The following is a 72089-nucleotide window of genomic DNA, read 5'->3' on the forward strand; positions in this document are numbered from 1 at the left end:
ACAAAACACTGTGATAAAAATATGAAGACTATAAAGATAATAAAGCAGGTATTTCAGATATTATAAGTATGAGCAAAAGTTACATAAGAACACAGCGTAAAATACTACTAAGTCAGGTCAAAAGTTAACAAAGCGAAAATAATGTTCGATTGAACAACAGTCCGTGGCGAATGAAATTCTCACGTCTTTCTTGTTTGCTGAGGCGTCGAAGGCTGTGTTGCTCGGTAGCGGCGGCCGTACAGGTGCAGAGGACGATGCGTCGATCGCGGGCCCGAAGAGACACAATACGCTTTCGGAGCACCGCGGAGTGGCCGGAAGTTTGAATCTTCCCAAACGCACTGGTGAGGGCGTGCTGCTGTCGGTTATTTTATACCCTCGGCCGACTATGCAGAAGCCGCGTCAAGGACAGGCGGTCGCTGCCCCATCGGCTTGTCGAATCTTGTCCAGAGGAGCGACGGAGTCCCGTGAATTTCGCTCTATATTCCAGCCATAAGCTCCCGCATCTTCCGCTGTATAATAGGTGAAGCAGCTTGTGACACATATATAGAAAATTGAAAACTCGAATTAAGAAGGAAACCTTCTATGGCAACTCAAGAGGCAGCGGCCTTTTTTTTTCTTTTTTTTTTATTTAAAGCTAGCTCAGGATGGGGGGGGGGGGGGGGGGGGGTGTTAGAACCCGAAGCTACAAAAGGAAGTTTAATCAAGAAGATGAAACTTGTGCTATCTGTGATAGATGCCCAGAAACAATTGAACGTCTTATACTGGAGTGTGGCAGCTAGTATCCATCCAGATGTCAATGCGGACATAGTCACTCTAGCCGAGACCCTGGGGTTTAGAGGTAACAAAGGAAACGTGAACCAGTCTGCGGTAGAGGTAGGCAAGAGACGTTTGGAAGATTGGTGGATAAATAGCAGAGAGAGGTCGCATGGACGCTAAATCGAAATTAAACACCAGTATTTAAAGATATATAACCCGGGACTAAAAGGAATGTTGTTTAAAGTTGACAGATTATCTAAATTAAAAACATAAAAAGAAAGGTTGAGCATGGTGAAGACTATCACCACCCCGTTTCAAAGGGGACGCTCCTAACATCCATCCATCTATCCATGCTAAGTGGATGCGCGGCTGTGGCTGGTCACGCTTCCTCCTCCCCTGTCGTCGTCGCGCATCCACATAGCTAGAGCTACCACGTCCCTCTCCCTCTTATGTCCTCCGCCGAGGCACAGTCGCGCTCTCTACGTTGCCATGGAGACGGTAGGCTCTCTAGACGAGAACTGGAATCTACTTCTCACGTGCCTGGCTTGGAGTAGTGGTTTGCGCGCTCGGCTGGGAATAGGGGAGATATAGTGGTTCGACTCCCGGTGGAGACAGATATTATCTGGACACTTTCTGCGCACAGAATCTCATGACGCCACTCATGAGCAAATAAAGGCTTTTGCGCTGAAACTGTTCACCCCAATTCTTGGCCGCTCCCCCTGCGTGGGTATGTACCGTCTGATTTTGGTCAGCAAATTCACCGGCTCGAACAGTCTCGGACGTTCCTGTTGAACGCTGTTGTTCCTGGCTTGCGCGATTTGTCTTGGATGGAACTGTGAGGGTCCTTATTATGCGACAATATCTCAGCACCATACTCCACATCGCGCGCATGGCATGCAGCGCAACGGTGAAGTGGTTCAATGTTCGGCATGCTCGAAGACAGTGCGCATGGAAAGAACGAGAGAACTGCTCCACTTGCCTCTGCACCGTCAGGTGACACGGGGTTCGCCGGAGCATCGCTAAAGCTGTATTTCAGATTTTATTTGGTTAATGACAAGGAGTCGAGGAGAGGGGCGGGGGGGGGGGGGGGGACAACGAGGACGAGATGAAAGCTTTCGTCTACCTTTACACGTAAGGAAACGAACGCACGTCTGCGCACCTTTTGTAAAATTCTTTAACAACCGATATTTAACGCAAAATTTGCAGTGTGACTATGATCTTGGGAAATGAGAAAAACAAATAGAATGGCGAAAGTCTACCGTCCCTGTCCTATCATTTGCCTCTCATCGTTTGCCTTTTATCGCGGCGTTCGATGCAGTGCTACATATAATTATGATTGGTTTACAGGAAAGGAAAGGCACGGCACCTGTAACACTTTCTCTGGCAAGTTTGCAGTTTGGACAGTACACCATCTGTCGCGTGGCGTTCCTTGATGCCCGTTTAAGCGTGGGATTGTAGATGGCAGGAACGCTAGACAAGCACACATCTCGCGGAATTTCGCAGAGTTTGACAGATCTCGCGCACAACACTCGCGCACGGGATTTCGTTGCACGAGCCTAGAGAGGCTTTGGCCTTAAAAGGCATAAATCAAGCTGCAGTGAAACATATAGAAACCATCGTGGGGTTGTTCTGATGGATTCAATGTTGGTGTTGAGCCTTATTTGGGACAGACATCTTCAGAATTCGGAGTCAGTACTTGAACAATATTAAGTCACCAAACAACGACCTCAAGCGACATGGCCGTGCTCTGTAAAGATCCTTATCCCTGTAGTCATTCTCAGGACTCTTTATCAGTGCTCGGTCCTGTTTTCGATATGGGAGGAGACAGACAAAGCCAACCACATACATATAAATCAAGAATTACAAGCACCTGCCGCCAGTAGAGGGGCAAAGCAATAAAATGGGAGAAAAGTCAATGTCAATAAATACACAGTCCCGGTTTTCCATCAAAGCTGTATAACTGAAAGTTTGCTTATTTACGTACTGTTTGTATGATTCCTCCGAACTGCATCCTGTGCGCTTTCGAGCCACCTGTCAACACTCACGAGTCATTTTTAAGAGCACGCCCATCGAGCACAACCTTTGCGGCACACATTAGATTTGCCAAGCGTGGTATTATTGTACGAATTCCTTTTTTTTTTCGTATTCTGCTCAATGAAATTGGAAGACAATCATTGAGCAGAATACGAAAAAAAAGAAGGAATGTGACTTTCCAATGCACTCCACGTGCGGCAAGTGGCATAATAAAGATGAATAAGCGGTTTTTTTACCACTACCCCCTTGTGATGGTGTGCACTGAGTATCTGAAGTTACGAAAGTGAACATGTGGATATACTGAGCGCGTCATGCTGATATGATATTGTGTCCTTTCTGCGAGTGCCTTGAGTCCTGAACCTTTTTATTCATTTTTTTCTGAAATAGGGAAGGCAAGGGGAAGATTCTTTACCTTTATATTACGTCCAGCTTTCTGAGACTTCCAAGAGAAAAGGGGCATCCTAAGAACAAAGCAAGGAATCTAACATACTCCACCAGACATGAATCGTTCTCAGTAAGCACAAATAATAAGGCTGACTTTTAGGAATTTCGGTTGAGGCAGCTTGCTGTTGTACAGATATGTCATTTATCTCGATATCTGTGTGGTTCCGAAGAAATTACAAACACTGCCAATAAACAGAAACACATATATGCGATAGAATACGCTGCCGTGCGGGCTGTCGTTACCTTGCATAAAAGCCGAGTTTCGTGAGCAGATTCAGCACCCTACGTTCTTATTTAAATAGAATGTAAACTTCTGTAAGACTAGGAAATATTTTGTGAAACTTGCTTTGACTACACGATCGTTTTTTTTTTTTTTTTTTTTTTTTTTACAAAAACATCATAACAAATTTCTGCTGCCCATTGTTGTGCACTGCCGTTTCCTCGCTTTTAACATCACATCACATCACATCACATCCCATCACATCACATCATTTTATTACCTTAAAGACCTCCCGTATTACCTAAGGGGTGGGCACACATGAACGTTATTTATAAAATAAACATATTATTGGTTAAATATGGCAGTTATACAATTACAAAATGTGGATGAGCAGGCGATTTCAGCAATGTCTTGCGGAAGGTCATTCCAGTCCACGGCTGAGCGAGGAAAGAATGATGCCGCAAACGTTGTAGTTTGGGATTGTGGACGGGCAACTTGCAGGGGATCACCAATGTGGGGTGAAATGCGCGCCGGACGGCTGATGTAGGGCGGAATTCGAAGTGAGCTGGAAAGAAACTTATGGAACAAACACATACTGGCGATTCGACGACGACATGCAAGATTTGTTAGACCGGACCTAACTTTTAAAGATGAAATACTGGCATCGTATGAATAGCAGGAATGAACGAACCTAGCGGCTCGATTCTGTAGGGCTTCAAGCGAAGTTATCAGATATATTTGGTTTAGACTCCAGATGTGGGATGCATATTCTAGTTTTGTCCGTATCAGTGACTTGTATGAGAGAAGTTTTGCGTCTTGTGGTTCGTGGCGCAAGTGCCGGCCGTCAAAACCGAGAGATCTGTTAGCTGATGATAGGATGTTGGTGATATGCGCATTCCAGGTTAGATCTTCACACAAGGTTACTTCTAGGTATTTATAAGATTTGGTTAGTTCTACTCGCACGCCTGAGATTAAGTAGGGAAAAAGAATGGGGTTACGTTTGCGGTGGAACGACACGTGCTTGCATTTAGTTGGATTAAGTTCTCTGAGCCGTTCCATGAGCCATGAGGTGGTTATGCTTAAATTGTGAATACAATGGGTTAGTTTCTTCCCACAAGCGCAAAATGGAGCGCTGGAGGTCATTAAGAGTCCAGTGACGTCCTTTGCGCGTGTCTAATATGTATAGCACAAAAACTGCATATTCACGGCATAGCACGGTGTGCTCTTGTGACCGCCGCTTCAAACTCGACTTGGTGCTTTTTTTTTTTTTCGTTTTTTTTTTTTTTACCGCGTTCGCTGTATTATCCTCATTACGCGAAAATGGTGGTTTGTGTGTCCAAAGCCTTCCAGAAGCCTCCATCCACCCACCCAGGCGCGGCACGAAATAGGTGGCGGTGAGGTCAAATGTAAGGATGCGACGAGAAGGCGACGACTCTGAAAGCAATCCATTTAAAATGTAAATGTAAAACCAGTATTGCTAACGAATATTTGTCGCATAGCACATCGTTTGATCGGCCGACGTTTTCTTTTCCGCAACACCCTGTAAGTTCAACACGTTTATCTTGTCGAGATGCCTACGCGGTAGTCGCCGAACTTGGGCTGCGGATTGAGATAGAAAGAGAAGCCCTTAATTCAGCTGAAAAGTTCATATGGTCAACGGTAACACGCGGTTGGGCATATATGCACGATGGTGAATCCCGTGACATTCCTCGTAATAGCAATCAACAGGCGATCTTCATCTTGCTGGGATGTTTTCTCGTGTCATACTCGATTAATTCAATAGTACTGTCTACTTCCAAGGAAAGAATGCTCCCACAGGACGCACCAAGGAAAAGAACCTATGCAGAGCTAGCACAGCTGAACGGTTTAATAGCTTTCTCTCAATAGAAGGTCAGGGGCAGTCCCTGCCATGTTTTCTAATTCAGCACACCGGCATAGTATTGATAGATCGTTCTTTGAGAGCGATGAAAGATCTCGTCAGAACGTGGCAAAAGTCCCCAGCGTCCTTTTGACATGGAAAATCAGTTGCAGTTGAATGATTTATTTCTGGCGGCTTTATGTAGCAGCAATCAATCATTACTTCATTGCATGAGCTTCAGCGAACAGTTTCAAAATAATTGCATTATTTTTGTATTGAGGTCCCGTGCATTCAGTAAATTCAAATGACATGTGCTAAATCTCAGTAAGTTACTCCTTGATGTAGAGAGATCAGCACCTTTTTTGCACGCTGGTGCCTTCGAAACTCGCACGCGAGTCCGTGAATGCGAAGACTGGGATTAATAACTGACTCGAATGTAACCGCCGTGGCACTAGATTATCTGGTGCCGATTATCGGGGAGATGACCAAGTATACCACTACAGTTCTTGATGATTAGCAAGATGGTAGATAAGCCGACGTTGTCAAGGTCGATCTTGGTGACAAAACAGTACGCAGAGATGTACGCAGAGAGAGAGGTCCGTCCTCTCGCGTTTTCGCCTTTGTGGGTCACCCTGTTTTGCTGTGGTCAAGGTGGCAGAATACCGCATGCGCTCTTAATTTAAAAAAACGCCATATACTTTTAATCTGCTACCCAAAGCAGCAAGGATGGGCAGCGAAGCGCCTTTAATTTGACCCGCGGTTTTAAAGGTAGGCGCCGATGTTCTCCATAGGTGCATGTGCGTATTTTAAGGTGGAGCTTAGGGGGTGACCTGACCGCTTACCGAACTGTGATTTTATTTTGTGGTAAAACCATCCTGGCCGCAGGATTTTTTTTTTTTTTTCATTCAAGCTAATTCAGAAGATGCATGAAATATGAGCACGCGGCCGCCTCCAACGATGACCTAACGATGACTGTAAGCACAGCGTCGAATAGGAACGGGTTTGGAGGGGTACCCCATCACCCCTTCTGGCAATGGGTCGCTGATCATGCGCCGACACACTTGAGCCCACCTCCCCAAAGGAGATGTCAGAGAATTGTTTTTTGCTGCCTGTCGCTTAAAGATGACAGCCCATGGATTACCCTTTGTACTCTTCCAAGTTTCTCATAAAACTACGGCTGAATAGACACGACTGTAAGATTTCGCTTTTCGTAAAGATGATAAATGCAGCGTCATCTAATAGAAACAAAAAAAATGTAACTTTTGATTTCAGTTTTGCAAAAAAATAATCATCCCATTTTCGCTAAAACTGCCTGGATAAATTGCGAGGTTAGTCGTATAGCTTTTGGTGCAAATATTTCTGGGCTCTTGATGTGAAGTATCCGATTTCGTTTAGCTGCGTTCTTTTCGTGAAAAAGAAGGTCAGATACGTCCACCCTAAAAATACTCAATCGCTGTCATAAACAAGATCTGAGGCCTACTGAGCAGTAAACATCGCGAGGAAACTAAAGTGCGTACAGAATGAAATACGACCCAGTTATCTAGTTCACCGTTACTGTATGAACACCTTCGCCGGTATAGCACTCCATTCAGCGGACCACAGAAAGCCAGTACCGAAACAGCGATAAAGAGCGCTAAGGTGAATAGCCTAGCCATGTCTATTGTGATCCACTGAGCATTTAACGCGCCGCCATTTTACATCGTTTCCATTCGTTCTCCACTTTTTGTTTACATCTTATATTTCACCATGGGCATGAAACACGGTAAAACATCGGACGAACAATGGAAACAAAACTGATGTCGAGAGATAAGAGGACTGAAAGGTTGAAGGTTAAAAAAAAAAATAGGATCGCGCATCTCCCGTCCACTTGAATTCCCTCGGCTCACTCCTACAGGCTACCCGTTCTCTACATCCGCCTGCTGCATTTCGTCGTAAATCCCCAGCCTCTCCCCTGCGCCTCTTACACGCAATATGGGCGGCTTAGTTTCATCACTATCGCGACAGTGCTTCTGCGCCGCCGTTCTAGCCGCCGCGCATTCCTGGCCCTCGAGTAGCTCCGCTCGGAGACCGCGCGTACGTCGACAGCGTTGGGGAGTGAGCGCAGATACGTACGAAGAGCGGGTAACCTCTCGGCCACTCTTAAACCCTCGCCGCACAGCTCGGTGAAAGGCTGCAAAATGGCAGAGCGGCGAAGCAGCCGTTCCTCGGTGAACAAGTAACCCTACACCCGCCGGGCCATTCATTGTCCCACACGCGACCCTTTCGCCGGTCTCTCTTGCCGCTCTCGAACGCCGCACCAACGTAAATGCGTCCGCTGCCACGCAGTAACTCTGTGCAGCTGCAAAGCCCGGCTCTACGCTTTTAATTGATTTTTTTTTTTTTCAGTGCAAAAGATGAAAGATAGGAGAAGATGGCGCGTGCAACAAGCTTCGGGCCTGCTCACTATGAAGGGAAGGGTGTCTCTATGGTTCGTGCGGAACAGGAAGGGGTCGGAGAACATGTACGCAGTACAAGCGCTCGCGTTCTGTATTTAGCTGTTCGCTTCTTTTTTTTTTTTTTTTTTTTTTTAAATAATACACGACACCCGAGAGCGCAACTACGCGTAGCGAACATAGATCAAAATCAATTGCTTCCGTGTGCGCGCTCAGCGACGACAAGCAGGCGGTGTGGACACGTGCACGCTCTAGGGATGTGCGAATACCAGTTTTTTTATGCCGAAACGAATACGAATAGTGTAGCCTCTCTGCCGAATTCAATACAAATCTGATAGTAATAGGAGCTAATCGAATACGATTAGAATATATTGTAATAATATTCGCTACTTTTGCTATCTTTCTTTCAAAATGGGCAGTACGGGCTTAAAGCTATATAGGTGTTAAAATACGTAACAGTAATCTCTACTAAGGGGCCTCAACAAGAATTCAGAGTTAACTCTTTGAGCGCCAGGTTATCAACAGAGAAATTACCTGCTCCGAGCATAAACTTCGCACCTCAGGACAGGATACGGGCGACAGCTACGTTTGAGGAGGGGAAAGAGGAAAACTTTTACATGCCCTCTGCGACTGGGAATCGAAGCCGAGTTTGCTGACCTGGCCGGAGTCCTGCCGCGCCGTTCAGCTTTGTGCATGGTTATGCAGCCGCATTACAAACGCCGCAATGCGAATGGACCGCGCAGCGGCGCTGAACTGTTCATCCCGCATGCACCGATTGCTTTAGAATGGTGCGTGGCGTCAGTGTTGGCGCATTGTTTTTCCAACAATTGTGAAGAAAAGTACTGCGGTAGGCGAGCCTCATTCTAGCCTGTGCCAATTATTTCAAAAATATTTAAAGAGTTCAGCACATATTTTATACGTTTCGAACAGTTTTGAAGATTTCGTTCGGATAACCGAATAGGAGAATATTCGATTATGTTATTCGAATTTTTTTAATATTCGCAAACCCACTAAACTTGCACGAATTGCGTAAGGGCAGTAAACGTAGATCTTTGAGCGTTGCCTCCTGCTTACGCGCTTTGTGGCATCTTCCCATCGCTGCCCAGAAAATTGATGATGCCGTTTCCCGCAGGCCTTGAAAGAGACTATAGCCATTATATACGTAGCTCCTGAGTTTCCCGGTTTGAGTGTTGTGGATGTCGACTTAGATATTTTCCTCTACGCAAGTCTTTGGTCTTGAGAAGTTTTTGGTCTTGATGTGCTATCTTCGGAAAGGGGCTCAATTAGTTTCATTCAGGGCAAAGGCACAGCTGCGAACTAGCTGTTGTTTTGATGGGCTAAAGCATTACGCGATTGCCCCTTAAGACTGAAAATCTGTTAGCAACAAAGCTGTATCCAATTTGGGCGGCTTTATTAAACAGGCGTTCCCTGCACTCTTTTTCGGAGGACAATATCAAGCAGCTGCGCAAGCGCCTCTGCTCCGAATCGACTACAAAAACATTTTTTACAGCGTGAAGTGCATCCGTTAAGATGTGAAGGGCCTCTCCTGGTGAGGTCAGTATGTCACTGAATCAATGAAGCTCTATAACATTCCCAGACGCGCGATCTTGTGTTCTGCTCATGCGCGACGGTATGAGTGCGTCAGCTTCCGGTTTATTGCCTACAGGATTTTGTGGTTCGAAATAGTCAATAAAACTTATTATTGTGGTCCGTTCGCACAATAATTCTCCTATTTTCGCGCATGTGCAGAACAAAATATTGCGCGTTTGCGAAAGTCTGATGTGAACCCCTTGGGCATTAAAGCCCCTCTGCCGTCGGCATAGAGAGACGTCACATACCACGTGATGGTAGCGCAATAAACAAAACTCGTAACTTAAAAACAGCGTACAGCCGCGACCATGATTCGAACCCTAAGCGAAGCGTGCATGTCAGTCTCCCTGCAGTCTCTGCATTAGGCAACAATATACTATAAGTCATCGCCGCATCATGTCATCCCACGTGTTATAGAGCCGCGTTCTTGAGCTGTGCGTCGCCGTCTTATCAACATCCATCTTTGTGGACGTCAGTCCCAAAACGAGACCACGAAGACGTCAGCTCGCGCTTATTAATGCGCTAAGCTTATAGCTCTACCATTTTAGTTTAACGCGATATCGTCATAGGGGGCCCCGTTCCCCAGATAATGCGACATGGCGTTGTCGGAGTAGAATCACGGCCACGTACGTTCTTACGGCTTGGTTAAAGCGGTGTTTTATATCTATGTCGGCTTTCGCCTTGCTGTCGTAAGATACCTAAGTATAGTATAGTGCTTGCACGCGATACGAGGATGGGTGAAAGGAGCCCGCAAACGGGAGACCTTAAAGCTGTCGCGTAATGCCCTTAAATGCGAAGCTTAAGCGTCTACCAAATTTCAGAGCGCAGCTCCCCACTCCTGGCTTGAGCGACGTCGCCGACGCCTTCGGCGTAATCCTGGACAGGCATGGGCCACCCTATCACATCTGGCAATGACCAACCTTGGGCGCAAGAATGTGCTCAGCCTCCAGCAACCCGCCATGGTCATCCGGAACACAGATGTCCATTTCGAGCCTTCATGTTGATTTATGAAATCGACTTATACTCTCAACCAGTTTTAAGAGATTTCGCAATGGTAGAGCGCTTTACGTGGCTGAGAGTTAGTTTGTCATCGTGTAGAACACGTCTGGTTTCATTTCTTCTTCTTTTTTTTTTTTTAAGTCGATATTTATTGCCTCAGGGCATCAGTAGGATATGAGATGAAGGATGAATGAATGATTAAATGAATGGAAAAAGGTTGGCTGATTTTATGAAGTCCAGAAGTGAGCGATGATGAGGTCCCTGCGTCCAGGTGACGTATGAGGCAGGATTGGTTGCTGAAAGGCCAGCTATGCTCAGGTACCGGATTCGTGTTGGCTTGAGTGCTGGGCAGTCCCACAGCAAGTGGTGGATGTCGGCCTCGACATCTTCGTTGTTACAGATCGGGCATCCTGGGCGAGGATATAAGTGTTGGAAGTATGACCACGTCCTAGTTACAGCTGGTGTAAGGGCAACACCGACCCGGATCCTCCTAAGCGCAACCTCCTCTGCACGGGTGAGACCGCGGGGAAGGGATATCGCACACGGAGGGATAAGTGCACGTGTGCGGCGCCGGAGGTGCTCCTTTCTTGACAAAAGGAGGGTAGCGTCGTCGACTTCGAGAAGCCGTGGGATTGATGCGTCTTGGTTCACGAGGCGGGTTGCAAAATCAGCTTGACTTTGGGAAGGCAGCAGATCCCGTGGGACCCACTCAATGCGTATTGATTGTGGGATGCGCGCCGCAAGCTGGTGGATGTCCTGGCAAATTTTAGGGCAGCGGCTGACACGTCGGAGCAGACGTACTGCTTGAAGTGCGTCAGTGCGGATGACAATGTGGGCTGTAGGGAGCATGGTTATAGAAGTCACGGAGCAGAGTGCCTCCTGAACTGCCACAAGCTCAGCGCAGAAAGATGTAAGTGGTTCCGAAAGCTGAAACGTAGTTGTCTGATTCAGGCTAGGTCTCCGTGGACAATAGATTGCCGTTTTGGCTTCACAGCCTTGCAGGCTTCCATCTACGATTTCTTCTTAATTATACTTTTCGTGAATGCTAATGTGCACACTGATTTTGGGGTCTTAACACTCTATACTGACATGCTGTGTTAAGTGTTAGGCTTTCATGTCTTGCATTTAAATCTCCTCCATTAAAAGATTGCCGGCGTCGATTCTAGGCAGCAATCTGCCCATTGCATGTCCCGCCTACAAATAAAAGAAAGGGTATTCTCGTGTCAAAGCAAAGCAATATAACTTTTCTAGTGTACAATATGTTCCAACTCGTCCAGAAAGAAGTTTTAACAAAGCAAGGATCGGGATATAAAGATGGGCGTAAAGAGAAGATATTGGGATTTCTTTGCGGCGCTTTAAGTCCCGAAGCGACACAGCCTGTCAAGGCTACCGTAGTTGAATTCAGATTTGAACTGAAGCCACCTGGGATTTTTCAACGTGCAGTGACATCGCACAGCACACGCCCGCCTCTTGCATTTCGCCTCCATCGAAACGCGGGGGGTCAGCGGCCGAACACCAAACTCACTGAGCCACAGGTACGGGTAGTTGAGAAGGACTGCGGATAAGTTTCGGGAATCTTTGGGGCTTTTTATTTTTTCTTTTTCGAGTGCCCGAAAGCTCAGCATAGAGGGTAGTTTCTGCATTACATCGCCATTAAAAATGTCTTCCACTGCTGGGAGCCTCATTTGAAAAAAACTAAAAGGAACAAGAGCAATATTTTTTTTGGCCGCCTAGTAAAGAAAGAAGGAAAAATGGTAAGAAAACAGCCATTTGAATTTTCATTTGAAGAACATGCAATTATAAATTGCGACATAAATGTTGCTGCGCGAAGTTTCTAATTAATTGCAGTGTGGAAGAAGCAACGCTTCCTGACAGTTTCACTTCGGATGAAATTAGACATGAGCATTACAAGTGACGCACACTGAAACTACGCGTGTTGCGTCGATGCTGATAAAAGCAAGCGGACTAGTGTGTGATTTAAACGCTGTATACAGGCCTGATGTATTGGAAATAAATTGGAATATATTGGAGGATACCATGCAGTTCCAGACAAATGTCCTCACTGCGAAACACCCGCTTGCGACACCGCTGTCCGGCATCTAATGGGGACATGCCCAGGAACTTCGCTTGGGCACAGTACTATTCTTCAAGAAGTTGGACTTTCACCAACTAATGACTCTCATTTCCACTTATGGACAACGAAGAACATTTATGCTCGCAGTTTATGTCATTGCTTACATACGACTGGACTGCGCGCATTTTTTAACGCCGCCCCTTAGTACCTTTTATGCCGTGTGGCAAACATAGCGCCATGAATAAATAAATTGGAAAGGGCGTTCATTCATAGATGCACCAACGGTGAGACGAAAATAAATTTAGAAAGTCGTAGCATGTGGCACTTATTTCTATCCACGGCTGTATGTATACCCTTCAATGGTCAGTCTTCGTACAAGGGTTGTAGGCATATTCCGCACGAAAAAACACGCATGTAAATGCGCGAAGTACTTCAACGCAGTAGTGTAGCTTCGCTACGCGTGAGTCTTATGGAAAACATGTCGATCTTTGTACGTGTGTACGTGTTGCGAATGCTGGACTAGAGCGCACAAAAGCTGCACTACGCGACACTGCCAGCGCACGTTGCTTGTAGTCAGTGAGTTCGAAACAGGTATACCATTGTGACTGGTTTTGAAACTAAGAAAAGAAAGTGCAATCCTAATAAAGCGTGAAAGCGATGTTCTATTTGTGACGCTAAATGACCCCACGCTGTTTTTAACCTTAAGTATATACTAAAGAACTCGAGCTTTTGACAGGAATACATCGTTCCATAAAGTAAATATAAGTTAGGACTTCTAAATATTTTGTTTAATCAGTGACAAGGGGGTGAGAATAAACTGAAAATCTACCTCATATCACAAAATTGAGCTTCATTGCTTTATTTTAGCCATGTCTAGGCTTTTTGCCATAGCTAATATGGTCTTTAGGCAGGCTTTTTGCGCTAAAACACTTCTATTGTTGGGGTGCATGCTCATTTCATTCGACGTATCATTTAGTGTCAAAACATATTTCTCATGTCCACCCTGCAGGCATAAATTATTCTTGTTTTTGTAGGGTAAACTGTTAGCGCCTCACCTTAAGTTTACACCTGGCTCTCTGCGGCCCAGTATGGCGTAACGTGACGATTCCCGAGTACGCTCAACGGGTGCCTCCACCGTTGCAAACATGCGATGAGAATGCTTCGAAAAATTGCCACAACAAATCATTGGTCCTGAATCGCTGATGGGGCTGCCAGAGCAGTTTTCCCGCTGCGCTTGTTGATCCGGTCCGTGCGTTGATGGACGCCGCGCGCGGACCCTGTAGCGCGTCCTGTGGGGTTCGCCAGTCGAGGGGAAAAAAAAAATATAAAGCAACGCCCGCACTATACACGTCGGCGCATAATGGTCGCGCGAGTGGACAAACATAAACGCAGCTGAAGAAGAACGTCCCGGGATGCGTACAGGCGGGACGAGAAAGAACGGTCAGATTTATGAACCACGGTAGGCACCCGGTGAGGAGCAGAGCGCCCAGAGACGCACGCGAACCGAGTAGCGGCAGTGCTTGTTTATATGTCCCGTCCACACTGCGGGTAGGTAAAGCCGAGTCGACGGACCGGTCAACGGCTTTATGGCCCGGCATCGAGAGGTCCGCTCCTCTTCGAACGCTCTCCGCTTTCCAAGCCCGTAACAGGTCGCTGCTCCGCGCAGTGGTCATTGTTGTGGAGAGCGGACCCTTCCTTCCCTTTTAGCCCCGGCCCCCCAGAGCAAAGAGCGGACACCGAACGACGACTGTGCGCGCGCACTGGGACTAGCGGCGATCGGGGTCTGCAGATTTGGCCCCGTCGTCCCAGTTCAGTGCAACACAGAGCAGCGGTGGGTAGCTTTTCGCTTCAAGCACCTAGAAGATCCGCCTCAACGACGTTACCAAAGTCGCTTGTGCCAGTCTCGAAGTACCACTGTTTTCCCCCTAATCAATTCTGCACTAAGGCGCTGCACGCACAAAGTACAACTCAAACGTACACGCAGAGAGTATTTTTTTTTTTTTTTTTTTTTGCGACAGGAACCCAAAACGTGCATTTAAATGGTGCTAAACAGGACGACGTTGTTATTTACGCGGACGCAGCTTGGAAAGGGCGCCATCCCTCTTTTTTCTTTCATTTTGCATGTGTACCCAATACCCTTGACGGCGGTCAGCGCAGAAGTTCTCATGCCCGTTTGCCCAGGTTGCCAAATCATTTGCAAAATTCTTGAAGAGGCGTTTCGCCGTTTCCTATACAATCTATCAGTAAGGGGTCCTAGCGGTTGCGCATCGAACGACGGCTGCTTCCTGGCTGCTCCCGTTCGTTTCCGCCGAAATGGCACAGCGTTACCCTAATAGCTGAGTATTTAATTGTGCACTGCAGGTCTTGCCAACTGAAGATCCCAGAGTCTGACATGAATGGGAATGTTTCGATATTTGTAAGAAAACTTAGCCATGCAATTCCGCCCGCATTCTGTACGTCATGTCAGCACCTTACAAGGCAGCTAAAATATGGGATACGATTTGTGGCGCACGGATGAGAACTACTGCTCTCGCAGTAAGCTCGGCGAGTGCTGTACCGAACCAGCCCAGTCATCCGCGGAGCAAGGCCTTGCCTCCGGCCCGCGCACAAGGTACACACGCGAACGAGGAGAAAGGGTCGCGCGGGGCCACAGTGACGCGTGCGGGGCCCCGGGCAAGAGGAAGTCAGGGATCCGCTTGATAAATGGTCGAAAAGGGTTATAAATGTTCGCGGGACACTGACGCACCGTGCGTTGACATTTCGGCAGGCGGCGGGAAGGGATGCAAGAGGGGCACGTGGGCGCTCTCCACGCATGCGAGGAAGGACAATGGTCAAGAGGGTATACGAGCTGCGCGCCCCGCCACAGCAAAGGAGCGACTGCGAGGCTTTCTCTGATCCAGCGCGACACGCGCAAGCGCTTCACGTTTGGCGAGCTAGCGTCGATCATATATGGCGTGCTCTAGCCATTATACGCGCACGCAGTGACCAGGAACGAGACGCCTTGCGCACTGTGCATCGCATGCTGACGAATGTGATATTCGCATGAATCTTGCACGAGTCGCATTGTGATCAGAATCATGCTATACGACTGTGATAAATGTGAATGGTTACGACTTGGCTAAGTATAGAGTTTGTTAGGATGTGCATTGATTGATTGCGGATGAGAACTGAGTCACGCTTCTGTATATAGTGGGCATTTAATAATATGAATCCTATAAAACCTTCTTTTAGGCTCTGTTTGCGTACAGTTCACGTAACCAAATTTTAACAACTCGAAGCGAACGGGGAGCACTCATGGCGGTTCTTCCTTTAGGTTTTTAGTGTCTCAATGTATACATCGCACGGATAGCAAATCTCGTACAGACACAAGTCAACACACATGTCGGGAAGCAACTTTCAGGATTTCTATAAAGCTTGGCTCTTATGTCTATTTTTTTGTTTTGATGAAGGAAATAATTGGGCTCTATAGTTGTCCTGCGAATCAACAGATCGGCTACGCTCAAGCCATATCAGCGAGCGTGTGCCCTGTGGGCTCGGCGGCCTTTATTCTACGTCGTCTCGTATGGTAGTTTATTCGTCGCAACCGCTGTGTGCTCATTTCCGTCCCTCATCTCGCAACCAGAGTACCGGACTAAGGAAACAAAGGAGGACAAAAAATTCACAGACAACCAGTGGGGTAATGCGTTACATTGGTACAGCATGCTGCATAATTATGTTATTGCATATGTAAAGAAATGAGAGAGACATTAATGCTCTCTTGAGAACCATTCCTTGCGTTCTGGCAATTTTCTTTTAGGTGACCTATATACCACATGGGATGTATATTGCCGCCGTAGACATTTCCTTTAGTCGAAGGTGTCGAACTGGATGGTGTCATCATAGCCTTCTGGTCAGATGAATGGATGCTCCCACCTACCACCTCCCAGAAACATGCTTGTGATTTTTCTATGGGAGGCGAGGCTTCAAACGAGGGATGCAAGGGTCCCAGTGTTTGTCTCCTGCTAACTTATACCACCTACCACGGGCATGCACGTGATATTTCGACGACGCGAGGCTCCAAACGGCGCCGGTGCCGGCGGACAATTTTTGCCGTTGTGGGGTTGCGCGAGCACAGAGAGCATATCAGAGGCGTTGTCATGATTTTTTAAAGGCTACGGGGCTTCAAACAGTCGACGCCACCGACGCTGACAAACAATTAATGTTAAGCTTGTCTTCACTGAAGTTCCGACCAATGTTGCACGCAAATGCTCGGCCCAAGAATACCCGGTGTCAAGTATATATTCTTTCCCTCATAACGAAATGAAAGGTTTTAACCTTGTGAGCGCTCCTGGATTAGGGTCGCTACCTTTTGCTTGTTACTAGGCATGGACGAATAAAGGTGTCATAGCACTCCGCGCTTACCTAAACCATTTCACGTCTCTTGAAAATGTATTTATTTATTTATTTATTTTTTATTTTTTTTTAATTTATTTATTTATTTATTTATTTATTTATTTATTTATTTATTTATTTATTTATTTATTTATTTATTTATTTATTTATTTATTTATTTATTTATTTATTTATAGATACTGCTAATTCCATTCGGGATTGTTGCAGGTGGGCATATGTTAGTACAGAAAAGTGTATATAGAGCATATAAGGAACACACAATGACATGATCATATGTACAAAGCAAATCAAGAATGTAAAAGGCATAGGGTACAAAAATGGTGAAACATATTATACAAACAAAAACAAGTATGAGGCAGATATGAACGGGAATTATACATGTATTACGACACTACACTAAGAGAAGAAAAAAAAAACATAAACGTACTGTTTTCACATGTATACGCGTAAATGACAAGGAACAGAACAAGAACAGAATCGAACGGGCGGCATACCGAAAATATGAGCATAAAAGAACTTTTTGCTAATATGTTAAATATCTTTCCACTGCGGTTCCAAACTTAGTAAACGAAGCTAATTCTCTTGTGGCTAAAGGGAAGAATGAGTATTTGAAGCAGTCAGTGTGGAAGTGATATTCAGTTAGCGTATTTGAATGCTTATTACGTGTCGGTCTTGTTGCAGAGAAAGCGGTGTATTTAGCAGGATCAACTTTTAAGTGTCGATGAAGTAGTTGGTACAGGAGTTTGAGGCGTGCAATTTTAGCTCGGGTTTGGAGTGTTTTTATTCCCTGTCTTTTCATTATTTCAGTTGGTGAGTCAGTTGTTCTGTATTTATTGAATATGAACCGTACTGCCTTCCTTTGTACTGCTTCAATTTTATTTATGTCTTGATTGGCAAAAGGAAACCATACGACATTTTCATATTCGAGGACGGAGCGAATCAGTGTATTGTAGGCTAGTAATTTAGTTTTATAGGGAGCTATTTTGAGACGCCGCCTGATAAAGAATAGTCGTTTTAGTCCAGTTGAGGTTAGATAATTGATGTGGGCGTTCCATCTGAGGTCACAGGTCAATAATAGGCCTAAGTATTTATGTTCATTAACTGCAGCGATAGGGGTGTCATTTATAGTGTACTGAAAACTTGATGTATGCTTCTTTCTAGTTATTGACATGACAGCAGATTTTGTTGCATTACGTGTAATCTGCCAGTCAGTGCACCAGTTGCTAATAGTTTCTAGCGCGCTGTTCAGAGCTCTGTGGTCATCGAATGAGTTGATTTCTCGATATATAATGCAATCATCGGCGAAAAGCCGTATGTCAACGTTAAGGTTAGTCACTATATCATTGATTAAGATTAAGAATAATACAGGTGCCAAGACGCAGCCTTGGGGTACGCCTGATGCAACGGGAACTATATTAGACGTTTGATCATTGATTTGTACAAACTGTGTCGTGTCGGTTAAGTAGTTGCTAATCCAGTTAACTATAGCGCCTTGGCCTAGCGTCGATTGTAATTTGTTAACAAGCTTAGTGTGCGACACCCGATCAAAGATATATAGAAATAGTATCTGCTACAAGTCACGCATTCTTTTGGCACCATTCGCTTAAATAGACGCTTATGACAAATAGAAGTTTGTAAGGTAGAAAATTAAAGAGAGAGAGAGAGAAATAAACACACGTGTCGTCCTCACAGGCTGATTTCATTGGTAAAAAGCGTGCGTCGTCACCGATTGTCACCGTTCTTGTTGCTATACTGCCAGCTGGATTTGACGTGCTAACTGCAAGGTGTGACGGACAAGCTTCAGTATTACTGTTCCTGCTCCATACAGTGTTGACTGAAAATCGTCACAGTTTTTCTTCCCTTCCGCTTGCCTCCTCTTTCATCTTCCATATATCGCGCCAGCTAGCTTGCACTAGGGCGTTGGCCTCGGAGCATGTTCGTACATTTTCCCAGCTAGTGTAACATAACTTCAAGCACGCTCCTGAAGACCTCTGCGGCTGCAAATTTCGGCTGCATAACAGTTGCGATCCCCCCTCTGCCGGCACGCGAGCCTTTAATGGCTCATGCTCGCGGATCGTGTCCTTCCGTCCATCCGTCCGTAACGCTTTCGTTACGTGGGAGCCGGTAGCTGGTAGCTGACACGGCCGAGCACTAACTGGACGCAGGGTTTCCTGATATTACGTTCGGCAGGAGCTGCCAATTCGGATCTCTCCTTTCATACGGGAGGGTGATTTCAGAATCAGCCTGCCAAGACCCTTGCATTCACGTTATCCCTAGGCCACGCAGGCACTTTCATACGACTCGGTTAGAGCGGGCATTTATATGTTGGCTGGTAGCTTAGGATTGCGCTATCGCGAACAAAGAGAAAGATGGGCCGTAGTGGAGGGCTTCGGACCATCGCGCGACAGAGGCTTTCGCCTCATCGCAGTTTAGTGATCCAAAACACTCCCTAGAATTTTACGTGGCTGGTATTGCGCATGACCTAAAACGCGTTGTCATGTCTGCGGTGAGAAATTTACGTAGATCATCCAAAGCTCTGACTCTATAGCCATCGAACAAAGAGATTAGCTACAGAGGAAGTGGTCTTGAGATTATGCAACACCAGCCGGGAAAATTCACATGCTTGCCGGCTACCGGCTGCGATTGGTGAGAGTGTAACTGTATGACACTTCCCGAGATGCCGGCGCCAATGCGACCTAACGCAATATTTGAGAGGTGAAAGAGAAAGCGAGAGGAGGTAACTGCATGGAGCAGGAACGGCAACGTCACACTCGGCAGTACGTTCGGATGCCAGATCCGGCTTGTAGATTGGCAACACTGGTAGCAAAGTCGGGCAACGGGTTAAGCTATACGCCAGCCGTAACGGTATCGCCAAGCTCAAACCCAACTGAAACAATAATTTTAGCAACGAAAGTGCGTCCTTGGCTAGTGGCCCTGCGATAGGTAAGCAGACCGTGCATTTACTAGAGTAACTTAAGCGACAGGCTGATTCGAAATGATCGTAAGAAGTTTCGGAACCATCCTCAAGCTTCGTTGATTCTCACTGTATTTAAAATTTGTGAAAGGAAGAGTTAGTAAGTACTTCGACACTGAATCAGTCACGCTTTTCTTTATATAAAAAGTGCATGAAGGGGTGACCTGTGCGCCTTTCCCGAGAAGTTGAAGCCGACATTCACCGCCTGCTCTGCTTCTGTGTCCGTATAGCACTGAGGCCAGCCAAATTGTGGCAACGGGCAGCGGGAATTCTCTTGACGGATCGTGCAGTATTTTATGATTGATTGGACATATCAAACAGTCGCTGGTTCCTTGTGGCCTTGATTTTCTTTTCTTTTTTTTTTTTGCAAATGTTTTCCCATTCAAAAAACAATCTCTCCGAAAACCTGAGGCAATTATATGACTGCACGAAGGAAACGAAAAACAAGACGCTGTTAGGCAAGCTAGTCCAGCAGTGACGGAATCAACGTTTTTATGCAAGAGAGAGAGAGAGAGAGAGAGAGAGAGAAATATACTTTTTTCGTATCATTTGCTCACAGAATGAACTCTTTGCTTGACCACATTACTGTAGTTATATAAAGCCTAACCATAGAGTGAAGTGTTTGCTTCCCACTAATCACGAAAATTCTTTCGCGTTGTCTTAGAAATGTTAGTAATGCATTTCAAGCTTTTGGTGTATTTGTGTGTCGTAAAGGATACATAAAGGAAGGCAAGGCAATATGTAATGAGTTTTGCCCCATGCGCACTCGAAGGCAGCTCGTTCATAGAGCCGTCATCGTCAGCAGTCGGATAATCGGGCATAAGTGAACCATCAGTGCTGTAGAGGAGCAGAAGCATGAAACATTCACACGAACGCTTCTGATTTTGGCAAGTATATCGCAAGTGTAAGTCACGCTAAATTTTCCTCGTCACAGGGGTATCAGTCGCGATGGGTACGGCTTTTGTGGCAAGTCTCCTTCTGCTTAAAGCAGGACGGTTTAAACAGGTTGGTAGCTGCCTATAGGAGAAGCTACACCACGCAATTCTCAATTCCTCTCATTCATGTTGAAAAGATACGTAGGCTGAGAAGAAAAAGTGTATTAAGAAAAAAAAATAACGCTGAAGACAGCGCTAATAACACGTACTCAAAACCTTCGTTTCTTTCATTCGATTTGACGTCCGGCCGCTCTGGCAGGTTACAATTTTTTTTCCTTCGCATGAAGCCGCCCTATTAAACGTGCACCAGCCAATGAAGCGGCGTGACAAACTGGTTTCGATACAAAGCGTCCCATCTCTTTGTCTGTGCCGCAAGAACTCAAAATTCTGCCGCTTAGTGAGGGGCGTGCTCAGTCGTTACGGCTTCCTTACCGCCTTATAGAGCCTTTTCATGAACGCGAGTCTCTTGTTCTCCCTCGCCGCCTTTTCATTTCGGCGCGTCAGAAAAAGACCTTTTGTCGTTCGGCATTACCTCCGAGCCCCATCAATGGGAACGACTTTAAAAAGGAACGATATATAGGTGGCTCACCTCGGCCGAAATAGTGTGATTGTTTGGCGTCCATCACAGGTATTACAATGAATAAAAATGAAGACAAATGCTCATATTTCATTTTAAAGTAGAACATTTGCGAGTTCTCTACAAATTTGTTCGACTTCTGTAGTCGGGCATTCAGGTACTTACGGCATGAACAGCACATCAGTATATAGGCATAGCCCAATACCGGCGAGGGGACTCCTTGTTTCGCCAATTTATCAGAATAAACTCTACAAGCCGAAAGGCCGCCTCACTGCGCTTGGGAGGCGAAAAGATCTATCACTGCCAGAGGTGGGCAACCTCATGAGGTTTCGACCTCATGAGGTCAACCTCAACCTCAAAATGACCTCAACCTCACGGAGTGAGGTGAGGTTGAGGTGAGGTCGGCAACACCTGAAATATTTTTGAGTGAGGTCAGCAAATGAGACCTCAACCTCATGCGTGAGTTTGAGGTTGAGTGAGGTCGTAACTTAGTGAGGTCGGCTTGTGAGGTCGAAATTATTGTTTCCCACAGCGATAAAATAGCCGGAAAAACACCTTTCATAATGCCTGTTGTGTACACTCTTTTGGCTACCAACGCGCACGTAACGAACAGTTTGCGTCTGTGCGTTTGCGTTCGACACGAAAAAAAGGAGGGGGGGGGGGGCGTAAAGCGCAGCGCTGCAAACGAGTGGGGTTGGACGACGGCTGCAGACTCGAAAGAAGGTGAAACAAGATCCCGCCACCATTCCGAGCGAGTTTGGGAAGTGAAGGAAGTCTGCGCAAACTCGAAGGGTTTCCAGACCTACGTGGGTATGTCGACTTCTAGGAAGAAAAAAAGCTAGAATAGTAGAAAAGAGGGAAGCGCAAGATCCAGCAACCAAGGAATTGCTTGGGAAGGATAGCACGAGAGAGGATGTTTCAGAGAGGCATATGGAAAGAACAAGGATGCAGAAGAGACGAGAGATAAATGGCTTGACGAGAAGTCACCCCATGAAGACTGTATTTTAGTAAATAAAATCTGCTTTTGCTATTGTATATGGTACGAGTTAAAACGAAAGAAAGCAATAGGACGGTAGATCGTAGTTGTATCAGTGCAATCCACTCTTTTATTATTATTGTTATTATTATTATTAGTCACTAGACATTAAATTAACCCTTACATAAAAATATAAATTTAATGTGCCCTTCTGGAAGAATCATTGAAGAATAGACAGGTGACTGACGACTGCTTGCAGTCATTCTCATACTCTACGTGAGCTTGCGCTTTTTTCATTTACATGTTTGTTTATCGAGGGCCTCCCCTCCGTTTTACAGCTTGCAGCCAAAGTGGCGGGCGCGCCTTTTGCTCGTAAGCTGTTCGGCTCCGCAGCCGGTGTCCGATCTCAACTAGCGGACAAAGCGCGGATCCGGGAACCCCTCGGCATTTCTTGGAAAGTAAGCCACTGCACATACGCGCGCCTCTGGGAGTTTGTGAGTTTTAGATATTTTTAAGTGCGTTTCTGTCAACGGGGTTGAGAGTTACAAGGACAGTGGCAGTGTGGGCGAGAGAGCGAGTTGTGTGCGCGGTGCTCGAGCGTGTGAATGCGCGAGTGAAGATCTGCGTCTCCTCTTCTCGTTAGTTTTTCAGTACACTTGCACCACCCCTATTTTTCCTCACTTCTTGTTTTCGTTTTGTGTGGTCACTTACCAGTGCCCCCTCTCGCGTTTGTGCACCCGCGTTTACTCACAACCGGCCGCTTTTCTGCGGTACGGCCAGTCGTCACCCTTCCCCTCCCCCCCCTCCTTCTAAGAAAAAAGAAACAAAAAAATCAGAAAAGACAATTCTCAGATTCTTACTCTCGCAACATTCTTTTCTTTTTTTTTTTACTTCTTTAGCTTTTGGTTGTGCGCTATACCTCCGACTGGCGTATTCCTGTGGGTCTAAAGAAATATAAAGACAGGCCCTTCTCGCTTCTCGGAACGCCGCGGCGGCTGCGCGGACTTCTGTCGCTTGTCGACCATGCAGGCATCTCATCATTTCGCAGGAGGGAAACGCTAGTCAGTGTTCAAACTCTGCTCTTCCTCCCTGTAGACGCGTTGCCATCCTGCTCACCGCCCGCTAGTCTTCCTCTCTTGACGAATATTGTGCAGTCGAGGAAAAACGAAACAACTCCCGTAGCATGGGTTAAGTGTCCGCGCTTCCTTCTCCCTGTGGGCGTGGTTCTCTCGTCGCGACTAGAAGCTGGTGTCTTAGCCCCACGTTCTCATCAACACCAATCGTTCCTGGAACGTCTGCTTGGAAGTTGCCCCCAAACGGCGTCGGTGAGCCGCCCGAAATCAGCAAGAAAAAAAAAAAAAGGCAGCATCTAAACGACATGCTGTGTTCTTCGCCATTTACCGTGGCCGTCTTTTTCAAGCGACGACACGCAGCCATGCCGTGGTCGGCGACTTGCTGTAATTTATGACGGAAGTTTCCGCCCTTTCCAGCTGAGGTCAATCGCATTGTTGCTTTCGGCGTCGAGGGTGCATGACATGGTTGCGGTTATGGCAGGTGTGGTTATGGCAGATATAGCGAAAAAATCTAAATATACCGACGCTGATGTGTGCGCGCGCAGTTGTCGAATTGACGAAGACATCGAAGACCATTTCCGTTAAAATAGCCACGCAAAAGAAACGAAAAGCACTGTAAACTTGGAATGCATTCACTGCGACAAGAAACTGTGTGGACAAGGAAACCAGCTTTTGAGCTTCTCGGCATCTCAAGGTAATGTGCGAATTATCCCTAATCCAACGTATTATTTCTTTAACTTACATCAATGATAAAAGGAATGTTTTGGGGCTGAAAATTCACCGTTAGTTATTATAAGTAGAAGGGAGGGTAATCTTTCCAATAATTTGTCACGGCGTTTGTTCTATACAGCACAACCCACTCGTCAGGATTATCGAAAGTAGCGCAATGTCAAAAGTCAAGCACGCTTTACCTTTTCGTAACTAAGCGTCTCTGCATATGGCAACTTTTTGTTCTGTCTGCCTCTTGTTATAAGTCCCACGTCAGAAGTCAGTTTGATAAAAGAATGTTATGGTACTACAACTTTCATATATACGCAAGTGGTCGATCTACTTTTTTTTTTTTTAACAGAGACGTTACACTGAAGAAACATTAGATTGTTTGTGATTTTGTCATCCGATTCGATTTCAAATCGCAGGAAAATGTCTTCACCAAGAAATTATGACTTGCTTGTCATGAGGAAACACTATTTCACAGTCACAGATATGTGTGACGTTTCACTGCAGACCTTCGGGGGTTCGCATCCAGCAAGCACCAAGGACACATAAGCATTACAGCGGGAATTAGGTCAAAAGTCACCGTATCAAAACAAATAAAAATAAAATTTGAAGAGTTGAAACTGACCAATTATGCTGCCGTTACTAGGTCAGCCTGCTATGAATCAGTAGCCCCGCTGGCAAACGTTCATTTAAATTTTTTACTTTACAAGTAACCCTCATCATATTCAATGTTATTTAAAATTTATGTCGTCATTCTGGCGTGTCACCGCACAGGACTTGTGCCATGACGTTTTATAGTTAGTGTTCTCAAGTGAAAAACCTTTTATTTTTATTTTTTATTTTTTTGAGGTCGAGCGACCGACCTCAAACTCACAGTTTGAGTTTGAGGTGAGGTTGAGTGAGGTCGGCGGTGGCATCAGAAAAATTGAGGTGAGGTCACCTGGTCAAACCTCAACCTCAAAGCGTGAGGTTGAGGTTGAGTGCGGTTAGGAAATTTTTATTGAGGTTGAGGTGAGGTTGTACTTTTTGAGGTCAAATGCCCACCTCTGATCACTGCCGTTGTTTTTGTTTTTTTTTTCTCTTGCAGTAAGGAAAGATTTAAAGAAAGAAACAAAACTAACTCTTCTTGAACGCCACATAGTTTTGGCCCAACATATCCGTACGAAATGCACTTATACCCGAGCGGGTCGCCCTAAGTGTCGCTGACATTCGAATCTAATGTTGACACACGCACCCAGTCAACTAACGCCATCGGTATCTAAATTTCGTGCGAGTGTACGTGGTCCCACGCTTCGGAGATAAATGCTGTGAAGCTTCCACAGCAATATGCACTCGAGCACTTTTCAGCACTGGTACCGGAAAAGCGAAGAGATCACAGCGTAAGCATTAGTTTCTGGTTTACTACTGATCCTCTGATTTTCCAGTCCACTTCCCGATGAGAAGAAATTATTTCATTGAAGATTTTCGAAAACATGATCGTCGAGACCATGGCTGTCATCTTGCTCATCGATATATGTATACACGCTCCCAGTGTTTAAAAAAAAAAAAAATGGAAGTAATATTTTGTAATGGTTCTGGCTTCAAGCAACTTTTTTGTTTGTGTTATATGCGGCGAAGAGTGATTCAGTGATTTTAAACAATTGCGCCAGTGCGACGAATGCACTAAAGTTACGCCAACTGCTGCCGCCATCATACAGGCACAAAGTTCACCTCACTAACTTCCCATAAAATATTAAAAAAAAAAATCCATTAATTCGGAGTATCGGCCGCCTACTATGAGCCCGCGTAGAATTAGAAACTTATGTCCATCCAGCTGGCATAAAATGGCCACACGGAACATCGTTATCGTATGGGTGGAGAGTGAGACTATTTACATGGGCGGCTACGACGAATTGTCACATCATTTGTCTCGAATTAAAGCAAACAATTCCTCTGTATCGAAATAATACTTTCATAATGCTAAAACACGCCCTATTGCAGTAAGTCACCCGTAACGTTCAACGCTGAAAATGTTATAGCAAAAAAAAAAAAAAAAAAAAAAAGAGTGTTCACTGATAGTAGCTACTAGCATAACCATTTTTTACAATCCCTGATAGAAACAACACCCGAAGTGTTCACGCACAGTAAGGTTTATGGAGACCTCGTTTCATGTGGCTTTTGCGAACAGTCGAAATGACCATAAGCGTGACAGACCTACAAATGTACATTTTACTTCCCCTTTGGTACAGACCTTAATAAGGGCATAATTATCTCTGCCTGCCACAGAAGCGTCACTACTATCGCAGCTATAGTACTGTCGTACGGGGGTGTTGCAAATACACGCTGCCGCGTGTTGGTCTAATCATGTCGGATGGCTCATCAGTCCAGTGCGCAAATTCAGTGGTTTTTCAGTTTGATGTAACGATTAGAGTGCATCCGCTTCTTATTTATGGTGTCCCAGCTACCGAATTTCCTCTTTAAAGCCCGACGGGTGAGTGGTTCTTGAAAGCTAACCTGTTATCCACTGACCTCTCTTCCACACCGCAGGGTAGACATGCAGTAGTGATACTGCGTACAGTGATGAACTGGGGAAAAGGACAAAACGAAAAGAAAACCTTTAAGTAGTGTAGAGGTTTGGAGAAGCCGGCAAAAAGCGAAGCGAGTGCAAGGGTTGTGCTTGAAGTCATTGTTCGCTTGTCTCAAAATCATTCTGGGCAGTTGCTAACGGGAATCAGTAAAAAGGGGGCAATCCTTTTCTGGTGTGATCGCAGTGGCAGCCGGATGTATTACGCACCGTGGAACATGTCACTGTACGCCAGCGTTGGGGACCACTCGCCTACAGAACGAGGAGTAGGCCCATGCATTCTGGGCAGAGGACAACGGACGAACTCCACATGAGCTCCGCTGATTTCGTGTTTTTGCCCTAGACAGTGAGACCCTACAATACTTCCGTTGATATCACCGGTTTCCTGAAGACGAGCGGAATCCAGGGACACCAACCAGAAGTACGTAAAACGAGTTTTGACCATTTTAGATCAACTTTTCCCCGTGACCAAGCCAGATGCCTCGCTAGGCCTACTGCGCCGCGCCGAAGAATACGGAGCTCTGCGTCGCAGTGGCGTTCGCCACCTGCGTCGCAGCAGCGTTCGCCAGCTGGGCTGCGCCGTGGACCGTGCCCGCGCGCCGTAGTTCGCCATGAGGGTCACCGTAGAAGGCATCCCAATTTCTCGAGAAGAATTAGCAGCCAGTGATTGGTTGACTAAAGTAAACAAGCTCCGGGAAGCGCGAACAACATCAGGGCCTGCCGTGCCAGATTTCCCTGGAGACAAAGCGGGACCGAACCAAGCGTCCCGAATCGACAATGGGCTACGTGCGAAGATGGAAGCTGAACTCACGCCTCGGCAGCGAGGACGCTTACTAGCCAAAAAATCTGTAGCATCGAACCAGCCTCGCTTACCCAGCAACGCTCTCAAGCTAATTGTGCGCCCACGGGGCGGACTGCTACTCTCCAAGATTACAACCTACCAACTACTGGAAGCGATTTGCACTGCTGCTCACTTCACCAGGGACGCTGTTCGTCACGAAGACCTAATACAAGCTAACCTGATCCAGAATACCTTCGCGTACTGCACCCCAGTCGTTGAAAGAGCTGAACGGGTGATGCAACTCAAAGAGATCGCCATTGACAACAAGGCGTATGAGATATCCGTCTACTGCGCTCCAGATGATAGTTCGAGCCGTGGTGTGATTCGCGGCGTCGACCTCCGACTGGATCGAAATACAATCCAAGCAGAGTTACAAGACAACCGTAACCCACCCATTGTGGACTTTCGGCGGCTCGGGAACACCACCGCAGTACTCATCACATTCGCTCAGCGCCAAGTGCCTACCTGGGTCTACTTTTGCAATAGTCGCCACAGATGCAACTTATTCAAGAAGAAGTACGAGGTGTGCTATCGCTGTGGCGAGCTCGGTCATCGAGCCGATGTTTGTGCAAGCACAACTACCAACTGCAGAGGTTGCGGACTATCCAATCCTACCAACGACCACACGTGCAAACCAATCTGCCGCCTGTGCGGCAAAGAACATCTCACGGGCGATAGTCGCTGCAGGGAAATCTTCAGGATTCCTTACGAAGTCAAGCGCAGGAAGTGGGAGAAAATTCGAAATGCTGAGGAAGAGAAACTCAAGACCCAAGAGACCGCCAAGCGGATCACACTCCAGCGCACCAGCCGATGGGACAGGCAACGCTCCGATAGCCAGCAGCGGCAGCTCCGAGACCGCTCGAGCTCTTTTCCACCGCTCAAGTCTCCCGCTCCACGGATGGGTTCTCAGGGGACCTCCTGGACCAATCCCGGGCCACCTGCAGTCGTCCAGCAGACAGGGGACTCTCCTCATCCTTTGCAGCAGCCACCTGGGCTACCACCATCTCTACCAGATCTACGAGAACGTCAAGAACCGGTGAGTACGCAGGAAGGGACTGCCACTACTCTAGACACACACAAAGCGATTATGGAACTGACGGCAGTCATCCAACAACTTATACTCAGAGTAGAGGCTCTCGAAAAGCCGACGGCCACACTCACTCCGTCTCCCGCGCATCCGCAGGGATCATATGATTCAGTACCTATGGATATCGCTCCTCCCAACCGATCAGCACAAAAACGCAAAGCAACGTCCGACACCGACTTACCTGCGGAGGGTTGGCAGGCGCGTTTTGCCAAAGTTGAGGAAAGCTGCAACCTAAGTCAAACTCGCATCAAGGCTTTAGAAGCACACATCGAACGCTCACTCCACACAATCGGCTCACAAGTCACGCAACAATTTGAGATGCTGAGCAAAGCTATAGAAGCGCAGGGCAAACTCCTCGCTGCCGTTGTACCCGCAGCCCCTGCGCCGACACCCGTTCAAACCCCACAAATATCCCAGCCTAATCATGGCGAGCAGCTCGGGTAACACCACCATCTGGCAGTGGAACTGTCGTGGGTTCGCGCGTAAGCGTCCGGTCCTCCAGCAGTTCCTCGCCGCGAGTGATCGCCCCGAACTAATAGCTCTCCAGGAATGCGACAAGAACACGAAACTTGCCGGTTACAGTACATACCTATCAGAACGAGTAAAACCTCGAATAGCTACTCTGGTCAAACGTAATCTCACTGTCCTCCAGCACAATTTAGATCCAACTTTCCCAGAATACGTCTTCTTAGAAATATTACCTCGACCCTCGCGTAAACGTTGCACTAGTCTGTTTATAATTAATGTCTACAGCCCTCCCCGAGCTCATAAGGATATTTTCGGTCCGCTTTTCCTCAAAGCCCAGCAGCTGGCGCAGGGGCAACCCCTCCTCATTCTCGGTGACTTTAATGCGCATCACCGCTCTTGGGGCTACCACTATGACTCTGCTAAAAGTCGACGCCTTTGGAATGACTGGCATACGCACCAGCTGACCCTTATCACGGACGTGTCCTACCCCACTAGACACGGTACGGGCCTACAGCGTGATACAACGCCGGATCTTGCCTTTACGACCTCCGGAGTTAAAGCGACTTGGTGTCACACTCACGAAAACTTTGGGAGTGATCACTTCGTACTCGAAATCGTAATACACGAGCCCACCAGGCAATGTACGCGGCCGGCTCAGGTGATTGACTGGGACTCCTTCCGGACGCACAGGAAACAGCAGGACAAACCTCCCGCTATTACTGATATCAAGGCGTGGACAAACGAAATTGTCAAACAAGTGGCCGACGCCACTCAAACCGTCGAGTTAGAGGACAGTATCCCACACTGCGACCGCTACTACGCCCATCTGTGGGAGCGCAAGAAGTCGCTCGAAGCTCTACTTGCCACTCGGAAATGGGACCGCAATGTCCGGCGTAGACTGGCGCGCGCACATACGAATATCGAGAACTATGCAATAGAACTCACTCGACAGAGCTGGCACAACATATGTGACCAGATGAACAAGACTCCAAACGCTCGTAAGACGTGGAACCTCCTTCGACATTTACTCGACCCAGCAGGAGGCAAGCTCCAGACACGCCAACAGCTCGAGCGAATCTTCCACCAGTATCCTGGCACGTCTGATGAGCTCAAACAAGAGCTTATAAATACTTACATCCGCCCTGAACCAACAACCAACCTCCCCTTCTATCAGGGCGCGGACAATCTCTGTCTAGACGCTCCAATCACTTTTGCGGAGGTCCGAGCAGAACTCAATCGCCTCAAGACGACTTCGGCGGCCGGCCCTGACCGCATTTCAAATAAAATGCTTAGGAATCTAGACGACGCATCCATTCATGCTCTTACCGACTATTTTCAAGAATGTTGGGCCAGCGGTACCATCCCTCAAGAGTGGAAATGCGCCAATCTAGTCCTCATCCCCAAGCCGGGCAAACCACCAACCTTGGCCAACCTCCGTCCCATCTCTCTCACGTCCTGCGTTGGGAAGCTGATGGAACACGTTATCCAGACCAGACTCTCACGATACCTTGAAGACAACCATCTTCTGCCAGACACAATGTTCGGCTTCCGCCCTCATTTAGCGGCCCCGGACATTATGCTTCTTCTCCATCATCAGGTAGTCATGAGACGTACACTAGACACGAAAGTCATCGTCGGCCTCGATGTTGCCAAGGCATTCGACAACGTCCTCCATGAAGCGATTCTTCAACAACTTCAAGCTCTCGGTGTTGGACATCGCATGTATGCGTACATCCGAAACTTTCTCACCGACCGCACAGTGCAACTTAAAGCCGGCACTGGAGATCCTTCCATCATCTCTCCGGGAAACCGTGGCACGCCGCAAGGCGCCGTACTTTCGCCGATGCTTTTTAACGTCGCACTGATAGGCCTGCCGAAGCTACTGGCCGACATCCCCCACCTGCATCACAGCATTTATGCTGACGACCTCACACTTTGGATCACGCGCGGCAGTGACGGCCAGATTGAAGAGACTTTACAGACCGCGATCGAACGGATTGGAGATTATCTAAGTACAGTTGGCCTCACTTGCTCGGCGACAAAGTCCGAGTATATCATCATCCCATCCCCGGGACGACGCCCTTCAAATATACTTCCTGACATCAACCTCCAGGTGCAAGGAAACCCGATTCCTCGAACAGACAACATCAGGATCTTGGGCTTGCATCTACAGGCCAACGGCAGCAACAACATCACGATCCAACGCATCGACCAGTCGGTTGTACAGATCGGACGCCTCCTTAAGCGAATCTCCAACAAACATCATGGCATGCGAGAGTCCAACCTCCTGCGCCTCGTTCAAGCTTTCATCTGCTCCCGCATCACCTACTCTGGACCCTACTTACGTCTCACTCGTGCCGAAAGCGAACGGCTAGAGGCATCACTTCGAAAAGCATACAAGACGGCCCTAGGTCTTCCCATGTCCACAGCTACCCATAAGCTCATGGCTCTCGGAATCTCCAATACCGTGAGCGAACTGATCGAGGCAACCCTCACCGCCCAGTATGAGCGGCTCTCACTCACACACGCTGGCCGAGCAGTACTGCAGCAAGTTGGGATCTCCCCGCCGAGATCGGCCCCAAGTTACGCTGAACTTACACCAGAATATCGCCTAAATCTCCGCATTCCTCCCATTCCCAAACGGATGCACCCGGAACACCACGCCGAGAGACGGGCCGATCGGGCTCGTCAATTCGAGAAACGCTTCAGTGGACGTCCGGACGTCACGTATACGGACGCCTCTTACCATCCATCGAGGCCAGCGATGGTGGCGGTAGCTCTCGCCCCTCACCGCAGCTGGTACACAGCCTGCAGCATTCGCAATGCAGAAACAGTCACCGCAGCTGAGGAGGTTGCCATTGCGCTAGCGCTAGCCGACCCTAATACCAAAGTCGTCATCAGTGACTCTCAACAGGCTATTCGCAATTACGATGCTGGCCGTATCTCTTGCCAGGCGTTACACATTCTACGTTCTACAGCACCCTCTTCCACATCTCGCTTACTTCTTTGGGCTCCAGCCCACGAGTCGCTCAGCGGAAACGCCCAGGCAAACACTCTCGCTCGAGATCTCAGCTGCCGAGCCGAGAGTATGATCAGCCACCCTGCTTCCGCTGACACTAATATATCACGCGCTTCTCTACTCACCACTTACATGGACATACTCCAGCACTACCGACTCCAAAGGTGCACATATCCTCCCGCACACCGCGATCTAACAAGACGCGAGGCCGTCCAATGGCGCAAATTACAAACTGGCAGCTTTCCACACCCCCTCTTATACAGCAGGATCTTTCCGGATCAGATAGCCCCCATGTGTAAACACTGCTCAACTCCGGCCACACTCATACACATGGTGTGGACTTGTACACATTACAACACAGACAACACAAACACCCCAGAGACGTGGGAGTCTCTCCTGCGTACTTCCGAGCCAGCAGACCAACGCTGGCTTATCCAACGCGCGGTGGAGGCCGCGGCATCCCAAAGGATCCCCGCCGACCTCCTCTAAGTCAGCGCAACCGGCCCTTTGACTGGTCCCCTGTTTTTGGGCGCAATAAAAGAGTTCACCACCACCACCAGCGTTGGGCTCAGTGAAGCGACGGTGGAATTGCCGACGAGCGCCGGGGTTCTAAAGCCCGGGCGAAAAGACTCGGTGTTCGGGCGGAAACCGGTCTGGCCGGTCCTGTAGCCGCCCGGCGAAAGACGTCTGCACACTACGCTGTGGTTGCGCATAGGGCGCAGAGAACCAGCCCCGAACGTGGGCGTGGCCGGTCCCAGTCAAAAGCCGCAGAAACGCCCGTGGTCTTAACGCACAAACGCGCTTCCAGTTCGTCCAAGTTTCGCCTATCCAAGCCGCGAGTTTCACTCTGCGCTGCAACGCCCAGGCGGACGCAACTGCGACGCAGAGTTTATGGACCTTAAATGGAGTTGGCAGCGATGTGTGCATTGAGCGTGGAAACAATGGCGGGGAGTGCACCGCGGGCAGAAAACGATGAGAGGCGTATTTCTGTCACGTCGATCTAAGGGAGAGAAACGATATTCCCATATGTCGCTCGCGGCTGCATTAGGTGTTCGAACTCCGGCGGTTGGAACACGAGAGCCCTAATTTACAAAGCGCTGAAGGGAAATGGGGATAGTAATCATCATCTAAGGCATGCCCTCAAAGGAAGATCATTGTTTCTTAAATGTGTCCCCTCCCCCCCTCCCTTCCGGTAAGCGGATAGGGTTGGGCGAGGATACAAAACGACTCTTAAATGGCGCATGTAAACAGTGGCCGCGGGAAATAAATTCGATAATTGCATTATCTAGAATGACTAATGCATGCGAGCAAAAAGAAACAGAAACTAAGGTTACAATGTAGTACAAGGCGCAAAGTAATGTCTTCTAAGTATATCTATCATAGTTGTTTTTTCCTAACTCGGTTCAATTAAACGTTTAAACAATAAAGGAATCAAACAGGAGGGAAATTGGTAGCGCGCTCGGGATTCACAGCTGAGGTGCATTCCCATTGACGTGGTCTCCCACGTCGATTTCAAGCAAACTGTGCTCCCCTGTGCAGTTGACGTTGTGATTTCGGGACAAAACTAGCGATCGAAATTTCTCCCGGCTCCTTTTCTTGCCAAGACTTTCTTCTTTTGTCTTTGGAAACAGCTGTTTCGTTCGAACCAATGCATCCCTTGCTATCACAAGTTATCAGGCACATATAATGAACTATCAGCATTCATGGAAGTCTTCTTCACGAACTTTGATGATCGATTTGTACAAGCCTACTGGGATACGTTCGCAACAAGAGTTCTGGAACTAACCGAAAAATACATTCCTATCCGAACATGTCACTTCTAACCCGCAGGCCCCCTGGTACACAGCCCATATCAAAAGCTGATCTAGTAGAAAGAAGCGCCAACATCGCACTGCTAAACTATCTTCCAGCAACTCGCATTGGGATGCATATAAGGCAGCGGATAACGCCTATATAATAGCACTAAAACAAGCCAAACAAAATTTTCTTCTTTTTTTTTTTTTTTCACTTTACCGCGCATGCTATCCATCGAGCAGTAAAAAATTCTGACGCATTATGAACCCTCCGCATGACGGCTCCGTCACTTTGATAGACTAGTCAGGGCACCCTATCCCAGCAACGCATGTGCATCTGCCCTTAACCAAACCTTTGCGAAGAATTTTCCCCACACTTCAGTCTAGAACCTACCATCCCGTCCACCAGTATAATTGTGTAGTTGTGCCTCCCATGCATATCGGCACAGCAGATATTTTAACGATTTGAAATTTCACTCGCTACCCATTTGCGATTGTATTAATACCACGTTTTTGAAGAAAACTGTGCTTGCTCTTTTGCAATACTAACCAGGAATTTTCAGCAGTCACTCGATACCTCAACGTTGTCTACACAATGGAAAATCGGGAAGGTGATTTCATTGCACAAATCAGGAATTAGAACCTCGCCTGCGAATTATCGCCACATTTCTCTTACCAGGACATGTTTCAAATTATTGGAACACGTAATTTTCACAAACCTTGTTAATTTTATCGAGTTTAATTTGTTCTTCACATCCGCACAGCACGATTTTCAAAAATCATATGCCTGACTTGCCTGCTTCGCTAACAAGCTTCACCTTATCTTAGAGCATCAGAGGCCAATTATGTTTTCTTTTATTTCTCTAAAGCCTTCGACAAGGTATGGCACCGCTTATTACTGTTTCACCTAAACCTGTTGGACATTGATCACAACGTTCTGAAATGGATAGATCACTTCCCTCTTAACCGATAAAATTTGTTTGCGCTGACAATTGTAATTCACCTCTTAGTGATGCTTACTCGGGCGTGCCTCAAGGGTCAGTCATTGGACCGCTTTTGTTCCTCATTAACATCAAAGATCTTCCTTCCGAAGTAGCGTGTGACATTACATCTGTTCGCTGACGATTGTGTTGTTTTTTTGCAAAATAAAATCCTCCGTGCTAACCTTCAGAGCGATCTTTCCTGCATTTTTTCTTGGTGCAACGATTGGCTCTTATGGACCTAAACATTGGCAAAGGTAAAGTTATGAGAGTATCCCGGTACACTAGCACCCCTTCCAGCCTGCAAAATGACGTACCTCTAGAATCTGTCACTACACATATAAAAACTTGGGCGTCCACATTTCTACAGAGCTCACCTGATCAAACCGCATCTTAGGGTATACGTACTCCAAAACTTCACAACTCCGTCATCCTTTAAATTATTGCTTTACAAAACGCTCATCCGTTCTAAACTGGAACACGCAGCTTCTATATGGGATTCCCACCACGATAAACTAATTACTTGGCTAGATTTGATCCAAAATAATGCCTCGCGCTTTATTTCGTCTAACTTTATTCGTGGTGTAAGTGTAACCAGCAACTTCTCCTTATAACCCGTAACGTTCCGTGGAAAAATGATTCGTCTCAATGTTTTTCATAAACTGAACCATTATTACACTCTAGGGAACGCACTCATTCCTTCTCCCCACTACGTGTCATACCGCACCGATCATCGCCAGAAATTTGGAATTCAAATATTTAACACCGTATCAGCATTTCAGTCTTTCGTGCCTCATGCTTCACGTACTACCTTCCCGCTGAAATTGTTGACATCAATGATAACCAGCGTTTTTGCAATGCATTAGCTAACATATATGTAGCAGAATTATTTTTATAAAACTCAGTCTTCTTCTTTCTGTATTTTTTATATTCTCGTATGTAACTACTCCCCTCTTTAACGCTACCGGCCCTGAGGGTTGAATAAATAAATAAATAAATAAATAAATAAATAAATAAATAAATAAATAAATAAATAAATAAATAAATAAATAAATAAATAAATAAATAAATAAATAAATAAGTATCCAATTAGTTGATTATCTTCAAGGGCAAAACAAAAGTAATAATTTAGACTTAAGGGGACTGTGCCCGTGCCCCTTAGGTGCTGAGTTAGTGTTAGATCATTATAATATCAAAGGAGGCCCTATCGCAAAAAAATGTTTGGGTCGGTAAAACTTGCAAAACGAAAGTTGAGGCAGCAGCCGAAATTGCGAAACTGGTTAGAGAATCGAGCAGGGGTTAACGTTTTCATGGCGAGCCGATAGTGGCCTCCAGCTGGCAATATGAAGTGCTGAAAAGGAGTAAAAGAAAGAGGTCCATACGATAGAACAATGGGGTACTGTTCTTATGTGAACTTAATGCACACGTGTTACACATATTATCGATGTATAGTAAGCGAGGGTTGTGTGAGGATATGAAATTCTAAATACGAACGTTAAATTAATTTTTAAATATGGCCGTATATATCAGTCATTAAATATACAGGCTACCCGACCAATAAGCTTTCATAAAGCATAGCTACAAGAAGCGGAACGAGCGTGTAAAAGATTGTGCTCGTATGTATGCAGTGCATGCCGCACAAATTAGACGGTCGCACACTTTATCCACTCGGAATGGGGCGAATATGGTATGGTCTGTACATACTGATGGCGAGGAAGTAACAGCGCTAAGACGACGAGACAAAAGGGTAAGATAGACTCTTGCGAGAGGAACAGCGCAGGTGTCCGTCTCGCTTCCTTGTACCACTGTTTTAGCGCTGTTAACTTCCTTACCTTTAACCGCTCAACCTTTTCTACGAAGTGCTTGAAACATTTTTATTTATTGAACGGGGGGAACTATGCAGTCGGGTTACTATTCGCGCACATACGAGGCCTGAATTTCGCTCCCAAATTCTATCGTTTTTCCCTTCCTCGCAATTTACGTATGTCGCTGTAATGTCAAGCTCAACTCCATCGAATCCTGGCGCAATTTTTATTGCGCCATTCTGCGTGCAATCGCCTCCATACCGCAGGAAACAAAACTGCCTCTTATCTACGCGGATAAAATGTGTATCGTAAGGAGCAAAAGCCACCGCATGAAAAGCGAGCCGGTGAAATTGGATGACAGATTTCCAGCCACTGGAATGAATGCCATTTTCGTTGGTTTTTCGAGGTTAAACAGAGAAAGAAAATAAATTGCAGATCTCTCGGAGGAAACTAAAAAGGCTGTACCATTTGCTCTGAGAAATATTTTGCACTGGAAAGTTTTAAAAATTGTGCCACCACCTCGCTGCATGAACCATGTCGAAACGTCCAGGGTACCGCACCTCAAAAGTAGATCATAGATTGATATCTGCACACTTTCAATATGGCCTCACTGTGCGTCACTCATTGCTTTAGGAATCTAATTTAATCGGGCGCGGCAGGATTGCAGAACATGCATTAAGGCTGGTTCACATGCAAGCGATTGAGCGAACTCAGCGGCGAGCGTCAGCAACCGAGTGAACATTTTCCAAAGCTTTGGAACTGCTTCGCTCTCGCCGCTCGAGACGCCGCGACAGCTGAAAACGGGTTTTTGCGTCGCCGCGACAGAAATCGCTGACGTTTTCGCTTGCATGCAAAACAGGCTTTATATGTGCGCGATTTTCGCCCTGTAAGGCACGGGATGCATTGTGAATTCTATCTATCTATTTTTTTTTTTCATGCTCGCACTCGGGCGATGACCTCTGACGAATACCAATCTGAAAGTCTGTGGCTCTGAACAGGGTAGCCATGATTTCCATCTACAGGCTGTTCACGCGGACGCGGTGAAGAGGAAGATCAAAAATTGGGGTCAATTGCAGCTTAAGAGCGGAAAGATCATCCCTACGTTTCCTTTTTCTTTCCTCGCGTATTCTTTTTTTTTTCTTTATGACACCAGTGGCTAAAGAAATCTTAGCAGAAACTGTACGGAAAATAAAGAACGCACAAATCCCTAAGAAGCAGACGAAAGCTACACCCTGCACAAATTTGCTCATACAAATCGCATAACGCAAGCCGGGTCGTTTACTCTGCACCTCCCATACCAGAGCTGGGGGCAGCGTGCACATAGGCTGTCTCGAGGCGCAGACCATTCGGAGGTAAGGCGCCGTGGTGACAAAAGGCGCGCAGCGCACAACTTCAAAGGTGTCTTTCCCCGCGCCGTTGGAGCAGGCGACGGCGTACCGCGAAGAAAGGGGAAGGAATGGCGAGAAAAGAAGCTTCCTGGCGTATCTCTCCTTCGCTCTGAAAGCGGCTAGAATGACCCACCCCTCGAGGCCAAGTTATTTTCTCGGCCATTGTGCCACGACGCGGTCACTGTGTACGCGCAAACGCAAAGTGCTCTTGGCGTCGATCGACCCCCGGCGGCTCCCTTCTGAAACGCGCGACCCCAAGTTGTTTCAGGTGCGCGGGTCTCAGGTCCACTGACCCTGCGGACGCGGTGGAGCCGCCGGCAAGGCAATTGGAATCGGGCGGCCTGTTGGTTTTTCTTTCTTTGACCAGCGCGCAGCAACGGGCGATCAATCGAAAGCGTCTTTGGTGCAGACCAAATCAGGTATGCTAGAAAAATGTCAGAGGCCGAGAACCTCGCTTCTTCCTGTTTTTCCTCTTTCCATTCTCTTCTCCTTCAGCGCAGCAGCGCCCGCGAAACGAAGTGCGAGAGGCAAGAAAAAAATATACGTGCCGCGCCCACATTGAATGCGTGCTTGTTGTAAAGCGAGTGTCTCGACTTCGGGAGCGCCGAACTCGTATTCCTTTAATCCCTTCTCGTGTGCGACGAAAGGGGAAGAGGGGAGAGAAGTGGGACTCCTCTGTCGCGCCCGCGCACCCTGAACGTAGAACATGTTTGTCTCGGAATCAAAATAAACACGCCTGCTCCGGCCTTTCGGGGACAACGTGGCCGCATGGACGGGTACAGCATGCCCGACCGGTCGGGTCACCTCGAGTGCTCTCGGTGTGAGCTCCTGCAAGCGACCAGTTCAGCTGCGCCCAACGGGCAACAAGACCGGTTTGTTGTGTCTGCGGAAACAACAATCGGCTTGTTGTGCAACGGCCGGCACTCCTTTCGGGGGTGGCTGAGGATGTACCATAGGAAACAGCGCTTACAGATGAGGACGAATTATGGGACCCAACAGGAGTGAACGACTGAGCAGGGGATGCCACATTAGCGAATCTTCGAAAACGTAATTGTAGTCAAATCTCTAGAATTGAGCGCAGTATAAACACTGTTAAAGCAGTGTCTAACGGTTCCGTGTTGCGATGGCTGTTCAAAAATCCGCGCGCCATTTTTCTGATACAAAATTCAAGGACTGCGAGAGATCCGCACGCAATATACCGCACGTACAATCGATACAAAGCAGTGACGCCAAGCTCTGAAAGAATTTGTTGCACATGCGAATATTTTCAGGCACCTGAAGCTGTGCATCACATTTCCAAAAACGAACCTGCATGATGCACGAGGCCTGATTATTATCCGTTTTCTTATTAGGGCTCCATATAAGACTTCCTACTGTTTCTTTTTTCTTTTTCTCCTTCCTTCTTCTGAGTTTACAACTCCTGCGCATGCTACTTTGTTTCAGAGTGGTTCTTTTTTTCTGTCCTGGCTAAGCGTCCAAGTTCGAGGTACTCTTTCGTGTCATTCTCTCGTCACTCCTCCACAGGAACATCAAAGCCCTAATCTCACGCCTTCAACCACACGTTTAGGCTGCAACGATCTCTAGAACTTTTTATTCACAGCCCCAAGTAAATAATGAGAAATATTTAGGATTAAGCATAGATACTTTACTCCAGTATATTTCCCTCATTTAGAAGCAGGATGGAGGGATCAAATTTTCGCTTGCGTCATATCGATTAAAGAACAAAAGCAGACATGATGAAAAAACAGCGTACAGACGTGACCTCAGTCCACGTCTGTAGCGGTGTTTTTTTCATCATGTCACCGTACCAACTCGCCCAGATATCCCTTCTATAACAAAAGCAGTTTAAGGCAGAACAATTGCACGTAGTCTATTTTAGCATATTTCATTGTCATCAAACTTGTTACACTCAATCATGGGGATTCATCAACACAATGCTCGTGGAACCAGTCATTACTCTCCAGAAAACAGCACTTACAATAACAAAATCGTCTCCTTGTAGTGTGCGATCACTGCTTTTATACTTAATTCAAGTTTAAAACAGCGCCTCTAGTGTATGTATACCACGAACACACCGTTTTTCTTTCTTTTTTATTTTACCTCTTGCACGAACCACGCTAACACCCATAACCTGAATATATCATTCAATAATACTACGTTCTCTTATTTCCCTGATTTGTTAGCGCTAAAATTTGGAATGCAATTCCCCCAAGCAGGAGCCGCTCTTAAACGGCACATGTTATTACAGGAATAACAGCCGCCTTACCAATGACAGTTTGTGCAGCCGCTTCAGAGGGTTGGCGGCTTTCGCGTTGGCTTCTGATCCCAAGGTTGTGAGTTCGATCCCGGCCATGGTGACCGCCAATTTATGGAGGCGAAATGCAAGAACGCACGTGTTTGCAGCGCGATGTGATCGCGCATTAAATAAACCTAGTTGGTTGAACGTATGATACTTGTTCGAAAGTGGCTTTGTAAGATCGGCTTTTGATTAGTCGAAATTCGAAATAAAATCGGTGGCTATGCAATTTCCTAGTTTTGTGTAGTGTTTTTTTTTTTTTTTCCTCATTTATGCGCCCTTACGATATGCTGATGCAAGCTCATGAAACTGTTTATGACAGTACAAAACAAAATAAACTTATTGTGTTTTTCTCTCGGGGATATATAATTGCCACTCATGAATTCGTTCCGTTTTTTTTTTCCTGCTTTTTTTTATTTCAGTCGCAGAAATAGAAACTGACTTAAGCTATTGATTCCTGGCGTGCGTATGCGCAAAAAGCGTCGATTTAAATATGTGGGAAATCTCGCTTCTGGACGCTTCGCAGTTCCTAAGGAAAAAGTACATACAGACCTACGAAGTGCTGTTTTGAAAAATGCATATAACGTCTCCGAACGCTCCCGCCTTTCCGCTCGACATGACTACGAAAAAGGGTGAAAACAACTTTCTTGAAGTTGTGAATACCTAAGTGTGATATTTGTATTTTATGACACCTAAAGAAATGCTCTATGATGTGGTTTAATAATCTAAAAATTGATTCTTTTAAAAGGCAAGGAAAAAATTTCTGGGAGCACTGTAGAATCTGCACTGGAGAAATGCGAGCCTGAGTGTTGCTTCTGCCCACCGTACATCACGCGCCCCTTTATAGCTTTTGCTAGTAAGGCCAGGGCCTGTGCCGCACAGTGGAAATTTCCTTTTTTTCTTTTTTTTAGACGCGTTTATTGCAGTGCGCCTGCGACTGTATGATAGGGCGGTCGTGGCTTCCCATGCTCCTGGCTGGCATCGGAACAATGGCACGATCAGCTAGCGTTGATTCGACAAGCCACCGACTTGGTGTTGAGCTCTTAATACCGCGCTGAAAAATAAAGTGACACACTCTCTCTCTTGCAGTGATCCTTCAAGTGTGGGATTGGCGGTAGGGCGTCGCTCATTGTCATGGAGACGGCAAGTATGCTAGACCAGAACACATCTCGCGGAATCTTGTGGGCAGACCTCGCGAATAGATCTCACGAGGAGGTCTCACTCACGCGAGATTTTCACCGTGAGCCATGAAGAGCTTTGGCCTTAATAAATAAAGTATATTTTTATGTTCCCGTACTTTATGCTTTGTAAGTGTTGGCCCTCCTGCTAGGGCCCTTCACCGGCCTGCAGTATGCTAAAATAAATAAAAAAATGTTAATTAACCCTCTGACAACTCCATTTCCGCTCGACGTCACCACAGAAACCAATTAAAAAGCTATGAGAATATTTAAGCTCCGCTTTCAAGTGTATGACGCGGCCTCCGTTTGTCGGCGCCCCTTGCGAACCGAACCCTCTTTCACATACAGCAAGGGTAAAAAATTTTGAGGGATGGGGCCTTGTGGAAAAACATTAATTTCTTCATTGCCGTGCTAGTTTTTCCTGTAGCATTTTCCCTCTGAATGGGGCGTGCATTTTCCCTCGTGATTCGGTATATTTCGTTCACAATCCCCAGTCATACAGAAATCAATATTTTTCCACGGACTCGCGTCCCACAAACTTTTGCCCCTGACTGTACATTCACTTTGTTATTCGTGTATTACTGGTTTTTCAATTTGTGCCTCTATTCGCACACACTCATTAGTATACAAGGGTAAGTTACCAGATTATATATGAAAGACCACCCGACGTATACACATAAAGATTCGCTTTATGAGAGTCATACGAGTGTAGTCGACGTCACCAAGCTTGTGTAGAGCGCTCGGGAGACACATGTGCCTGTAAATAAAGCCAGATGTCGCCGCAGCTAGTAGGGTCTTGCGGCGACACCTGAATGAAAGTGGTTCCACAGATAGCCGCAACCAAGGTAGACACTAGCACCTAGCCCAGAAGTCTGGAGCTGGAGTATACTTTCGGCTTTTGCAGCCCGATATGTCTTGCTCGAGCGCTCTACACAAGGTGGCGTCGACTGTATACACCTGTGCGGCTAAGGGAAAGTGTGTCAAACTCGGGATGTCCCTGAAGGCTGCATTCGAACGTCACCCTCTTATCTCAAAGGCGAAGCCCGAGTTGGCACCGCATGCCAAATCGGCCTCGTCACATGGTCTTGTGACGGCACACAACCCGACGACCAGTCAGTGCCAGGCCATGTCAGCTGTCAGCTACCAGGGACATTCCCGTGATTTTTCGCTCATAACGCCGACACCTGATTTTCCAGAGAGCGGGGCCGTCAAACTGGTGGTAGCTGGCAGCTGATATGGCCGAGCACTGAACGTTCGTATAGGGTTGTGTGACGTCATGCGACCGCGTGACATGGCATATTTGGCAGAACCTGACAACTCGAGCTTCTCAATTCAGATCGCAGGGGGAGGAAAACCGAACCTTCCAGGACCCTTGCATGTGCGGCTTGGTTAAGCGGGGCGTTATATCTACGTCGAGTGGCATTTCATACAATGCGGTAGCTTGCGAATATATAGTAATGAGTGTGTGCGGGATCACAGAGGCACAAATTAAAGAAGTAGGCGAGTAAGAGGGTGGCAAAGTGCATCTGCGTGAAGATGAATCCGTGAGGGAAGCTGCGAACGGGAGCTGTCAACGCCGTCGTGCGACACTTTAAAGCCAGAGCTTAAGTGCCCCCTCCATTCTTTTAATATATATTTTTTGAAATTGCGAATACTCAAGTGTAACGTATTTTCTGAAAGCTAAAGAGCTGTTCTACCAGAGATGGCAAATTATAGCAGTCGAGATTTTTGGCAGAGCAAAGTCTCACCCCCCAACTTTAAAAAAAAAAAAAAAAAAAAAAAAAGGGAGCATTCCGCTACCACGTCCCTTAAAGTCCACGTGTCCGTTTGAGACGTTACACCCACGTGACAAAATCTTTGTGCATTCAAGCTTCATAAGATTGTGTAAGAATATTATACCTTGCTTCCACAACTAACTTCTTCCAATGCGTCCGTAACTATAGCTTCTTCGATTAACGATACAAATGCGCGTAACGACCTGTACGCCGTGTTTGCTCAGAATAGCAGAATGAAGTCTATTCCATTCTATTCTACGCTCTTTCTTCTCTCCAGTTCGTTTGGAAATTTGTTGGAGCAGCAAGTTATTTTCAAAATTTTCTGAAAAATGAGCACCTTGGAGTGAGTGTTTAAAGCCTGGTTTAGCTATAATGCTTTCTGTGTCAAGTATACGAGTACCATGCTGTATCATAACAGCGTTTAAGGTGTGATACATTACCAATTCTGCATTTCATCGAAACCAACAGCAACGTGCTGTAAAGAAAAACGTTGAAATATTGTCAACACTTAACGTTCTTTAACTGGATTCCAAGGGAAGGAAAGCGTAGCAGGGGGCGGCAGAAAGTTAGGTGGGCGGATGAGGTTAAGAAGTTCGCAGGGGTAAAGTGGATGCAGCTCAGCACAAAACAGGGCTAATTGGAGAAATATGGGAGAGGCCTTCGTCGTGCAGTGGGCATAGTCACGCTGCTGCTGCTGCTGATGATGATGAACTGCAGAAGTTTAATGCAGGTGTGTTATCATTTGAAAATGCCATAGCTCCCCCCCCCCCCCCCCCCTCCGCCTATTATGAAACTGCATAGAATGCTTGCTTTCTCAGGAATTCCTGGAAGGTGAGTTGTCCTTGCCGTTCGTTGGCAGTCATTGAGCGACAGTGAAAAGATCAGCATTGTTCCCAATCTTCGACGAAAAAATCGCTTATTTTTTTTTCTTTGCCGTATCAATTCCACGCCTGCTCCGTACTGGATTTTTCCCAACCAGGAGCCAAACTTTCTAAAAACTTGTAAAACGCAGACGCAGAAACCAAGCGCCAGCGTATTTCTCAACTACAAGCTTTTGCTCACCCGTTCATCGCGCCGTTTCCAAAAACGTGGAACACGATCCTCACAAGCCACTTTGACTCAATAAACCCGTCGCTGGTGGTCCAACGACCACCCGCAGACGTTGGGAACGGCGACACCCGACAAGTCGACGGATGATTCATGAGCTCCGCGCGCGGGCTTTCTGCCCGTTCTTCTTCCGGGACAACCCGTTTTGCTCGCGGCCGAGGTGCGAAACGAGCTCGGCTGCGCATCCCGTTTCTGGACACTTTACAAATCACTGTTTCTCTTCCCTTTCTCGTCCTTTTTCTTGCAGGAAAAGGAACGTTTGATCTAGAGGAGCCCGGACGCACGCGAGAAATGTGCACGGATCAGCGCCCGAGGCTCACGAGCCGGAACGCGGCCGCCGAAACCAGTGCGCCATTCAGTCTGAGCCGTGGCCCCCCCGAGTACACGCGTTATCTCGAAACGGGACTGCCTGGTTTCGACGGTGTTGTTTTGGCTACGCTTAATTTCCAGCACCACTTTCAAACGGCGCATGCACACAGAAGGGAGAATATCAAGCCTTCTTGTGTGTTTGGAATGGAGCGCTCATGGTTTGACACTTGCTAAAGCTGCCTGACCGCGAAACAAGGCATATCGTTAACAAGAAAAGGGAAGTGTTAGGCAGGAAGTGAAAATACGAAAAGGAAAAACAAAAACGGAGAGAGTGAGTGCGAACCATGAAGTCGCAGATTTTCAAGTCCTATAGAGCAGAAACATGAATTCTATAGGACAGTGCTGTGATGCACACTGTATCTGATGGATCTCATATACACATTTAACTTGTGGTATTTAAATATTGAAGCCGACATTCACCACTTGTTTTCGGACTGTCCAGCAGTGAAACCTACGAGATTCTGGCACTTTGAGGCAGCCGGTCTATCACTGAGAAATCCCAGCTGCTTCATATAGCCTGGACACAGGGACCACACCATCGCTCACTCGTGGATTTCATAAAATCAGCAAACCTTTGTCCATTCATTTAATCATTCCTTCAACTTTCGTCCCATATCCCTCTGATTCCCTGAAGCAATAAATATGATTTAAAAAAAAAATACGTTAGAATATGGCCGACCTAAATACGAAGCCGTTCCTTCTCACTTTTGTACCTGTATGGTGTAAAGCGCTGTATTCCTCCCAATATTTTTTTTTTTCCTTTCAAGAACCTTTTCAGTTCCTGGGGACAACAAATTACCTTTACGTCTGCAGCTTGTACTACAGGACACCTCCTTACGTACAGCGACCTCCATATGTTGGCCTAGTCCACGGATTCGAAGTGCACAGACCGCACGTCAACGTGGTAACCAGTTCCATTTGTTAAGCTGCCTCGTTATACGCTACGGTGTTTTGCTCTCTCCATTTCACGTCGACGTGCGAGGAGATTGAATAAGGCTGAGCTTTGAAACGCAGCAGGAAGCTGCATGAGAGCCTGCCCGTGTAGTCGCCAAAGGCGTTGAACCACGTCTCCTGTCAATGTCCGTTGCGCCAGCGTCCTGTAAACCACATGGGCGCACGCCCCTTTACCTTTCAATGGCACCCTGACAGAGTTATTGACAAGAGGCTGAACCGAAACCTCACGCGTCCTCCACATTTATGCTGCAGAACTTGTGCCGAAGTATATACATATTTCATCGTGACAGTGTCGTATGCCTCTCCGTGCACGCAAGTTTTCGCATTCTACATCGTGCGGGGCCCGCATCCTGCAAGTATCGGCGACGACAAATGAACCAAACCACGCCCCGCTGACTCAAACGAGCCGCCGCACCCATGCCGACGCTTCAGAAGTATGTCGAGTCCCGAACGTGCCTCGAGACCCCGGATGGAAACAAACCTTGTCCTAATTGGCGAGTGGATGGATGGCCCTCGTATCGGCATTCAAGACCCGTTCGCCATTCAGCCCACCGGGGGAAGAGAGACGTCGCTGCGAATGCCACGGAGTCATCAGTCAAACTGCTCCGCTCCCCAGCTCTCCCAGTACCCCCCCCCCCCCTTCCGCCCCCCACTCCTGAACCCCGCGTTTACAGGCCTCGTGTCTTACCCCTCGCACCCAGACCTCCGTCCACAGCGTGCCGCAAGCAGCAGCCGACGGCACCCAAGGGCCCAGCCAGAGTCCAAGAGGGGGAGCGAAGGCCGCTCTTGTCACGCTGACGGGCGCGGGACGTCAGTCAGAGCCCTTCGCGGCGCTTCTTCCCTCGCCATGCACTGCGAAAGCGCGCTTGTACGTTTGCCACCTCCTTCCCGGAAGTGACGTCGCAGTTCAGTGCGTCGGAACCCAGAGTACATTATGATGCTTTCTAGAAGCTCGCACGCTCTTATTCCAGAAGGCCACTTCGGGGTCATTCTTGGCGTGCAGAACACCGTACGTCTGTGAGCGCGGACGACAAGCCGCTACAATAGTGACGTCGTTATAATCCGCGCATTCATCAGCGCGCTCCGTGTCACCATCAATCACCATTGCCCAATGCTCGCGCCTTCGCTTCGATGTAGTCCCGCATGTGCCGTGGACGTTGTGGTGCTATCTTGACGGAAGAGAGAGGGCACATATGATTGAACAGAAATGGCTGGGTCGAGTGAAATTCCGCCTGGCAGCATAATCCGGCGTGTCAGCACTCGACCGTGCCTGCTGAGCTCGATCCGATGAAGTTGTGGCAGTTGCTTTCCTCTCCACTATGGCGGTGTCGCGGTACTTTAACCCGGCATCCTTTTGAGGTTTTATTTCATTCGAACAGCTCAATTCCGATGTAATACACTTCCGCCCTCGGCTACACTGGAGGAGGAGCAAGGACAGGAAAAGATGACGAGACTACGGAAACGGGAGTACCTTGGCGAAAGGTCAGTCACTGCCTCCAGCCATGTATACGGAAGTTGGGGAAGCAGCAGACAGCAGAATGATTTGAGACAAAATATATATGGACCACTCTCTGTATGTTAGGCTCGTTGCAATTTAAACTCCCTAAATATGTTTTTGTAAAAACAGTACGAACATTAGGCGTTGGTCTTCCCAGTATAGTGGCTGGCCGAAAAATATTGTTTTTCTGTAGCGATTAAACGTCTTTTTTTTTTTTTTGAACGAAAGAAATGCAGTCATGAGCAAAAGTACCCAAATGCACCGTAAGACACCTTCACTATATTGACGTTTAATCAAGTGAGCATGCATAAACATTCCCAATAAAAAAAAAAAAATGTAAACCCCATGAACGAATGTATAGAATTGGTGAAGGTAATCACAGTAAAAACTTGAGCTAATGGCTTTTGCCTTGACTTGTTCGTCACCGCCATTTTATAGTCATTCAGTTCTTCTCTTGATGTGGCAAGAAAAGGCACGTATACACTTAATTGCGTTAGGCAACGTGAACTGATCATAAAGCGGTGAATGTAGAGATACGGGAGATCGCAACAGGAGAGGGGCGGAAGGCCGTAATCTGGACGTTTGCCGGTTAATGACGTACTCAGAAGTGCCGTCAAGGATTGCGCTATAGAAGCATAGGGAGCTTGCATACTTCCTTTACCGAAGTAAAATATGTTACCGGGCTCTCTGGTGCATCTTGTCAGAAGTACCTAGATCAGTGTAAGAAATTTTAACCGACAGATGTCCAGTTTACGGCATCCCCGCTCCTCTCCCCTCGTGATCTCACCTGTGTCACATTTTAGTCAGTTCAAGTTGCCTAATAAATTTTACGTACTTCTCAACCTTGATTGACGAATGCGGTATGTGCCCGTTTTCACTAGTTACAGATCAACTCTCCAAAAATACTCTTGTCCATGTTGCGCAACACTCACCAATCTTCCACTGCCAAGTAACTCAGCCTGAAGTTGAATGTAGTCCGTTAGTTACAGCTTCAGTGGTACACAAAAGAATTGAAGGCGGGAAACCTGTCTCTCGTATACCATAGAACCATTGTGAAAAAGAACAATGTATAAAACATTTTGAGGACACTTGTTTATTTCTCCATGATGTTTCCGCTCATGTATAACTGTTGCGCGGTCTAAAACACTCTTTCGGCGCTCAACTAAATCAGGCATGATGTATAAGGAAACACTGCAGTTCCAGAGAACCAATGTCATTCCCATAAAACGAGGATTACAAGCAGTAAATCCGTAATAGGTATACGCCTCCTTAATCCTCCCCGTACTCAGTTTTTCACCATCGTGCCAGGATATTCTCACGGGCGCGGAGGAGAAAGTGATTGCTTTCGGAGGCGGGGTCGGCACGGAGGCGACCATGGCGCGTGGGTGAAAACTCATCGTGTGCTCGGGCGCACGAGTACGAAGGCGGTGGGGCCCGAAATGGCAGGCGCCTGATTTGATAACTTAGTCAAGAAAATAACGGAGGGTTTCCGCGTGCCCGCCGACATGCACCAGAATTGCCGTACATTACTTCGCGTAGTTCGATGCACTGTAAGAAGTATTCACCTGAAGTCATGGGCGTCATTTTGTGCGCAGAGCACAGCTTCAGCAGTGAAAGCTGGAACAGACTACGGTAAGCTGATTAGATATGCCTCCAGCTTTTCACCGTGCATCATGCACCACAGCATGGCCACCACTCTGACGTAGGTATACACATACGCTGCCTATATAGTGGAACTGAAGAGCGTTATTTTGTTTAGAAGGCAGTACTAAACCCATGTTCATCGGTTTGCTGCCGCTTCTGCTAAAGTGAAAGGGGTCTACTTACAAATAAAGGTAAGTACGCCCAAGTTGTAATTCTGTGGCCTGCTGCTTTGCGGTGGGGAAAAGAAAAAGGAGACAAAAGGATGGCTAACGCCCCCTCAGCCCAGCTGCTGGAAAATGTGAGAATTGTGCCTCTTCGGGCGCCATAGATTTTGGAAATCATTCGAGATAACCTTGCATGTTTTGAGGGTGTCGAAATTTATTTTGAGCACATCTTTGAAACTGAACTATCACGGCTAAGAGGTAAAAGCAAGCCGGTTATTCTTCATTTTCACAGAAAACACAAATAATCATCGACTGACGAACGAGTGAGCGTTCTGTTGTAATTTCTGTCCTTGCAAAGGTAAGCGTCGCTATAGTAATCAGAGCGATAATCTAAATCTAGATGCATATCAAGTGTTTAACGAAAAAATACAGGTAAGCAAGTCTGTAAAAAAGTTCGATATTGCGGTAAGCTGACTCAACATAAAGGCACTGACGCGCAGCTGGCACGAATATATCTGCCTTCTATAAGCAAACTAAGTAGGAACCAACTGCGCTTTCTAAACCGCTAGATTTGAAGTTTGAATGCTTCTGCACCTATTTGCTTTTCTATATGTTTTCAATATACTTTTCAATTTATGTTCAAGAAGCCATTTTTTTTTTCTTATATGTTTTACAATAAGAACTGTACTGAAGTTTTGCCTTACTGGCGGTTTCCTGTTATATGATAAAATGAAACTTAAAACAACACTCAGCATATTTTATTCTCATTAATTTCTCACAGGCACACTGGGGAATACAAAAAAGTCTTGCTCACAACAGTCGGTATTGCACTGTGATCAAATGTTTCGTAGCCCACGTCTACATGACGTAGGCACACTGCACATAACAATGTGCAAGAGAATCCGATGACGCACCCTCGCTTCGTCTCCGCGACCAGTACGCTTGCATAGATGTATAGCGAGCCTTGCCACCACGCTGGATTAGCTCCAGGCGCGTGCCGGGGCTTACTGGCGGGTTCGCACGGCCATTTCGGTAGATTACCGAGAGGGGCGGGCAGCTCCGTAGGGAGCGGCAAGCCGACTGGCCAAAGGACTTCCCGATGCAAAGGTTGCAGGCTTTCATATACAAGCTTCGGGGAACCAGTTTGTCCGCCGAGCTTTTATTTAGCCAGCACTTCATTAGCAATACAATCGTGATCCATATAGAGTGCAAGAAAACATTTTGCATTTTATGTTTCGGCTAGTGGGCCGTTCCCGGCTCTACTCCAAGGGCATTCGAAATTCGCTCTAAAATTCGCTCTAGGACAGGGCTTGGCGGCCGCTGAAGGCAGCGTGGGAAACAGTGCACAGTACGTCAATGAAAAAAATTGGGGAGCTTCTCCTTTAAGGATATGACGCGACAGTGTTAATGGCAACTGCCTGCGCTCCCCTTGTGGATTCTTGTTCGGGCGCATGAACTTTCCTTGCCGCTTGATCATTAATTCCTTAATGTGTGTCGCAGTTAACTCAGACATCCTCATTTGCCATGGGGTCGTATACTGACACATTATGTGAACGGCCACACGACATAAATATAAGCCCCGCTTTAACCAAACCGTACGAATGTGTATGTGTGGCCTATATAGGGACAGGCAGCGTGTCTGGCTCCGAATCCTAGGGTACCGAAATGCTCGATTCCGTCTCTGTTATCTCAAAGCAGAAGCCAGAGTTGGCAGCTCCTGCCATCTCAGACGGTCTCCTGATGTCATGAAACCCGCCGACCAATGATTGCCCAGTCAGGCCACCTGCCAACCGTATACCCTGCCAGAGGCATTATCTTAATTTTTCGCTCGGGGCAGGCAGCGTGTCTGGCTCCGAATCCTAGGGTACCGAAATGCTCGATTCCGTCTCTGTCATCTCAAAGCAGAAGCCAGAGTTGGCAGCTCCTGCCATCTCAGACGGTCTCCTGATGTCATGAAACCCGCCGACCAATGATTGCTCAGTCAGGCCACCTGCCGACCGTATACCCTGCCAGAGGCATTATCTTAATTTTTCACTCACAACTCCGACGCCGACAACGTCGACATCGGATTTTCTGGACAAGGGACAACTCTGTCGCGTTAAAAAAGTATGCGAGATTAAGAAGCACAAACAGATAGGCGAAAATGTTCTGGGTTAGTGGTCGCAGCGCTACTGCGGGGAACCCAGCTCACCAAACCTGCGAGCTTTTGAAACTGAAACTGGGGAAGCAGAGTATAAAAAGTCGCAATGCATCGCGTGCGTTGAACGCCCTATCAACAAACCTTCCTTCTTCTCCCATGGGAGTTTATAAAAGCGAGGAACACGAGAAGAGTGGGGTTTTTTGTTTAGATGATGCTGAAGCGGAGTCGCCGCAATAAGCAGAGCGCAAGGCCACGTCAGCGGCGGGGAAGCTCTGACAGGCGGGGCGGCGTACGGCGGTCGGGCGTCAATCTCCGGGCCTCCACTGGCGGTCTTCGTTGTTCCCTCGGTGTTGTTCGACGCATGACATGGTTGTGCACCGGGCTTGGGCTGTTTGACGCTCATGACGCCCTCGAATCCGAGCCACAACGGTGATGGCGCTCCGACACTCGGGATCGCCAACGCCTCACCAGGATCCATCGACTAGAAGGCCTCTACAGAGAACTGTAGCGTGAGTGGAAATGGAGGCTGGTTGAAATGTTAACATCTTCTCCAATCGCAGATACATCGGTCCATGCACGCCATTGTTTCCGGAGTTAAAGCGCGCCTTTTCTTTCTTTGTGGCGCTTCTTGTTCATTCAGTGCTTGTGAGACTCAACGTATCTTGGTGGTTTTGTGTCGATCTCATGTGTTCGTGGCATTACGCATCCTGATTGCGTCAATCGTTACCATGTCTTAATTTATGCGCTGGAGCTGGTTCTTACACCCTTCTCAAGAGGGATGATTTTCTACGGAACTGAAGAGCGCAAACTGAAGAGCGCGAACAGAAGACAATCCACAGAGAAGAAGAAGAGAACACAACGACAGGCGCTCTCTGCGGATTGTCTTCTGTTTGCGCTCTTCAGATCCGTAGAAAATCAAGAACCAACTAGACCCAACCGAAATTTTATTCAAGAAGGATGAGCACGTCTCGGAAGAAAGCCCAAGCTCTGGAAGTTATTTTATGGTTTTTAGTGCCAGCGTGCCTCTATGCAAATGAGGATATATTAACTGCATTACATTTACATCCGACGATAACTTTAGATGTCTGTTTTACAGCAGAATGATCTAATGCAATTAATAATGTAGAAATTAGTACAAAAGACACGAGAACAAGCGCTACTACGCAACCTTTTAGTGGCGTTTTAACCAAACTCTTCCGAAGACCTAGCTACCGGCCGTCGATGCACGCGCTCCCTACGTATCGTAATAACCGGAGCTCTCAAAAAGGGGGTGGTAAGAATGAAGAATAGGAGCAAACGGTCACTTCCTCCCTGCCACAACGCACGCCGCCCCCGCACTGTCGCTTCCTATGCAGCTTCCCAGAAACGGCCATCTGTGGTCCATGGCCGAGCATCGTGCGTACGACGATTGCATGAACCGCCGACGACCTGCCATGCATGGACCACGCTATATGACCCTCCAACACAATGAAAGAACGCTCGACCAGACTGCGTGGTTCGGTTCAGATTTATGTGTTTGCCTGCCTCCAATGACCGTAGCGGCCATAATTGTGATTGTTTTGGGTCAGGCTTTCTGTGGGACCCCGCGAGCACACAATGCGCATTCTTACTGCATGGTTCATGCAGTTCGAAGGGACTGAGTATCAAAAGACGACGGAGCAAATGTATAAAAAAAGGTTTGTCGCCCTTACAGTGCCGAGCTTTTGGCACGAGGTCCTAAACTGTAGGGCCGTTTTCGCGCACGAAAGAAAGGTGAACTGGCAAGTAAAATAAACTGACGCACATTACCTCAGAGTTGGAAGCCCAACCGAAACTTACGTTGCAGTTACCGATGCTCTTGAAGACATGAACGATGTTTGCACTGACTTTGCTGCGAGCATGCATGATTGAGTAAAACTGGTTTCGATATTTGCAGCTGACACCAACGCGTTTTTCGCTCCGTAATCTCGCACAGGCGTGGTTTTCAATTGTGCATTTCAATGACCTTATTTCAATGACCTGTTCAGAAGCGCGTCTTCTCTGTCAGGGACTGCTGCAAATCGCTGCCAAGCGCCTACACATTTAACTGCACACCGTGCGACTCTTTCAAAAGCTCTCGGCTCTCAAGGGGTTGTGAATTGTGCGCATAAAACAAAATTCTAAGTACAGCAAGGTGCACCCACGGAGGAAGGGGCAAGAACTGTCTCTTGTGCTGTCTACCCAGTGGCAACCAACTCTTCAAGGTACAAGGAGAATACTTTCAAATTTGGCTTTCATGTAGTAGACGTCAATGCTTCGAGAGAACATGTTAAGCGGCCTCAGGACCTGCACTCCATCTTCTCACATGAAATTAAATGGGAAAAAATAAAATGAAATGCAGGTGTAGCGGTTACTCCGGGAGCAGCGTAATCCTTAACTGTTTCCAAATTTCAGTTTCGGCCAACTATGAGGCAGCAAGTAATAGACAAAGCAAAAGACAATAGAGCCAAAAAAGAAAGGGCCAGTCTGCACCCAACCCCGCAGAAAAGAAAAGAAGAGGCAACAAAGACGAGCACGTTACACCTATAAATCAGGTCCCTTCCGCTTGCGTACGTGTAGCTCGAGCCTCCTTTATCGGACATTTTTGTGCGAGGCCCAACTGAGGCAGCCTGAACTGAAAGTTGGCACTCAGAGGGACCAGCCTGAGGAGGCAAGCCATAGATTACGCTGGGGAGAGATGCATTTGCCGCAGCGCTAGGACTGGCAGTGCGCGCTCAAGCACAGAATGGCGGCGGAGAGCAGTTCGTGCGTCCAGTTGCATTTTTCTTCCTTCTTCCCTTTATGCACTTGAAAAAAAATTAAAACAAGAGCCGCTGTATTTCTACTAATTTGCGCTGCTGGACTTAATAACAACGGGCTAAATAATTACGAAGCATGGTGACATTTTGATTGCGCGCTTGATGTGCTGTGGTTTTCATTACGAATAAAACATTTCTTAGGTGGAGCTTATTTGAGTTTAGAGTGAGCAGTCAGTGAGGTAATAATAAAAGCCAGCCTTGACTATTAGCTCAGGAATTATTGGTGACTAAAGAAAGAGTTTTCACGCGGAGTAATAACATTGAAAGGGTTTTTTAATCGTTACTTTCGCTCAGAGACGGGCGCCAAACTTCGCCTGGCTTACACTAACCGGACAATGCCTATCGATTGTGAATGCATTTAAAGACATCTTGATCACAGCTCTGAGGAGCAGTCACTCGCCCTACTCGTCGACCACTTGCGAAACCTTCGCGTCCGCTCCAGGAAAGTGCGCGTATACCCATTCCCTTCGTGCCGGACTTGCGCTGACAGCGCCATCCAGGGCGCTGGTCAGCAGTCAAGGTCGCGCAGGTCTTTTTCCCCGATCCTAAATAAAGGAAAAAAACCCAGGGAGGCGGGTTTCGCTCTTTGAATGACCCTCACTCCCCTTTTTGGCCCGACGCAGCCCCATGTGCGCACACAGCACTCGCTCTGTCCACTGAATGCGTTCAACCTGGGACTCGCAGCGGCGTGGTTTATGGGATTAGACAGCAGAAGAAAGGAAAACATTGACTCCCGCCCCAATTGAGCCGTCTCAGCTTTATGGCTTCTAAATAAGGCGCCCGCCGAAGCTGTCCCTCTGCCGAAAACTGCGCAAGCCATTCTCGATATGCGGACGGGTAGCCTTCGCTTCGACTGCCGCGTGATTTATTTCTTGTCTGCGGGCCTCGGACACTTTCCGGGCATTGACTTGAAGTGAGCTCAGCCGAGCGCCTGACGCATCGGAAGTAAGAAGCGGCCTGAAGTTCAGTGAAGAAAGCGAAGGTTATCGGGGCCTACCCAAGTATGGCGGAAGTGACGCTTAAGCCAGGTGCCGCGGGTAGAAGGAAATCGACTTCCTGCACTGATGGCGTTGTAATGTAAAGCGAGTTCATAGTGCGATCTGTTCAGCACTCAAATAACTATTCGCTCAGCAGAGCTGAAAGACTCCGCGTGCTTGCATTTTTACTTCTGCAACATGCCCATTGAAGCACGAGCAGCGATTTTGCGTAGAAGCGCCGGTTTCCTGCCATCGGCCTCGATTTTTTCCGGCCTTCTCAGTAGACACCTCCGAAAATGAGAGTGAAATGACTTATAAATCTCTGGACCTTCTCTATTCGGCTCTTATATGAGCATGGGATTCAATGGCGAGCATGCGTGAATATTGTCAGCGGGAGAGAGTATAACTTTCAATGCGTGAAGGCATTTTTTTTTTTTTTTTAGGGAACAGCAAGTTTCACAAGATTAGTCGAAAAAAAAAAAAAAAAGGTCCAGGCCGCGGAAATAGACCTGGTATGTCGTTGCAAAATATTCGAGACTGGCGTTTCGAGACAGTTTCGTTTCGTGCGCGGCGATTTTCACTAATTAGTGAGAGCCCTTAATTCGGCCAACATAGCGGCGATACGGGGGACTGCTTCTGGGTTCAGCCTATAGGCACACCTGTTGTCACACTTGATGGCACTCTCTTGTTAGCCAAACAGTCTCGTTTCTCGATTGTGCAACAAATCGATAAACGACCGATCGGAAGGAATTCGCTCTCTGTCGTTTGTAACCTCCCGTTGAAAGCGGAGCACTGTACTGACGACTCGGTCTTTGGCTGAATTTTAAACCTCTAACAACGGCGATAAAAAGTTTTGCAGTACAGCCAAATGACAGCTAGAAACGAAATCTTTCGGGGTGAGATACAGGCAAGAAAGACAGAGTGACTGGCACGCTTCTTGCGCAGAATTAGAAGCACCTGAGTTGCAACTGTTCAAGCTGGGCCCATTTGCCTTTATTTTCATAACCAAGCTGGTACCTTCAATATCATTTTAAATTTTTGTCCATATGAGTAGGTAGCAAGCGAGACATATGGGGCGCCTTTTTTGCACTACTCTCTCCGGAGAAAGTTAATCGTGCATTGCGGTTTCGGTTTGATAGCAAGCAGTAAATAGAAGGCAGAAAAATTATTCGTGTGCCACTTGCTGATTTCATTGACATCTCGAGAGAGAATGAGAGAGAATGGCACGTGAAAAAAAAAAAATAAATCTGAATAAAACGGAATTGGAATGAAATGCTTCTATTAGCCCTTGGTCTGTGTGGATAACGAGGTACGTATACCTACACAAGCATGACGTAACAGAGGCTGCTATCACAGACACAGTCACGTAAAAATATCTCAGCTCTTAAAATGCGCCAACTAGAGTTTTGTATTCTGCAAAGCACTGTGCTAGCAAATAGAGCCTCATATACATGAACACTGATAGTCTGAGGGAATATTTCTTTGTCGGCTCCGTGTTTGATGATGTCAAATGAAATGGCATGGTCCCATAGGAAGTATTCCACTGCAACGTTGATTCTCATTTTCCCTTCGCACTGCTGGCAGCAGAGAACTCACGCAGCGACACATTAGCGTCTCATCGATCTCGTTATAGTGGAAAAATATACGTAACAAGCTTCCTAGAAAATATTTTTGCCGCAAAATTCTGGAGGCAATATGTGCACGTACCGGCGAAAACGCAGTTGTGCGCGCGCGCCGATCCTCTATAGTTTAATTCACACCGCCGCCGTATATGCCGTAGTTTGTTTAGTGAAAATCGCCATTACTTGTTCATAGAAGTCAACCTAACATATTAAACCAGCGAAAGACTCAGAATCACAAGACAAGAAGTACAACTAGAAGAAATATGAAAGGGAACACGGGAGCGCGTTGCCTTCGCGATTTGCAAAGCGCTGCCACCAACGCAAGATGAGAATAGGTGGCACTAAGGGTATGCTCGGGAAGCCCAGCAGACCAAGCTTACTTTGGATACGTCTTTACCACTGATTCTTATCACCTGTCAGTGACAGCGCATTTGAAAGAGTGGAGGCCACGAGCTCCCGTGTTCCCTTTCATATTGCTTCTAGCTGTACATGGTACAATGATGTACCGTGTATGAAGCGAGAAATGTGGACCACTGGCAAAAGGTGATTTCGGCTTCCTTTGCCAAATGCCCTCTCTTAGTGATGAAAGCGTTCGCTGGCATTTTCGGCTGTAAAAGCAGGACATAAACAGTTACCTACGTACCAACAAATGCACGTCTCTCATTCTGGTCGGGCAGAGTGTTCGATGTGATTTCATATACTTTTGGATTTCCGGACCGATGTCGTCGTATTTTTCGGCACGCACCTCACTTCCTTTCACACAACGCGTCTCAGTGCACAAACGGCGCTTTTCGTGTATGAGGTTTCGCCTGGCCCCCTTCCACACCCATTCTCGCCTTGTTTTCGCCGTTACAACTGCACAGAGTTGAACACGCCCCTGAAAATGAAAGCCGACAAACGTAGGCACTGGTTTGAAAAGAAGAAACGGGAAAGGAAGCCGGCATGCGTGCGGTCATATGTAACCGCACTCGGCCATGGCACGGGGAGAACGTTAGGCACTTCCGCAAGCCCAGAACCATTAACGGGTGGTGTGCGTACACGCCTATACGACGGTTGTGGCTCAATTCGTCCATCTAGAAGGAAAGAGAAAAAAAAAAAACAGCTCGTCACTCTCGATTTTCCTCTATGATGGAAGCGAATGCACGTGCGGGCTTGAGTTACGCGGGCGGTCCTCTCGTTACGAGGACGCCGTTAAGCGACGCTTAATGGTCATGGCCGGAGTGTAAACACCGCGTCTGCTTGGTTCCGTCCCATCAAGCGCGGCGGCCGTGATCATCCAGTGCACGTGCAAGCCGAACGAACTAGGATCCGTTTTTCACTGTAAACGCGGGAAGTTTGCTTCGGCAGCGCCGATTACAGCACGCGGTGCATGGAGCACGCGTTTACGCGCAAGATACCGAAAGTACACTGACATCAGACGCCACCAACGAAAGTTCGCTAAGTTACGATTTGAAAAACATTTGCGCCAATGAAAGTAAACCTTTGTTTAATCCCACTGGACATTCTCGAAGTGAGATACTCTGTGATCTGAGAAGTACGGAAAGCCTTCAGCAAACAGGCGCGACAAAAAGAGACCTTTCTCACACTTTGACGTTCAGTCAGGTTTGCAGTTTGTGGGTGCAGTGTGATCGCTGAATATTCCAATTTCCTTTTCTAATTTGTTTCTAAAAGCGTATACAATATAGAGTAAACCTGGCAGTGCTATAGCGCTAAATGCGCCTCTGACGTTACAAAAGAAAGTTCGATAACGGCTGTATAAGTTAGCTTCTTACAGGCAGCGACGCACCAGTGGTGTACTATGCGAAGTGGGGAAAGCGTGGCACTGAACTGACGACTTTGGAGCTATATTTTTCTTGTGTCAGCATACCTTTTGCTTGTGTGTGGCCGCGCTGCGTCTATATACGAACACCACATTTGGGATTCAGCAGAAATGCTCTGAGACGACGCACTTCGCACACAGCAGCCGACACTTGCACTCAGAAAATATTTATTTATTTATTTATTCATTCACCCTCAGGGCCAGAGGCATTACAGAGGGAAGTTGTCAAAGTTATATAATAATTAGCAAGAAATGCAGTTATAAGTATAAAACAAAACAAGTATCTCCTATTCATACAATGTTAGCTAAATATTACTTAATCATACAGTACATCAAGACATTATAAAAATAAGGTTCTCCTAATCATTCAATGTTAGCTACGTATACCTGACAAAATTACTTTTGAAAAGTAATTAAATTACATTGCTAATTACTTTGCTGAAAATCGCGGAAAAGTAATTAAATTACATTACTCATTACTGCTCCCGAAAAGTAATGAAATTACATTACAATTACTTCTACTGAGTAATTTCATTATTTTTAAATTACTTTCTTGTTTCCATCCGTGCAAAAACTAAGTAAAGCTACAACAACTTGTTCTCCAGGCGCGAAGCACGCACATTCTTTCGTCTCCCCGCAAAATTTTTTCCCAGAGAGCTATTCCTTCCCTCTTTCCTACAGCACTTGCCATTACAAAAACAAGACCGCAGCAGACAAAAAAAAAAAAAAAAAGCAGAAGCATGGTCGAACGATTGCGAAATGACCGGCGAACCGAGCGTCTTGCTGGCCCGGAGCTGTCTCCGCCATTTGAAGAGCCCGAAGAAGCTAGGTTATTTATTGCTTCTGCAGTCCCAAGAATCGACGTCGGCACCTTGTGCTCACTGCTCAGTAATGCTCAAGCCACGGTGGCTCACGCCATGGACCCTTCTGCCTATCTCCCCCAACCCCAATCCTCCTTCGCCCCGTGGTGATGAGTGCAACCAGGCACCATTCTGCCCTAGCCGACGCAACAGGGAGTGCCGCAGCGCCGCGCTCCCAACTAGTTTTACACCAGCCTTCTTGCACCATTTCTCCCTTGAAGCCCTCTATCCTGCTGCTTGGAGAATGGTTGCCATGTTAAAGCCGCACTAACTGACCCTGCTACACACGATATGTCTCATTCTGCTCAATTCTGTCTCCTTTTGCCGATCCGTTACGCTGGCTTCGGCTTGCCGCACGTCGTTCCTTTCGCGGCATTCTACTTCGTTGTCTATTGCAGGAGCAGTGGAGCATTTTTGTAAAAGTAATTTCGAAAGGAATTAATTACTTTTGCTGGGAAATTACTACCAGAAGGTAATTCATTGCATTAATCAGAGTTAGAATTTATTCAACGAGCAATGATTGAATACAAAGATTTTGGTAAATACAGGAGGAGATCCCAAAGCCAATGGCTGCACAGGGGACCTCCTGCTACAAGCATGCGAAACAAAAATGATTACGCACGAACAACGAGGGGTGAAAATTGCAACTGTTATGTAATACAAATGTGAACACGCAGAAATACAGGATGGCACAAATATAAACAGAACATAACTTGGGAACATGTTATATAAATGTAAAACAGAGGAAAACAATTGAATGTGTGATAAGTATTTCTTATCAATGAAAAAAAAATGTTTAGCGCGATAGCAGAAAAGTACGAAAACTATGCTTGAAAGCATGAATGTTAGACGATTGCTTTATACTGAATGATAATGAATTCCACAAAAATGGGGCGGAGAAATTAACTGTGAATTTGCCGTAATTAGTTCTAAGTTCTGGTAGTAAAAAATTGTTTTGGCATGAAAACCGAGTGAAACCACGTCGCGGGAACTTGGTACTGATAATTATTGAAATGGGAAGTGATCCATTCATGAACCTAAATATCAGGATGCCAATAGAATAATGAAACATGGCTGAGACTCCAAAGATGTTATGAGCTTGCAGTAAGGGCGCAGCACTGCACAAATGGCTATTAGACGTAATGATGCGTATGGCTTGGTTTGTATGTGTTGTAGCGGTGCTATGTGTATTCTGTATGTGTTTCCCCAAGAATAAATACAATAGTTAATGTGACTGTGGATGAAAGCATAGTAAAGTAAAATGAGCATGTGTAAATTATAGAAATTTGGCACTTTGATGGGCACCCTTATGCCGTATGCTGTGTTTTTTTTTTAGAAGGGAGGATATATGTCTGTTAAATTTTAAGTGACAATCAAAATCTATGCCAAGAAACATCGCATGATCAGTGACAAAGAGTATGTGAGAGTTGAGGGAAATATGTTGAGTTGCAGGAATCTTGTTAGGAGATGAGAAAATGACAAAGCTAGATTTAGATGCATTAATTCTAAGCATGTTATTTCGACACCAGGTTGCTAGGTTTGCTGCATCGGTATTCAATTTAAGTGTTAAAGAATCTATGCGCGTGTCAGATGCTATAGTAGTATCATCGGCGTATAATATACATTCAGAAGATTTAAGGCACGATGGCAGATCATTAATGCATATTAGAAAAAGAAGTGGCCCGAGGATAGAACCCTGGGGAACGCCAACATTAGTAGTCTTCGGTGTAGAGTAAGTATCAGAGATGCAAACTGCTTGGATTCGGTTAAGTAGGTAGATGCGGATAAATGTTAGTGCAGGACCAGATACTGCAAGGGCTTTTAATTTATCAAAAAATATGTTGTGATTAATTGAATCAAATGCCTTCGACAGATCAATGAATAATGCGCCAGCTAATTGATCACAATCAATAGTATCTTTAATCTTATCTGTTAAGGAAATCATGGCTAATTCAACTGAAAACCCAGACCTGAAGCCGAACTAATTGGAAGATATGATGTTAAATTTTGTGAGGTAATTTGCCAGACGGCCGACGAACAGCTTTTCAATGACTTTGCTAAAAAAGGAAAGAATAGCAATGGGACGATAGTTACTTGTTAGGCGTCTGTCGCATTTTCTGAACACGGGTATTAGTTTGGCTTTTTTATTGCGCTAGAGAAGATACCTGTCTTGAAGATTAAGTGGATGATGTAGGAGAACACATTGCAAATCAGAGAAGATTGATATGAAAATAATGGGAGTTTTCAAGGTCTGGCCTTGCATCTTTCTGATTCATTATGAAGGTGCGCACCTCATCCGGAGAAACCGGGAAAAGAAATGATGAGATAGACGAGGGTACGCGGGGATGAGTAACGTGAGGCTGATCGATGACAAATGAATCAATGAAAGCATTCACAATGTCACGATTATCACGACAAATATGTGTATCTGTTTTGACTTCCTTTATTGAAGCCGTAGTAGGAGTCCTATTTAAGAATGAATTGATCACTTTCTATGGTTTTTTAGAATCACTACCAGCTTGGTTTATTTCAGATTCATAGTATTTCTTCTGAGCAGTTTTGAGTAGCCTACCGAGTACATTGCTGTAAGTTTTATATCGTGTCCGTAAATTAATATTAAATGGCTGCTTCTTATTCTTTTTTACAGGTTATCCTTTTTCCGTAGACATTTCAAGAGACCGCCAGTTAACCATGGGTTGTAAGGGTTGGGATACCCTTTTCTGCAATATATCACTGTTGTAGATGATGACACACACACACACACACACACACACACACACACACACACACACACACACACACACACACACACACACACACACACACACACACACACACACACACACACACACACACACACACACACACACACACGCACGCACGCACGCACACGCACACACACACACACACACGCACACACACACACACACACACGCACGCACGCACACACACACACACACTGTCGTGACGCTGGGGCTACGTCGACCCGGCCTTCACTTGGTAGCGTGCAGAGACTCGGGGTTGAAGTAGGATTGAATCTTCGAAGTTGGTGAAATATGTACAAGCAGGTTTACTGGCACTTTGAGAAAACGTATTTACAAGAATATTTACATGAAAAAGAAGGGTACATCAGCAAAATGACAAGCGTTAAGAGTTCATAGCGAGAAGCGACTGGATGAGCCGTTTACCCAGGGCCCAGAGCGACATTTCGTGCTCTGCAGCGTCCTTAAAACCCCCTATGTCCAGCCCCTCTCTGAAGATGCTGACCAACCAACTCCAGGGCACGCCCCTCAGGTATCGGCATCCAATCGAACACATCACTGCACTGATGGTCTGAAGCACTGACTGGTCCGGCATTCATTCGTTGGGCGTGATCACTTGTTGGCGGGAAAAGCTTGGGAACGGCGAGGAGAGGAGGTACATTTCTATTCTTCAGCAAAGAAACCACAGGCTGGTTCTGACAAGGGGTTTTACTTCTCAGAAACCCGAGTGCACGTGGCGCCGCATAGGGCTCCCAACATTGTCCCTTTTCGACAATTGCAAATCTTTCCTGCATTCCCGGGAAATCACTTAATGGCCGTATGAGTCATGCTCCTTTCTTGTCCTGCACGTCAGCGGACAAGTCACTCTGTCGTCTCCTTTGGATAGGAGGCATTCATCACTGGAGGATAGCACTTCTCGACTGGAAGGGTGAACAAAAGAAAGAAAGCACTTCCTGCTATTTCCCGCAGGGGGACGTTTCTTTGTGTTTTTCCAGACGTTCTCTTGACAAGGTCAATTTGGCATTTGCAGGTTGTCCACAAAGCAAAACATGCTTACAAAACAGGATTCCTGGAAACAGGCTCACTTAGAGCCATTGGACCATCACCACATATTCACAAAACTTATCCATGCCCACAGGCGAACAATAGAGCGCGCAAATGCGGATGCTTGGTCGTAACAGCCTCCTCCCCCGCCAGAAGAGACTCGGAGGGCAGCAGTCCCAGCTGCTGCATGAAGAGACGACTTAATGGCCTGCACGTGAACGCTTGAAGCTCGCTGTTGCTTGTCGCGTTGTCTTGATTGTTGTAGGCCAAATTGCTCGAGCTGTCTGAAACTCAACCACATGTCGAAGCAAGCACTCGGCTCCCGTCTGAAGAGACCAGGTTAAAAGAAAACTGCCATTGTTGTTCGAGAAAAGCCCACTCTCAAGACGTTCAGGACCCACGTATTCCTAGAAAACCAAACGTGCTGCTTTACATAGCCACACATATACAAGCGCACGAAAAAAAAAAACCTGATTATCAATTTGGATACATGGTGAGGAACATCTCGGACCGCTTAGAAAGAGCGGCTAAGCGCGTCCGCATTCCCATTTAACTTCCCCTTTTTGTATCTTATTTCAAAATTGTACTGCTGTAAAATCAAGCTCCACCTAAGAAGGCGACTGTTCTTCGATGTCGCAGTTTGCAGCCAAGCCAGGGGACAATGGTCCGTCTCTACGGTGAATTTGGCCCCTCCAAGATAGCACTGCAATTTTTGAATGGCCCATACAATGCAAGCGCATTCTTTCTCTGACGCGCAATAAGCCCTCTCTCTAGAACTCAGTTTTCTGCTCAAGTAGAGCACGGGGTGCTCATTACCGTCGTCATCTCTCTGGCAGAGAACAGCACCTAGCCCTCGATCACTGGCATCACACTGGACCGTGAATTTTCGGTCATAGTCTGGAGCTCGCAATACCGGACGGCTAATCAGCACAGCCTTCAGGTTTACGAAGGAGGCTTCCTTTTGTTCGTCCCAGACTACATTTGTCGGTTCTGTCTTGCGGAGAGCGTCGGTCAGAGGGCTAGCCAAAGCTGAATAGTTAGGGATGTAGTGATTGTAGTACCCAGTCAGACCCAGGAATGCTCGAATTTCCGTCTTCGTGCTCGGCCGCGGGTAGTCTGCTACCGCAGAAATCTTAATCTCGCTGGGTTTCCTGAAACCTTGACCTACATTGTGACCCAAGTAGTCCACGGTCGCCCTTGCCAAACAACATTTCTCGGCCTTTACGGTTAGTCCAGCTTGACGCAAAAGGCTCAGTACAGCTCTTAGATGTACCATATGGTCCGCCCATGAGTCGGAAAAAACCGCAATGTCATCTAAATAAGGCACCGCGAATGTTTCACACCCCTTTAAAACCCTATCCATGAGTCGGGAAAAACAAAATGGAGCATTTTTGAGCCCGAAACTCATCATTGTTGGCTGGTAGCTGCCCGTCGGAGTGACGAAAGCCGCGTATCTGCTGGCGCGTTCAGTGAGCGGTACTTGCCAGTATCCTCGAGTAAGGTCCAGCGTAGTCACATATGCCGCTCTACTGACCTGTTCTACTCTCTCCTCAATATTCGGAATAGGATACACTTGATCCCTGGTGAGAGAATTTAGCTTTCGGTAGTCTACCACAGGCCTAGGGTCTTTACCTGGAGCTTCTACTAAGATCATAGGCGAAGCATAATCGCTTTCCGAGGGTTTTATTACTCCCAATTCCAGCATGCGAGTTACTTCCCTATCCAGAATTTCTCTTTGCCTTGGAGAAAATCGGTAGCACCTTGATCGCACTGGCACGTCTGAAGTCAGCTCAATATCGTGCTCAGTCAAATCAGTTCTGCCTGGCCTGTCCACGAAGCAGGCCTCAAACTCTGTTATTATCTCGCCCAGATCGGACAGCTGGGATTTCTTTAGTTCTCCTCTCTGCTCCGTCTTTTTGAGAAGCTCCTGAGCGTTGCTTCCTTTTCCGCTGAGGCAAATCAAGTTGTCCCCCATCTCCTCGGGAAGGTTTAACGTTAGATTTACCACGGCTTCCCTCTGCACATAAGGCTTCATAAGATTGCAATGATAAATGCGCACTTCTTTACGCCTACCGGGAATTTTCACTGCGTAGTTAGTGTCGGAAAGCTTTGCAACGACTTCAGCAGGTCCTTCCCACTGTACTTCGAGCTTATTCTTGGGATCATTGGCTTGCTCCATAGCTAAGTCCTCTCGGGTTCCACTTAGAAGTCTCGTGAGATTACTAGACACCGGCGGCAAGAGGTTACTCTCTAGAACGTCCTCATTCCGTGTCTTATCAAGCTCACTTTCTAGTTGACTTATCTGAGATGCCTCGCTCTCAAAGTTTTCTGACCGGCTATCTTCCGCATCGACCACTGTTTTAACTGCCGTTTCTTCCGCTGTGGATTTTTCTGGAATGAGCAGTGTAGCTAGTTCTCGCGCCTTTGAACGTGTTAAGGCTGGCACAACTCTGTCTCCGAAAAGGATGCCCCTCTTTCGCAGTAGCATGTCCGATTTGTTAGAGAACAAATACGGATAGCACTTAGGAAGCTTTCCTGAAACGGCAGCCTCGGTTGTTAACTTGCCGAAAGGGCCCTCGATGACCACGTTCGCGATTGGCAAGCACACACTCTGTTCCTCCACTACCTGGCGGATCCACGCACACTGTCCTGTATAGTCGGAAGGCGACACATACGCCGGATGGACAACATCCATCGTTGCGGCCGAATCGCGCAGTACCTTGCAAGGCTTCCCGTTGACTACTAGGTCATGCAGGTAGGGTTCCAAAAGCTGCATATTTTCATCGCAGTCACTGACATACGAGAAAACAATCTTTTCTTTCCGGCAGTTGACGGCAATGTGACCCTGCTCATTACACCTAAAGCATGTGAGCTGCTTCCTAGCCTCAAGCTTGTTCTTTGTGTTCTGCGCATTTGTCACTTCCCCACTTTTCTCACTGCCGTCCTTTCTAGGGCGTTTGCCTGAAGAAGCCTTCCTTTCTTCGTTTGCAAATCTAGCAAAGTGCCTTTTCTGACGGTTATTCACACTGAACTTGGGATTGCGGAGCCTATCCACTGCTGGGTTGCTGAATTGTCGGCGCGAAGCGTACTCCTCAATGAGTTCGGCAGCTTCAGTTGCCGACTTAATGTCGCCTCGGTCCTGTAACCAATTTCTTTCTTTTTCTGGGAGGCAGCTATAAAACTGCTCCAAAAGAATTCGCTCGACTACAGCGTCCCTATCACTGTAGGAATCAGTGCTCTTTAGCCACTCGCCCAAATTAACTCTTAAATTGTACAGGAATTCAGGGTAACTCTCGTCCCTGGACTTAGTAGCGTTCCGAAAACGTTGTCTGAACGCCTCGGCGCTAAGCCTATACTTTCTCAGAAGGCAAGCTTTGACCTTCTCGTAGTTGTCCGCGTCCTCCTTGCTTAGCCGCGCGACAACCTCCGCTGCCTCGCAGGGCAGAACCGTCAATAATCTCTGAGACCACGTGTCTCGCTGGAAGGACAGTTTTTCGCAAGTTCGCTCAAAGTTAGCCAGATACAGACCGATATCCCCTGATATCACATATGGCTGCATGTACTTTGACATCTTGAAATCTGACTCCTTGTTGAGACGAGGTACCGCTAGCTGGGGACAATCGCCCGACCTCTTGCTCAACTCTAGTTCTAATTTCCGGAGCTCAATGTCTAGCTTCTTTTCCTCTCTTTCCCTCTCACGTTCGCGCTCCTTTTCCTCTTTTTCCCGCTCCTTTTCCTCTTTTTCCCGCTCTTTCTGCTGTCTGAGCTGCTCCTTTTTTTGACCGATGAGGTTCCATGCTTCACTGAGCTCCTCATCATCGGTTCCCAGATCAGTGATTGCCTTTATAATCAAGGGTTTTCGTGCCAAACCACTTGTATCAATTCCCAATTCCTCACACAATAGCAACAGGTCCGGTTTCTGCAGCTTTTGTAGGTCCATGATCGCTCCGAGTGTCGGCTACTTCCAAAACAACTGTGCAAACTACCAAACCTAAAGGCGTTTCCACACTCTTTTTACCAATTCTAAAATCTAACCCTGTTCTAGAACCTGGTCCACATCAGAAGAAAAGCCAAGCACTCACCCACACATGCGATCGATGTTCCGAGCTGCTTTCTTGTTGGCCGATTGTTGCTCCTGCTTGTTGCCTGAGATGCCACCTCCGATCACCAGATGTTGTGGCTTGTAGATTCTGATCCACCTCGAATCACCAGTCTCTTCGGATGTTGTGGCTTGTAGATTCAGATCCCAACGCTGGTCACCAGTGTTGGGGCTTGCAGATTCAGATCCCACCGCTGCCACCAGTTGTCGTGACGCTGGGGCTACGTCGACCCGGCCTTCACTTGGTAGCGTGCAGAGACTCGGGGTTGAAGTAGGATTGAATCTTCGAAGTTGGTGAAATATGTACAAGCAGGTTTACTGGCACTTTGAGAAAACGTATTTACAAGAATATTTACATGAAAAAGAAGGGTACATCAGCAAAATGACAAGCGTTAAGAGTTCATAGCGAGAAGCGACTGGATGAGCCGTTTACCCAGGGCCCAGAGCGACATTTCGTGCTCTGCAGCGTCCTTAAAACCCCCTATGTCCAGCCCCTCTCTGAAGATGCTGACCAACCAACTCCAGGGCACGCCCCTCAGGTATCGGCATCCAATCGAACACATCACTGCACTGATGGTCTGAAGCACTGACTGGTCCGGCATTCATTCGTTGGGCGTGATCACTTGTTGGCGGGAAAAGCTTGGGAACGGCGAGGAGAGGAGGTACATTTCTATTCTTCAGCAAAGAAACCACAGGCTGGTTCTGACAAGGGGTTTTACTTCTCAGAAACCCGAGTGCACGTGGCGCCGCATAGGGCTCCCAACATTGTCCCTTTTCGACAATTGCAAATCTTTCCTGCATTCCCGGAAATCACTTAATGGCCGTATGAGTCATGCTCCTTTCTTGTCCTGCACGTCAGCGGACAAGTCACTCTGTCGTCTCCTTTGGATAGGAGGCATTCATCACTGGAGGATAGCACTTCTCGACTGGAAGGGTGAACAAAAGAAAGAAAGCACTTCCTGCTATTTCCCGCAGGGGGACGTTTCTTTGTGTTTTTCCAGACGTTCTCTTGACAAGGTCAATTTGGCATTTGCAGGTTGTCCACAAAGCAAAACATGCTTACAAAACAGGATTCCTGGAAACAGGCTCACTTAGAGCCATTGGACCATCACCACATATTCACAAAACTTATCCATGCCCACAGGCGAACAATAGAGCGCGCAAATGCGGATGCTTGGTCGTAACAACACACACACACACACACACACACACGCACGCACACACGCACGCACGCACGCACACACGCACGCACACACACACACACACACACACACACACAAACACACACACACACACACACACACACACACACACGCGCGCACGCACGCACACACACAAATAAGATCACAATCTCTTCATCACGCTTCACGGTCGTCAGGGCGTCAACCCATCACAAAAATGGAACTAAACACCTTGGCAACCAGTAGTCGAGAGCAGCACAGCAGAGGTCAAAATCGAACTCGAAAGCAGAACACACTTTACGCCTCTCATACGCGTACATACATTAGTATACATCAAACGTAGCCGGCTAAGAGCTCAACGCGATTATCTCCAATAGACCCAACGCCCTCGTTGTGATTGGGGCGTGAGTCGCCGTTAATGCGCGATTCATGGGTGTTCGCTATTGATTTTTAGTTGAGAGCACGCCATAAAGCAGAATTGAAATGACGGTTATAAATTGAGCTAACAAATTTATCCTGGAAAACCTACACGTTAGGGCCATCTCAAAGTTTGTTTAACCCATCAAGGCACCACATGGAGCGAAAAACAGGGAACGTTATTGGATTTTGTTTAGTGCTGAGTTAGCGGAGATGCCGGCCCTAAAAGCCATGCGCGCGAATCGGTACTGCTCTGGCAGTAAGAGAGCTGCCGGTGTATGCGTCCCCTTTTCACCGAAAAAGAGGGGAGAATAAGAATAAACTCAAAAGCACATTTCATTAAGCAGTCAACTCCGTGACGAGATAACGTTAAAAGCCTGGCAGCTCCACATTAGGCGCAGCACTCGTAGCAAATCCATTTTCCCAGTGAGACCAAGCAGCCCATATACAGGAACCAAGTGCAGACATGTTTGTATGCACAAAAGAGTCGTTTGACGACACGCTATAGGCAACAGGCAGCAAAGAACGTCAGTCGCAGCTTTCCCCGCATCAAATCTAACGGCAGGGACGTATATCGCTTGGAAAAGAAATTATACATTACAGCTTTCAATGCATTTGCCTCTAACTTTACAATACACGTTGAACGTCTATTTGCGAGTAAGTACTGAAGGTTAAATAACAACAGCGGTGTAAATAAAGAAAGTTGTGACCATCGAGATAATGCGTCTTCAAATAGCGCCTTCTTTCCGGCATCCTGCGCATCGTGACTAGTAAAGCATAATTGTACGGGTGTTTGTGTGTGTGTAAGGGGGGGGGGGGGGTATTTCATATTTCACGCTCATGTAGTGCTAAAGACAAAGAAAAGATAAGTGTGGCCAAAAGCGACTGCTTCTGTAATGCGATGTGGCAGTACTGATATTTAAGTCCATACTGTTTCAGTGTACTCGAAGTAACCGTTTCTTTAAAGTGATGTGCCTGAGGTGTTCGCCCTTTGAATAAATGATTCGCCTGACACTTTCTCCAAAGCAGAAGTCAAAGTGAAGAAGGATGAGCACCATCTCTTTCTCGCGACCATAACTTTTTACATGCACGCGCACATTTCACCAGTAAACAATTGTTAATTCGTGGAAGCAGGAACAATAATAGGGACATAAAGCGTTTGGTAAGTGCATATATAAGCAGGAAACATCGAAGCACCTTTATTCTGCAAGCAGACGCCACGGCAAAAAGAAAAAAAAAAAGGGGGGGGGGGGAGGGAGGTTACATTGTTAAATTGCTCAAAGAATGCAGGGCTTTCAACATTTTTGACGCAGAACCTCGCAGTAGCGGCGATAACCGAAGGAGAGACGCGGAGATGGCGAGTCGGTGCACGATTTTCATGTTGTATGTCATTTATCTTGCTTTCTTAAATGCACACATTTCGGGCCATCTGCTGTGATCATTGCTGAATGGTCAGCACAGCGATTAGCACCTTAACCACGGCAAGAAAAATTATCGTGCCATGCGAAAGTATATAAAGCAGAGGAGCTAGTAATTTAAAAAAAGAAAAAAAAGCCCCTTGCGAAATTCGCCACTCCAACCAACACCACACTACCTTCACCGCCCACCGTTCCTGGTCCCAACAAGACCCCGCGGGAGAGCTATCGCGGAGAGCTCTTGTTCTCACGCAAGCGAACCGGAAGACGAAGAGACTGCAGGAGAGGTCGCGTGTCGGCAAACTGTCAAGCTCCTGCGCATATCGTTCATTTTAAAACGGGCGGTCTTTCTTCGGGTAGTGAACGTGGAATTCGACGAGCGAAAAGGGCCCTTCGCATACGTTTTACCCAGCCATAGAAATTAAGAGCGCGAGCTATCTTTCGGCACGCCAACTTATTCACCGTCTGCGACTGCCATAAAAGAGGCCAATCGAACGGAAAGTTTCAAATAGCTGCCGTCGTTACAATATAAACATATGATTCTCAGCGAAAGGCTCGAAACGGGAGCCCCCGTGCCTCGTTTATACAGGGGAACTTGCGGGAAGCACCTCCAGCATGCAGGTCAGCCGCTGCTCTGCGTGCCGGAAAGTGCTGAGACGTGTCCCCGTACTGGGCCACTATTCGTTCCACCGGCGAAAAAGCAATCATCCGGAAGTTCCTTTCGCGTTCTGGCACGTGCCACGGCCTTTGGATAGCGTATGCATCGGAGCGGACCGGTGCTCTCCCCGCGGCATTCCCATGACGCCGCGATTGGACGCGCCAATCGTGGCGCTGAGAAGAAAAGCCACCGAGCGAGGCCAGCGCGGCACCGCTTCGAGCGTGTCGCATTCGCCAGTGTCAGCCTGCCTCCCATTCCTGGTGGCTGTCATTCGCGGGAGCGGGCGGGGGAAAACGAAACATTTTCTTAAGCAGTGGGCCTTGTTATGCATGAGCGTCATCTTTATTTCCCGCTCTTTCTTTGTTCTGAATTCTCTGTGCCAGTTGAGCCTATCATAGTTGAAACAGGTGGACGTGGATGATGGATATAGTGGTGAGTTGGGCGGAGACAGTAAGGCGTTTGACAGTTTAGAACCCCTCATCAGTCGGCTTCAGAGGGATTCTCAGCCTCACTTTGGGAAAAAGTTTGGGATCAGCGTGCGTTTTGCATTGCCATGTTCTTATATGAGAGCCAGCAGAGGGAGAAAAAAAAAGATACAGAGGAGTAATCAAAGTGTGTACACTCGTAATCTCGTTCCACATAGGTTCCAGTTATAAGTGAAACTTTTAAAAAAGTTCTGCTTAATAAGTGGAACTTTTTTAAAAGTTTCACTTATAAGCAGAACGTATGTGGAGCCAGATTAAGACTGTGGTTGGCTTCCCCTTATACGAGGAGCCTGGATAAGGGAAGAAACAGGTACAAAGATTAGTTCAGAAAATTTATCCACACCGTATCTGTAGGTGACCACTCCCGCCTAACCCTTTGATACGAAGTATTTAAAGAAAATACGTACAAACAACCAAGAGATGATCCTGTCACTTTTGTGTTGTGTATCAGCCATCGATACCGCAACCAAAGAGGATGAAATGGCACTGCAAGCACATAACTGAGGCGCTACTCCTTCAAGTCAGTATGCGCTCTTTTAATGAGGGGACTCGTGGCATCCGCATCGCATAATATTGTTCGCAGTGTGTTGCAAGGGCGCACACTGCGAGTCTGGGAATAGTTCGCCGGTGCTTTTCAATCTCGTGATGATAGGAGTGGCCGAAAGGCTCAGGAACATCAAGGAAGTCCGACATACGATATACGCGGATGACATAACGCTGTGGGTGGAAGGGGGCAGCGATGCCCACATCGAATCCACCCTACAGGCGGCCGTTGATGCGATCGAAGACCAACTCGACGGAACGGGCCAAACCC

The sequence above is a fragment of the Amblyomma maculatum genome, chromosome 1 (genome assembly GCF_055883805.1).
Source record: "Amblyomma maculatum isolate TAMU_Amacu chromosome 1, ASM5588380v1, whole genome shotgun sequence".
Lineage (NCBI taxonomy): Eukaryota > Metazoa > Arthropoda > Arachnida > Ixodida > Ixodidae > Amblyomma > Amblyomma maculatum.